The sequence below is a fragment of the Ictalurus furcatus genome, chromosome 16 (genome assembly GCF_023375685.1).
Source record: "Ictalurus furcatus strain D&B chromosome 16, Billie_1.0, whole genome shotgun sequence".
Classification (NCBI taxonomy): domain Eukaryota; kingdom Metazoa; phylum Chordata; class Actinopteri; order Siluriformes; family Ictaluridae; genus Ictalurus; species Ictalurus furcatus.
The window spans coordinates 20,291,022-20,363,110 of record NC_071270.1 but is presented as its reverse complement, the minus strand read 5'-3'; the positions used below and the strand labels follow the sequence as shown (position 1 = coordinate 20,363,110).

The 72,089-nt window shown below is 38.9% G+C and overlaps 4 protein-coding genes across 6 annotated transcripts in view; 2 read left to right on the top strand and 2 right to left on the bottom strand.

Annotated features, from left to right (window-relative positions):
- Window positions 1-3,476, top strand: part of cntfr (ciliary neurotrophic factor receptor) — a 183,318-nt gene extending 179,842 nt beyond the window's left edge. For all 3 annotated transcript variants that reach the window (XM_053646065.1, XM_053646067.1, XM_053646068.1), the window contains one exon: window positions 2,493-3,476. In XM_053646065.1, coding sequence (XP_053502040.1) covers window position 2,493 — 1 coding nt within the window. In that variant the 3' untranslated portion in view covers window positions 2,494-3,476. The remainder of the gene's footprint in view (window positions 1-2,492) is intronic.
- An 18,938-nt stretch (window positions 3,477-22,414) lies between these two features.
- Window positions 22,415-23,098, bottom strand: LOC128620101 (aspartate and glycine-rich protein-like). Its single transcript, XM_053644766.1, has 2 exons — window positions 22,800-23,098; window positions 22,415-22,701 (listed from the first exon to the last, which is right to left on the bottom strand). The coding sequence occupies exons 1-2, from the start codon at window positions 23,029-23,031 to the stop codon at window positions 22,427-22,429; spliced, it is 507 nt and encodes a 168-aa protein (XP_053500741.1). The 5' UTR covers window positions 23,032-23,098; the 3' UTR covers window positions 22,415-22,426.
- A 972-nt stretch (window positions 23,099-24,070) lies between these two features.
- il11ra (interleukin 11 receptor, alpha) lies at window positions 24,071-65,815 on the top strand. Its single transcript, XM_053644764.1, has 12 exons — window positions 24,071-24,226; window positions 47,107-47,203; window positions 48,263-48,329; window positions 48,649-48,821; window positions 49,473-49,587; window positions 51,918-52,084; window positions 52,361-52,530; window positions 54,445-54,589; window positions 55,799-55,888; window positions 57,042-57,141; window positions 59,316-59,395; window positions 59,986-65,815. Exons 2-11 carry the CDS (start codon window positions 47,107-47,109, stop codon window positions 59,392-59,394), a joined length of 1,203 nt encoding a protein of 400 aa, XP_053500739.1. The 5' UTR covers window positions 24,071-24,226; the 3' UTR covers window position 59,395; window positions 59,986-65,815.
- Window positions 65,816-69,043: 3,228 nt separating this feature from the next.
- The window catches only part of tmem267 (transmembrane protein 267), a 7,396-nt gene continuing 4,350 nt past the window's right edge, over window positions 69,044-72,089 (bottom strand). Inside the window, exon 3 of the mRNA XM_053644765.1 lies at window positions 69,044-70,941. Coding sequence (XP_053500740.1) covers window positions 70,606-70,941 — 336 coding nt within the window. The 3' untranslated portion in view covers window positions 69,044-70,605. The remainder of the gene's footprint in view (window positions 70,942-72,089) is intronic.

The following is a 72,089-nucleotide window of genomic DNA, read 5'->3' as shown; positions in this document are numbered from 1 at the left end:
CTATGCCACACGTCGATCTTCCATTCCATTTTCTGAAATAAACACACACGCCAAAAAAAAAAAAAATATATATGATTATATTATTGATGGTTTTACTTATATCCGAAGCTTTTACAGCAATTGTAGCAAAATGAATGAGAGGAGAAATGCCTCATAAACTACATCAATAATATCAGATTAATAACACTTCTAGAGCTGTTTGTTTACTTATTTATTTATTTCTGCTCTAATGAGGACTCAATGTAGCATTTTGTTACATTGTAATGTGAAGTTTATATTGTAACACTGTAATATCAAGCACATTGTAACACTAAGAAAGGTGCTATAGGAACAGTTTTTTATTGTTGTCACAGTATTTATTTAGTGGGCTGAAGGAAAATATTATTTTATACAGCACCTTTTTAAACACATGTAACAAAGTGCTTAACAAGAACATCAGCACAGAAAAGAAAAGGAGAATAAAAAACACAAGTCATATAAAACATATAGACATTATCATTTATGACACATACAACAAACACAGAAAGAATATAGCAGCCAGTCACCACCCAGTTAGATTATTGAATATTATAGCATTGTGTGTGTTAAGCTGATGTGCACTTACTGATTGCAAGGTGCAGCCGGTGTCCAAAACACTGCTGCCGTGTCCATCTATTGAGCTGTGCAGCTTTTATAATATTAGCGCCACTGTCTGTCGTAATGGCCACGAGGTTCTCTTCCGTGACTTCCCACGCAGAAAGCATATCTCTCAGGTCCTGTGCAATCATCTCTGACATGTGATCGCCTGGAAAATATGCCGTCTCAAGGCATCTGTTGTGCCGCTTCCATTCATCGTCAGTTTAGTGCAGAGTAAGGCTCAAATATGGGTCCATCGTCCTACTTGAGCAGAGATGAGATGTGGCTGCAAAGTGCTTCATGTTTGTACATGTTGGGCAGCACAGTTTGGGAAAAATATGGTCGCGATGGCACAGTGTGTGTTCTGTCGAGAGTTTTAACGAGGTGTTGAAACCCACTGCGTTCCAATGTAGCTATGGGAGACATATCCTTCGCAATGTAGTAACAATTGGCGTCAGTTATTTCTTTCCGTCTTCTTGAATCCTTTTTGTATTGTGTAGCATTGTAAATGCTTGTGTCATCGACACCTGCTTTGTGGAGGCACTTGTTGCTGGGCGCTTATCAGTCTCTCAAATTTTTTTTGAGCCATGCACTGTTCATATTCAGTAATGTGATTGTACTCCGAGTGTTGAAAAAGATTGGTGGTATTACCTTTGGTCGTTGAAACGTTTTTTCTGCAGTGTTTACATTTGACGTCATTTTGTTCGGCGTCTTTTTTACTGAAGCCAAAGTGCGTCCAAACGACGGACACTGCGTTTTTCTCTGGTACGAGTTGCTCAGTTGACTCGGTGTTTGAGTTCGCCTCCGTGTTGCTTCCATGTTGCTGACTGGACGGGGCGGAGTCACGTGACTACACACGTGGTAGTATGTTTTTAAGGGGAAAGTAGTAAAAGGCTTTAAAAAAAAAACGAAATAAACGCTGGTTAGAGGTTCTGAATTTTGGTTTCGATTACTTTTCGATTCATCGTCCAGCCCTACTCCATACATAATTAAAACCAGGTATAGCTAGATCAGTTGTGTTAAAGCAATAAAAACAACAAAATATATAAAGGTTTTTCCAAGACCAGGGTTGGGAACCACTATACTAATTAAAATCCTGCCACGCCATATGTCATATTTGTTTGCGTTGTTGTCGTTGTGTTTTTAAGAAAACGTGTTTGTAGAAACTCATTTCCTTCAGCAATATTGCAACCTGTAATCGAGTCAGAGTTTTCAGTCTTGCTCTTAAATTTAAACGTGCTCCTGATGAGATTATATTATCACATGTTAAATTATTCACTGAATCATAAATGAAATGCTTAAAACCGGCTGCAATTATGTTAAGTGTCATGTTTCCTGCTGCATACAGAGGAACTGATCAGCTTGCACAAACACCTCAGATGAAATGTGTGTGTCAGAGAAGCTCAGATTCTGATATAAGATATGATCGATACACAAGGTCTAGCAAATTTGTGCAATTAAAGAGTGACTAGTGTAACATGCACAACCAAACTGTGAAAAGTACAGTCACAACCAGTATTGGAGAAGCTATACGTTACCATTGTAACTCAATCTATAAGATACTCCTGATTTAAAATAGCTATGCTATGGCTATACCATGTTCCCTGGGATAGGCTCCAGGCTCCCACGCAAACCCTGTGTAGGATAAGCGGTATGGAAAATGGATGGATGGATGGATACATACTACTTCAGTAATTAATGATGTGGATGACAAAAATGTTGCTTTAATTTTTCTGCATGTCTTAGCTTGCTAACTCATTTATACAAGCTTGTTGTTGATTTTAACCTGACGCTCACCTCTCTCTCTCTCTCTCTCTCTCTCTCTCTCTCTCTCTCTCTCTCTCACTCTCTCTCTCTCTCTTTCTCTTTTTTTGCAGATGTTTATAATTCATTCCTGTGGAAAGTCTTCTAGTTCTATTTTGCACATCTAAATGGATATCGTGCATTGATAATTTAATTCGTTTTTTTTTTTTTCTCTCTCACAAAAAGAAAAAAAAATAGTAAGATAAATAAATGATGACATTAAGAACGGAAGGGGGAAAAAAACGAACTGAAATGCATCACGGGCAGCGTGGCTGAAGGTGGAGTGAGTGCAGGCACGGGACTCTGTACCCCAGGGAAGCTAAACATATGGGGACACGTGAGTCAACAGGCTTCTGTCTCACAGTAGCACAACAATGAAAAAACAGACAAACAAACAAGCAAAGCATCCATCCTTCTTTCCCCTTTGACTTTTTTTCAAACAAATCAGAGCCTTTTTTTGATGTTTTGCACACATTGGAGGTACGATGATGGTACGAGCTCAACCTTTGTGTGTCATGAAATTCAGCAGCATACAGCTACCTGTTCATGCCAAAGACGTGGAGATTCCTCTTTCCCACGATCCTTAGCTTCCCCAAGCCTGTGTCTGTGCGAGGGACTGGAAGCTGCAGCGCAAAATCTCCATCCAGCAAACTGGAGCTTCATAGACTGAGGACTAACAAACTTAGAATGAAGGTCATCATTTTGATTAATTTTCTCTTTACAGCATTTAGCTTTCTTTCTTTCTTTCTTTCTTTTTTTTTTATTTCTCTTTATTTGTATTCAGCTCTTGATAATGAGAGGCTGAAAGACAGATGCTTACGCACACACACATTTAAAAAATAAAAAACAGTGTCTTACTTCATGGTGGTGTACTGGACTGAAATTTTTAAATGGAATAAACCTGAATTGTATCTGACCAATCAGTTTATTAGTTCTATGTAGAACCACTTTTATCGCTCAAGTCCATATGCCTTTTTTTTTTAAATCAGAATTTAATCGCCAATGTACAAATTTTCCGTTGCTTTATCCAAGGAACATTGTTGTGATTTTATGGGGGGGGGGGGGGGGTTGTTTGTTTATTACGCAACATATAGATAGCATCTTAGTTTATTTTTCTCATTGACAATTGCTTAATTCTCCACGATCATATTTTGTAAACTACAATATGTATCTTTAACATGGAAAAAATACTTTATTATTTAATAATGTATGTATTAGCCTTAGATTCTTGTAACCTGTATCTGGGTTCTTTTTATAGATGTATATAAAACAAGAGGTTGTTCATTAAATGTGACCATTTCACAATGAGTTGGACCAATCGATCATTTGTTGAGTACGTGCCATTTCATTATCAGATATTAATTCATAGTTGAATGCAGCATCGATCTGGCAATATTAAACGTTTAAACGTTTATTAATACATCCATATTATTACCGTATATTGAAAGCTGTATTGTTAGCTGTTACTCCTAATTACTGTTTATGAAAGTTGATTTAAAGTTGAATTTGACAGACCCTTGTGTCATTGAAACGCATCTGAATATCCTGTTTACAAATTTTTTACTGTTTACACATTTCCCTCAATACTCAAAACCTGTCAGGCATTTATTATTATTTCTTTTCTACAGTACATTTGAATGTTTAACCTGACATACAGTAACTCCAAGGTACTTTGGAGTTTGCACTGTAAAGCAGAGTTTTGTATAAAACACTTACAATTCAAAAGCTGTCATTTCTATGGTATTATATACAGTTGAGATCATACGTTTTCATATGCCTTGCAGAATCTGCTAAATGTTAATAATTAGTACTTATATATAAATATATACATATGAGAGGGATCATAAAAATTGCATTTTTTTTATTTAGTCCTGCCCTGAATACGCTATTATACATGACAGATGTTTATATATAGTCTACAAGACACAATAATAACTGAATTTACACAAATGAACCGGTTCAAAAGTTTACATACGCTTGATTCTTAATCCTGTGTGCTGTTACCTGGATGATCCCTTTTGATCCTTCGTATGTAAACTTACGACCTCAACTGTACTACAGTTCCAGCTGTGAGGTAAATCACAGGTTTTGTATTAATTAATATTAATAGCTAATTCAAAATGACTTATATGTTGTTATTAGTTATACAATAATCTAACTAATAATAACTAATAATAAAGCAAACCTATAATCGTAAATGTATAATTGTCTAATCATTAATCACGGAAGGAGTTTATTTATTTAACATATATGGACGGAGTCCCCAGTGTCAGTGTTTTGTAACAGTCAGTAAGTTTTCTGCCGCAGAACAATCTTTAGGACTTTTCACTTTCCAGTTTCTTGGAAACATGAATCAGAAGTCATATCAGAAACTAATTAACTAACTTGCTAATTAACTAACTAGATTTTTATTTTATGACGTCTACATTATCAAGTCAGAAACATTTTATATTTCCAAACATTAGTTTTCCAACACACAACTGAATGTTACAAAAAAAAATGTGTATGTCGTTAAAGAAAGCAGCATATTAAGTGGTACGAGACATTTTTCAGACAAAAAACACTCAGAAGTCCTCAGAAGAACTGGTTCTGCAAGATTCTCAATAAAACTTACAGCTCATTTCTTTATAAAACTGTAGAAAGAGTACCTGGGACTACTCTTTTTTAAAAAAAAAAAAGTATAGTCATCAAACTAAACAGTGACTTTGTTTCATTTATTTCTGTTCATTACAGAACTGTATAATATTTTTTTTTTCACTATAGAAATGTTTAATTTCTTTATTTTTGAGGGCATCTAGGACACCTTTGAGATATATATATATATATATATATATATATATATATATATATATATATATATATATATATATATATATATATATAATGTGCGTGTGTGTGTGCGCGTGTGTGTGTGCATACACATTGGCAAATCACTGTGGTATAAGATAAATAAAACACTTTGGATGTGTTGTTACTGGGGAAAATACTTTTGGTGTGTTAATAGTCACTCTTTGTAAATGTTTCTGAAAATTGATTTAACCCTTAACGTAAAATATTACATTTTTTATAGTTTCAGAAATACTCATATGCATTTTTAATTTATATGATGATCTATCTGAAATATACCATAGCAATTTGCCAACCATAAATTTTTTTCATCGAATGATGTTCTGTTTATTCATTTATATTTATCCATTTATAGTATAACATTAGTTATAACGTTAATGTTGTGGAATACCAAGAAAGTCCTCTGTCCTTGAGAATTTCCTCAAAATGTAGTTCCAGCTTTACCTCTGACTTTCAGACAGTCAGAGGTGCTGACACTGATGACTCCTTCCTTCTATAAATACTAAATACAGGTTTCCTTATAGAATATTTGACAACAATTACACGTTTTTACAAGTCCCAAGGTAAGTTGTTACTGCAGAAACAATAATGTATTAGAATTAGTTTATTAATTAAGAATTTATCTAAACCTGTGATATGCCTTGCCTTGTTATAGAAAATTAATCAACAGTTTATGGCCAATCAGATTGAAGAATTCAACATTGCTATGGTGGTGTCAAATAGCTGAATCCCCCTACACTGAAATATTACAGAGAGTTTCTGTCTTGATTTGTTGTTGAGGATGGAAGAGATTTTTGAAAGATGCTTTTGTTCTTTGCAAAACTGTCTAACTGTTCTTGAATAGGAGCTGCGTTTGGCAACAGATGACTGGCGTAACATTTAATTATGCTGTCCTGGGTCTCATACTTGTGACATGAATAAGCCAATCCATACAAAAAAAAAAACAAAAAAAAAAACTACAGGTTATACAGCATTGTATTTCATGAATGCAATTTATTATTTTTTTCTAAATGCATTCCTTGATTGAGTTCTATTGCCTGGTAAGAAACGGCATCGTGTCAGCTCTTCCACGTGTCACTATCTCTAGCAGAAATGTGCATGTTGTGTAAGCATCACTCTCATTTTCTATCCAACAGCACTCTGTTGATTCAGCCTTCGGTTTTCAGCCTTCTAGACCGAAACACATGATCGCTTATTAGTTGGCAAAATCTTGCTGGAAAATCAATGGCCCATAAGGTTCAGCTGGAGGCCTGTGGGCTCTGCTCAGGCATTAAAATGACAGATTTGGTCTAGCCGAAAAGCACAGGAGGCTTTGTTAGTTCCGTGGATCGAGGGTTGAGGTTTGTGATGGATTGCCTATGGACTGTGATTTAAGCGAGCTTTTAAAATGCGTCAGCACATTTGCTCAGGAGTTCAGCTTTTGAAAATGCTCAGTAATGATGGGGCTCTAACACGTACTCCTGACACCAGCTCTGGCAGAGGAAATAGCAGAGATTTGTGGAAGGAGAGATGAAACGAATTGCTTGGGAGTATAATAGAAATGACAGCATTTTATTAGCTCCAATTTTGCACCTTGAGGGTTATATTTTTTTTAATTCAGCTTTTTTATTTCCCCCAACAAATTGCAAAGTATAAGTCAACATTACTCAGTACGTCACTGGCTTTACAGCGTGTGGAGTTGCCATTCAGGCAATACCTTAAGATCAACATAGACATCTTGTAGCCATAAAAAAATATCTGAATATGAAATATGTAAATATCTTTAAAAAACAAAACAAAAAAAACCCAGAATATTTCTGCTTTTCATTCTGTTCAATGAACATGGATTAATTAAGTAAATAAAACCCAGACCAAGGTAAAGTGTTTGTTCAAGCTTATTTAAAGTTTCCAAGTAGGTTGAGCTTCTTTCTAATTACTTTTCCTAAGTGCTATTGAACGCTACTTGTTTTGGGGAAACAATTAATTTTTAAGTAAAAAGCACTTGTTTTAAGGGGGAAAAAAAACATACTTATTAAACTAAGTACTACACTCCCTGACCACTTTAATACCTGTACCTCTGCTAATTTAAGCAATTATCCAATCAGCCAGTCATGTAGCAGCAGCACAAAGCATAATAAAATCATACAGGTTAAGAGCATCACTTAAGGTTCTCTTTAAACACCAGAATGGGGAAAATGTGATCTCAGTGATGGTTGTGCCAGACTATTTCAGAAACTGAACTGATTTTCACACATAAAAGTCTTTTGATTTTAAACATCCAGTGAGCATCAGCTCTGCAGGCGAAATACAGAGAAGTATGGCTGATTAGATAATTGCATGAATGAGCAACGAGTTACTGGTGTTCCTATTAAAGTGGCCAGTGTTGTGCATATTTTGATTCGGAAATAAATATATCCATGTGCATTAATGTCACTGTTTATGTTTAGATTATATTTCACAGTCAAATCTCAACAAAGTCCTTATCAAAATGTCTATAAGACCAAGAGAAATATACTGTATATTAGTGTCCAAACCTCAGTTTAATAGTATATTCAAATGTCTTTTTTCAGCTTTTACTCGCATCATGACTGGCATAACCATACCATAATCATACAACTGTATAGTAGTGTCATGATACTATTATAATGTACGTATATCATGACTGCATACATCACCTGCTCATTTGTTCTGAACTTGTTCTGAGTTATCTTACATTTTATTCCATATTTTATGATAGTTATGACAGGTATTGTTATAAGAAATAAGCGTTATGACCGTGAAATGACAGTGACTTATAGTAGTTCGACACTCTTATATCACTAGATTACTGCATTCATGAGATGTTTATGACATGATGATATCAGTTTTATGATGCAAGGTTCAGGTAAAGTCTTACCCCAGACACCCAAACATGCATGAGCACGTATTGCTGATTCGTAGATTGTTACATACAGCAAGGTCAAAAACTGAAAATTTGGGGAATTTAAAACGAAATAAACAGAATGTTTTCAGAACGTTTTCAGAATTTTGAACAAGAATTGTTCAATATCTTAAAAATTCAATATTCAATATTTTGCGCTGTGTGATATTAACATATTGACATGTTTACTCCTTTGTGCAAAAGATCAAATTTCAGACAATACTCCAATGGATTGAATCTATCGTGGATCATCAGGTTTTATGCAAACTTGTGGAGTCCATGCTAGCTCGAGTGCACACTGTTATTAAAGCAAAAGGTACCAAATACTATGAAATTCTCAAATACTGAAAATACTGAAATACTCAAATGTTGGATATAACACTAACCACATTCTGCACTTCATCAGCTAAATCTATATACATCACACAGACTATCTTTGGAAATCCAGTCTCCGAAATCCTAAAATCTCCATTCCTGCTGCATTCAATTCACACACCAACTGCTAAAGCAGCTCAGCCTGTGATCTGATTTGATCTGATCTGATATGATCTGATCAGCATTTTGACATTCTTCATCATTCATTAGGTTTAAACCCCCAACTGTGGATTTCAGCAAAATCAATAGCTCATTGCACGCCTGTCGACTCCTGGACCTGCCTAATGACAGGCTTGACCTTTCAGAGTGGACAACTACAAGACTGACATCTAATCACTTCAGGACACAATCACCATAGTCTTTCACAACTTCACGAAAGGTGAGGCGTACCTCAGGGAGATTCTGTCCCTTTGGATAATCTGCAAACTTTAGCATTTCCATTCGCAGGTGGTGATGATGTAGATAAAACTTAATCCCGCTAAATGGAATAAATGACCCCTGGTGCTAATTGAAGTTAGCGCTGATCATGCTTAAATGCAATTTCAGTGATTTGCTAAAATGATAGTCATTATCATTATGGACCTCCAGTTATTAGTTGGATAAACCCTCATTAATATATACTATATTGTGCTGTCAGCTAAAATCACTCGAATGCTTTTTCATCATTTGTTCTGATTTCAGACTCAGACTTTTTTCTAATTAAAAGGCAGCATGGTGGTGCACTGGGGTAGCGTTGACACTTCATAGATCCAGAGTGAACTTGGGTTGTTTCTTTGGGTTGCCTCTGGGTTCTTCAGTTTCCTCACACCATCCAAAAACATGCCAGTTGGTGGATTTGGCTTCAGAAAAATGCACCAAAGTTGGAATATTTGTGTCCATATGGTGGTCTGTGATGGACTGCCATCTGGTCCGTGGTGTATTCCCACCTCATGCTCAGTATTTCTGGGATAGGCTCCAACCCTAACCAAGAAAAAGTGAAATTACTAAAGACAGGATGTACAGGGTGTCCCAAAAGTCTCCATACATAGGGACTATGTACGCCAGCATCACATCAGTTGTGGCTTCATCAGTAGATGTCCGTGGACGTCCAGTACTCAGTTGGTCTGGAATGCTGTCTGCAATCAGTCTTTTTGAATTTGTTAATAAGTTTGGCAACAGTGTTGCGTGTGATGTGCTTGCCATGTGTCTTGCTAAAGTCCATCACAACCTTGCAACAGCTTCCCGATTCAGCCATGAGAATGATTTCGATACGTTTTTCTTTTTTGTCAAAGGCATTCTTAAAAACTATTTGAAAAAAAAAAAAATTAAAATTAAGCATGAAATTTTTTGAAAGATCTTTTTGCTAAAAAGTGTTCATTTCCCCTGTGTATGGAGACTTTTCAGACACCCTGTATTTACCACTGCCTACCTCCATTTTGATCAAAGTGAGAAAACCATAGTATACACCAGCTCCAATACAAACCACCCAAGCTAAGTACAGATATATAGAAAGACTTGTCATCCACCGACTGCCACCACTACCACTAAAATCATCTTCCCTCCCAAAGCATTCAGAATTCATGAAGGCATGAAACGAAAGCTGGCTCTCTGAATTCTGGTCTCAGATAACCCTTCAATTTGGAAAGATGAGAGGTCAACAGGTACACACTCTGAAGTGCTGCAGACAATTCAGCGAAGTACCGCTCACATGAAGGCCAGCATCCACTCTTATTTTCGTTTCTTTTCTGTTCTTTTGGCAGTAGAATGATGAGGTACATTTTTTTTGTGTGTGCAGAATTTGCCCCTAAGCTTTTAAGTCATGAATACAAAACACAACACGATATTGGGTTTGTAATTGGAGTGCAACCTTAGCTAAGTTTCTGTCACCTTGAGAGTATTGCACGTGATAAAATGAAAGTGGTAAAACTAATTGTTTACGAATTTTGCTGCTGGCAGCATCATGTAATAAAATGACTTTATATGACAATGCTTTACATAATGACAACAAAGCTTTGCTTCATCGATTTAACTCTATAAAGCCTGGACATCGTAGATTTTAAAAATTGCAAAAAATGTTTTATTTTTATTGATGTGCTCAGTCTGATATGGAACTGTATAAACTATTTAGATGTACTGAAAAATAAAACCACTTGCTATAGTAATCATAATAGACTGTGTCAAAGAATTAATACTGTGAAAGGGCATTAAATGGACAAAATGATGTGGGAGAAAAATAAGAATTGTTAAAAATGGCTCCTTGGGAAAATTGGAAATGGGGCAAAATAACAAACCTGAAAGCTTGATGTATCAAATAAGATAAAGCAAAAAATATCAAGTTTGCAAAAAGGTAAACTTTTTATTACACACCTGGACCAATTAATTGTTTATTCTTGAAAAAAAAAAAAAAAAGGTTTATTTTTATGTGTCTGGTTTTATAGGAGCAATATAAGCTTTCCGAGATAAATAAGGGAAATAAATACAGGTTGGGAAAAAAAAAAAAAAACATACAAACAGAATATACATAAGACTATATATATTAGCCAGTTTCTTATTAATCTATTGTCTTAGCTAATCAGCGCAGTAAACAACATCCAAAGACAACAGCATGACAATACAAAAAATTATCATATAAATTTTTTTTTTTTTTTACCCAGTTTGGTCACCTGAAAATTACCACCCACCAACTAACTCTCCTCCAACATCCGACAGCTACCAATTGAGGAGCGAGAAGGCTAACACATGCTTTCTTCAAGAAAAATGAAGCCAACCAACCACAATGTTTTACACTGCTGCTGCATCACAGGGCAGTGTAACACACTCAGAGAAAAGAGCTATCCAACGTCTTCTGTATACATAACTGGGACACACAGGAGAGAGAGAGTATGATATCCTTCCCACCAAGAGAGCACAGCCAATTTTCCTCCCTTGGCTCCCAGTCACAGATGTCACGTGACATAAGCCTTACATACACTTCCCAGCATTGCTTTATAAAAGGTTAATGCAATGCTAATGAATGTGTTTTATGCATGATTCAGGTGTTATGTCTGCTTGACACCAAAACTGATTATAGTCGTCTTTATGCTTGTTAGAAGGCCTTAAGGTTTATATAGATTGTATGTTATAAGTGCTTTAAGTAGCTTTATGATCGACATGTTAGTCTACTAATAGTTTTCTATAAAATCTCTCAGAGGAAGCCTTTAGTTTTTTTTACCACCTGCCCTTTAAAATCCGAATTACTTACTACATGTTTTGATTTAGCCGAGCAGTCTCGTCACAGTCCTGCACCATTTTCTGAATTGGGAATATGAGCACTGTTTGGATGGTCATGATTTAATCACTGTGGTCTCTGCTTCTCATTAGTTCCTCACATCAGACCTGTTGCAGATGTACTCCGAGCTATAAGATCTGTCTGAGGAACATTGCCATGCCTGCTAGACTAGAGGAATAGCCTGGGCCTGTTCAGCAGGAGAGCGCTAAAGGTGCCATGTGATGTGCATTATATGTGAATCATGCCCTGTTCTGAAGAGCAAAGGGTTGAGGAGGGAAGCAGAGCATCGATGTCAGCTTGGGAGAGCTGAAATATCCCAGGTCATCCTGTTCCAGCTTCACCAGCTGCTTGGAGGAACAGCAACAGAAGAAGTTGATGAATTGGAACATTTCCCATCTGGGCTGAAGCCAGCCTCCTTTCATGCTCCCAAGTCTGGGGAGGAGAGGAAGGTCTAGGCGCTAATTAAATTCAGCCTTAGCCTGGTGCCTTGTCCCTTTACTCTTTGGTTGTAGGTCAGACACAGAGCAGAGGGTGTGTGAAGGGTTCGAGGAGCTGTGGGTGAGAGATAGTTGAGGGCGAAAGGGCCAAGCCTCCTCTCTTTCATGCAGTAAGGTATTACTAAAACTGATTTATAGCGTGTTCTACCCCCATCTCTGTGGGCCTACTTTGGTGTCCCTGGCTTGCTCTTGGCTGTGATGTCTGTATCCAGCGTCCAAGGTCCAGATATGGAGCTTGAGGGGAGTCGGTGAAGCCCGACACCCTGCCGCTAGGGCAGTTTTCTGGTGTATCTCATGACAAGAGCTCCCTGCTTCAAAGCCCCGCTGTGGTAGCCTGACTGACACTTTTATGACTTGGCAAAAATAAATAAATAAAAGCTGCCGTCAGCAGCAGGATGTAGCACTCGTCTGGAAAGAGCTCCTAATCCGTAGAGACTATCATGGCCAAGACACAAATCCCAGCAGCCACACTTCAAACCATAAAGCCTCACGTGTTGGCATACACAAACCAGACAAATGCACTTATTGGTACGGTTTGTGAAAATGCACTGGTAAAGTGCTCAGGAAATTACTCAGCCTTTTCAGTCAGTGGAAGTCCAGCGCGAATCAATTCTAGAGGAGTCAATTGCTCAATCATTTGCTTACCTTTATAAGACAGTGCTTTAATAGGGGTAAACATGCCATTCGAGGCAGCACGACTGATTGAGTGTGATTACTTACTCATTATCCAGCTCTAAATAACATCTGATTGGAGCTGTATAATTTAGTGACAGACACAGCTCAGTCATTTTATCCCTTATTTTATAGTCTTTCACACCACAGACCGTATAATTATCCCTGCTTATCATGCATGTGTGTGTTTACACGCACATGCACGTCTGTAACATGATACCTTTTATAGACAATTTGATGCAATTGAGGTAAAACAGTGAGGCACGTGTCACCATATAATTACACTGTGATGAGTTTGTAGAGATGTTTTTCTCCCTTCTACTTTTGATGTCTTAATAAAAGCACGATTTATGTGTTACATCATGAGAAACTGCTTGGAGGAGCTTTTAAGGACATCAGGTGAGTACAATACTCGTGAATTCTCTCAGTATTGATGTTCCAGCTTATTATGTTTCAGTCGGTGAATCTCAATAGACCCTGTTCCTACACACACGTTGTCCTTTCATCGGCTATGGCATTAAACTCAACTGTCACTGTAATACTGTCTTCTCTGTCCAAACATATCTGAGTTAGTGCCTAATTTAAAAAAGGAAAAAAAAAAAGTTCCCTCCTCACGTTTGTGAATATAAGCTGCCCCCTGCTGGACTAAAACGTGATGAGGATATGATTTTATTCTTGGCATGCTCTATTACAATAATACTGTGTGTGTGTGTGTGTGTGTGTGTGTGTGTGTGTGTGTGCGCAAAACTCCACCACTGTGCTGGCTGTATTGATAATGCATTTTAATGAAAGCACTGATACAAATGAACAAGGCTGGTATTAAGGAACAACTCACACTAGGGTGGGCTGTTATAGGAAAATAATAAACAGTGGGGTGGTGTGATGTGCCTCAACAAAAAGTCCACTTATAACACAGCAATTAGCCAACTGTTAATGTTTTTTGATGACTTTTTATCCATTTATAGTTACATTTAATGTTGTGGAATGTCCACGAGACAAGTTAGTTCCTGTTATCACGTCCATCCTAACAGCTATAAACACTTTCCGGCCTATCTTTTTCCTTTCTTTCTACAGCTTGCCTTGTCAGAGAAAAAACAAAAAGCTTTCTGAATTTTTGAAGAATTACCTGTAGTGCAACACTGGAGACTCTATCCATAATCCACAGCGACGTCTATACAATTTTTGTTGTTAAGTAACACCAGCTTTTTAATCCACTTAGATTATGGTCAGCATCTGTAATACAAGTCCCTGTGTAAGTTGTTACTTTAGAAAAGATAACATATTAGAACGAATCGATTAATAATAAACCCTGTATTTTGATCAGTTTTGTCCTACCCATCAAGTCATCCTACCAGGGTTTTTATCACACGCACACTTCATGTATGCATGCCTGTAATTTAATGCTTCTTGATTATATTTCAATGCTGGAGGCATTCTCTGGTTATAAGACAGACTAGCAAAATATGCTACTTATAATTTCGTGCTGGAGTAATTTTCTGAAAAGGTCACCGTAGCAAAGTAGAGCAAAAAGCACAAAACATCTGCGGCATTGGTTTATAAAGACCTAGAAATATGCACTAGCTATTATGCGGTAGGACAAATGATCAGCACACTAGCACTAACATCTGACCACTACTGTCAGAGCTGCTGTTATGTAAAGAATAAAAAACTCTGGAACATACCATTATAGAAATAATACACAATTGGGTGGTGAGAAGGTTGTCGTTTTCTTATAACAGTACGTAATTGTTGTATTTCTCTTACAACAAGCTGAAGTTTTTTATCTATTAATGAATGCTATTCGCGGGGAACGGTGGCTTAGTGGTTAGCATGTTTGCATCGCACCTCCGGGGTTGGGGGTTCGAATTCTGTGCACGGAGCTTGCATGTTCTCCCCGTGCTTTGGGGGTTTCTTCCGGGTACACCGGTTTCCTACCGCATTTCAAAGACATGCGTTGTAGGCTAATTGTCCATAGTGTGTGAATGTGAGTATGATTGTACCCTGTGATGAGTTGGTACCCTGTCCAAGGTGTCCCCCGACTTGTGCCATGAGTTCCCTGGGATAGGCTCCAGGTTCCCCTCGACCCTGTGTAGGATAAGCGGCATGGAAAATGGATGCATGGATGAATGACGCTCAGTGCTTTTTAACCATTTTTAGTTACATTTCTGCATATTTGTGAGACAAGTTTTTTTGTTGTTGTTGTTGTTGTTAAATAACATTTGTTTTAAGCCATAAATTATGTGGAGTGTTTGCCATATAACCTGTGTGAGTAATTTTAAGTTTTAAAAATGATTCATTAGAATGACTCCACAAATATAAACCTGTAATTTACCTTGCAGTTGGAACTTCTGTCACAGCTGCTTCTGACCAATCAGATTTGAGAATTCAACAGTGCTGTGGTATTGCATTTAAGAAATCCCTAGCCTTATAAATTTAATCTTCATCCAGACTATTCGTCTTCTTTACTTGTTTATCCCTGAGAATTTGAATTCATTTCAAAAGTATTGCGATGTTTTTTATGATCAGGGCTTTAACTGGAGTATGAACTCAGTGGAGTGCAAAGCCCCCACCGTCGTATTGGAGCTGTATAATTTAGCGACAGACACAGCTCAGTCATTTTATTCATTATTTTATAATGGATAAAATTTCACACCACAGACCGTATAATTATCCCTGCTTATCATGCACGTGTGTATTTACATGCACATGCACGTCTGTAACATGAAACCTTTTATAGACAATTTGATGCAATTGAGGTAAAATAGTGGGGCACGTGTCCCCATATAATTACACTGTGGTGAGATTATAGAGATGTTTTTCTCCCTTCTACTTTTGATGTCTTAATAAAAGCACGATTTATGTGCTACATCATGAGAAACTGCTTGGAGGAGCTCGTCTTTTGAGATGTTTCCTTACGGTCGGAGCTAAAACTGGAGTGTGAACTCGGTGGAGTGAAAACTCCCCACCTTTAGTTATTGGGAATTGAGTTCTGGTATTATACATTGATCAAGCTAATGTAATTCCTAGCATGGAATAATAATGATTAGAAAATGATGGACTATGGTATAATAGGAGAAATGCTTTCATTTCAAAATCATAAAATGGTTTCCTTCAGTCATTGTGTAACTACTATGTACTGTGTATGTACACTATATGGCCAAAAGTTCATGGACACCTGCCCATTACACCCATATGTGCTTGTTGAATATCCTATTCCAGATTTATTCCCTATTTTGCCGTTATAATAACCTCCACTCATCTGGGAAGGCTTTCCACTAGATTTTGGAGTGTAGCTGTGGGGATTTGTCCATTCAGCCACAAGAGCATTAGTAAGGCCTGGCACTGATGTCAGGCAAGGAGGTCTGGGGTGCTGTCAGTATTCTAGGGCATCATCATACTGGAACAGATTTGGGCATCTTAGTTCCAGTGAAGGGAAATTGTAACGCTACAGCATACAGAGAAATCCTATACAGTTGTGTGTTTCCAACTTTGTGGCAACAGTTTGAGGAAGAACCACGTATGGGTGTGATGGTCAGGTTTCCACAAGGTGTACAATGTAGTGTATGTTGTATATGGCTCATTAAATCAAAATGTCTACATTCCTCAGTGCAGTCGAAATGGTTTAGTGTAATTGTGCATCTTTAATAGAAAAGAATCAGATGTTTTGATATCGTTTTAAACCAAAATTGTACTTAAACCAAAAACTGAGACATCTAAATTGGGTTTCAATCACATTTGCATTATTTGAATGCTGAGGACTCCATTTAATACTGCTTGAACTGAAGAGGAGCTGATCCCAAAATGTTGGCACCCATGAAAGATGTTGATATCCTCCAATCCCTAAATCCCAAATTAACCTCTATTTACAATAATTACTGATGGCCTCGGTAAAGTATGCAACAGAAATGAGACAGCAGGGTATTTGCTCTAATATAACATTAAAAATGAATGGTTTAGACTTAATATATTAAAAATACAGGCCCCACAGTAGGAACTACAGTAAATGCTGTAGTATTTTTTTCAATACTTCCTATGTCCAACTTTATTTTTAACGACAGATTCAATCCTCCTTGCCATGGAGGATACCAGTGTTGCACATATTTCTGGAGAGATGTTCTGCCATTCTTCAGAGACATTTTTTTCAGCTTCTATTTGCTGGAGGAGTTGTGTTGCTCTACCTTTCTCTTTAAAATACCCCAAAAGTGTTCTGTTGGATTCAAGTAAGGTGACCTACTTGACCTACTTATCCTGAAGCACTTTTTTCTTCTCTAGAAACTCTTGTGTGATTTTGGATTGCAATAATGCTGGAATATTCTGCTTCTGCCGAGCTTCGGGATAAGTTGTCAGCCAGTATTTTGGTATACCCACAGACATTCATGGTGCCATCTATAAATGTCATCTCCCCAACACCTTTTGCACTCATGCAGCCCCATATCATCACACTCCCACCACCATGCTTCACTGTCAGGACTATGCATTCACTGCGGTAGTCCTGGTCTGGTTCACAGCAAACATGCTGGCGCCCATTTGAGCTGAATAAATTTATCTTGGTCTCATCTGGCCAAAGAATGTGCTCCCAGTATTTCTCAGATTTCTTTACATGTTCTTTAGCCACGTTAATCTTGCAGTTTTGTGCTGAAGAGCAAGAAATGTTTTTAATTTTCTTGGATGCCATCCATAGAGGTTATGCAATGTCCTTCGCACTGTCTGAGCTGTCACAGAAACTCTGATTTCCACTGATAACCCCTGTACCAAGTCTGAAGCACTTGTCTGTCTGTTTTTCAGAGCTAGATTGGGCAAGTAGCGCAAGTAGTGCAAGTCTTAGGAGGATGGCAACTGCTGCTCTGATTAGTGGTACTATGGCTCGGTATATACCTCCTGATTACTGCTGCAACTGGCTTTCGACTGATTTTTAGTTAGTCTTCCTGTATCTGCTTCCATCTTCGTGAAATCTCACAAGCAGATTTTTCAGTTCTTCTGGCAATTCTTTTCCATGTGGGGCCATGATACAGACATGTAAATAGACACAGCCCATAGGTCCAAAACTGAGAAAATTCTGGTGTTCACAGGTCATTCTATAACCATGTTCATGCTATTAAGATAATTGGAAATCACTGGTGTACTTAATTTTTCTTTCAATGATCACAGGTTTTCTAACTTACAATATGTGTCAGTGATTACAGGTGTATTCACTTTTGTTGCATTGAGTTTCTAAATTTGGGCCTGTATTTTCTTTCTAAAGTATTTGTTTTTGATTGTTCATAAGAAAAAAATACTCTACTTGTCAACTCAGAAATAATGCAATTATTGAGAGGAGAATCATTGAAATTTTGAATCATTTGACATTTAATCGATATTGATCAGGGGTGTACAGCAGCTTAGTGGTTAGCAGGTTTGCCTCACACCTCCGGGGTTGTGGGGTTTGAATCCCACCTCTGCACTGTGTGCTTGGAGTTTATAAGTCCCCCCCCCCATGCTTTGTGGGTTTACTCTGGGTACTCTTGATTGTATCCTGATTGCTATTTCCAAATTATCCTTAGTGTGTGTGCAATTGTGCCCTGTAATGGGTTGGGTTCCCCGTGACCCTGTGTAGGATAAGGGGTACAGAAAATGGACGGATGCATTTCTGGCCCCATGAGAAGATATGCTCTGTGTTTTTGTGTTGCTGTGTTTTTTGTTTTTTGTTTTTGCTTTTTTGTTAGCATCATGTAAACTGCTAGAATTTTCACATCCTTGCCTTCACATAATATTCTTTTTATATGTATACGACATATGTACTGAATATATCAGTCCATACAGGATTTCGTGGAGTTTTACTTAATGCTTAATTTTGCTGCTGCTTTTTTTTTTCTTCTAAATTTGCGATGCAATTTGGGAAGTCTTTTGTGTTTTTTTCACAATTGCACAAAGTTGTTTTGAGAGGCCTTTTGCAGTTATGTTTGTTGGTAAGTAAGACCTTTTAGCTGTACTCATGTGCGTCGCAAGACGATGTGCAATCGAAGACGGCTTTGGCTGAATGCGCGTTGTGATGATGTCACACTATGCATCTTGGCCCAAATGGCCCAAATCTAAACACTGTGTTCATTAGAGAAGTCAGAGTAGAATGACCAGACTGGTTTGAGCTGAGAGGAAGGCTACAGTAACCCAAATAACCAACTGTGTCTTTAACTCAACTGCGGTGAGCAGAAAAACATCTTAGAATTCACAACCTTGAGGTGGATGGCCTACAACAGTATACGACCCCACTGGGTATCACACCTGTCAGACAAGAGCGGGAATCTGAGACTACAGTGGCCATTACACAATACTAAAACTGTTTGGTTTCAGTATAGTGTGTGTGTGTGTGTGTGTGTGTGTGTGAGAGAGAGAGAGAGAGAGAGAGAGAGAGAGAGAGAGAGAGAGAGAGAGATTGATTTTGGGCAGGGATATAATGGTACAAAATAGGATATAGCCTACATGAAGATATGGAAAGGTATATTGAGAGATTACATGATTACTTCCATATATATTATACATTTATATGATTCAGTTTAATATGTGGATCCCAAAAAAGCTCTTTTAGAGTTTCAACGTCAATCTCGTTTCATTAGTCACTGCTACCAGATGCTCTCATGGACATCAGTTTGGCCACCATGTATTTGACAGGCTTGGACTTGATCATTGCAATGCCATATATTTCCAGAAGATGTCAGTATAAACCCATATTTTTAACTCTCTAACCCATAGTGCTCAGATTGAGCCTCACTCACTTATATTTACATTTATCTCATTTATAAAACGGAGCAGTTGAGGGTTAAGGGCCCAGCAGTAGAGGCTTGGGATTTGAACTCACAACCTTCTGATCAGTAGTCTTAACCCCTGTGCTACCACTTTCAGTAACTGGTAGGTGAGAGGAAACTGGAAAACCCAGAGAACACCATTAAGTATACGGGGGGAATGTGCACAGAAACTCCACACAGACATTCACCCTATCTCAGGATTGAACCTGGGAGTCTGAAGCTGTGATGTGGCAGTGCTAACTGCTATGATGTAACAAAAATACTGAATATAATTGCAGAAAGAATATTTGCTGATCCTCAACACACACAATTATTATTAGAAATTTATTTATTTAAACTCTTTTTTTTTTTTTTCTTCAACCACAAGGCCATTTTCTCAACCAGGATCTGTTTGTCCAGGATCTTACAGTGTGATTAATCGAGGAATATAAATCTTTGTAAACTAATATTTTTCTCTTCAATATTCCCATGAATCCTTTTCCAAACCAGGTATTTACTTAACTCTGACATCTGACCCAACACTAAGCTACACTGTACAAACACAGCGAGAGAAAATTCATTCCTTCATACATTACATACAGTGAATAAGTTACAGTGCTGAGGGGATATCATTTATACCTACAATTAATGTGGATACTGGTTCAGGTTCAGGTGTTTTCTGACACTCTTAGGCTCTTAAAATAGCCTCCTGAATGGTAATGGCTACATCTGCTAACAATCTCACCGCTTTCTGAAGGCTGGCACCGTATAGGCTGGTTCCGCCATAACCTCAGTGCACTCGAACTGCTCCTTCTTCATTGACTTGGTGCTTGATTTCCAGTCCAAATTCCAATGAACATCATGCCTTATAAAGCACAATGTAATAACAGCTACAAGCAGGTCTTTAAAGCAACTTTTTTTTATTGCGGTTGCCACTGTGCCGTTATGTGCTTATGAAGCCAAGTTTGTTTTGGTAATAGACAGTAATGTATTTCTGAGCAGATGTTGGGATTACAATAAAGCAGCAAGAGACTAGCCGCTTTATCTTGTCAGTCCTTGACACAAAAAATGACCAGATAACTTATATAAGCAAACCCCTAATTCAATCTACATTCAAAGAGCTACAAAAAGTCATCTGGTGACTTAAAATGGTAATACTTTTGAATGCATATATACGCTATATTCCCAAATGTGTGATTACACCTCACCATCACACCCATATGTGCCCGTTTCAAACATGGAGTTGGTACCCCCTTTGCTGCCACTCTTCTGGGAAGGCTTTCCACTAGATTTTGGAAGATGTATGCGGGGATTTGTGCTCATTCTTTTACAAGAGCATTAGTGAGTTCGGACATCGATGTCAAGCGAGGAGGCCTGGGGTGCAGTCGGTGTTCCAGTTCATCCCAGAGGTGCTCAGTGGGCTTGGGGTAGGGGTCAGTGCCGGAAACTCAAGTTCTTCCACTTCAAGCTTGGCAAACCATGTCTTCATGGATGTCACTTTGTACACAGGGGCATTGTCTTGATGAGACAGGTTTGAGCTTTTTAGTTCTGGGGAAATGCGATCTTAAGCTCACTCCTCTGAAGCGGGAGGACTGTGATGTGGTCATGATGTAATAAAACTAGGAATAGAGTTAAAGTTATGTTACAACTAGTGATGGAAATTCCAGCTTTTCAGTGAGCCTAAGCTCACCGATGAGTCGACGCATTCGGCTCCAAAATGTCTAATTACCATTTTGTGATATTTTGACCAATGCTTGTTCTTCTTTACCTGGCAAATGTAGCTAAAATGTTGCTTTACCTTCTAATTAAATAAATAAAAACCAAAGATTAATTAGCACTACATTAAAAAATCCAGTTTTAAAAATGCTAACTGTAAAAAAGACACTTTGACAAGTGGGTGTAAAATAATCTGCTGTGCACATACAGTATATGCTTCATTAAGAAGATTGCCCATGACATTGCTTGCATCCACAATATATATATGTCAAATGGCCCGTAGGTTCTCAGTTGGTTCACCTAAAAGAGCCGACTCAAAGAGCCGAGTCATTCATGTAGATGACCTTTCTCTCTACTTTTGAAGAATTTCCTCTAGGCCCAGATATTTGGCTGCTTGGTGTCCTGTAAGGTTTTTTTGGAACCTTGGTATTTTTGGAAAAGCCGCACTGGCATCCTCAGATGAATAAGTACACATATTTGCGGTTATCTTGATGTGGAATTTCGGTGTGTCTGGTTTGCTTGTTTGGATTAAAGGCTAAAGAAGATCCTATGCTGTAGAAAACATTCAGGGGTGTATACACTTGACAAAGTGTGCACAAAATTGCACAAGCACAAACGTTCAAATCTCCTAATATTTTTTTATAGTTTATATAGCCAACTGTTTTACTGATAAGCCTACTGATATTTTATGTGCAAGTTTAATATGTCTTCAGCATCCATTCATGTCAGAACAAAAATATGCCAATTATTTTAAGTAATGTAGAAAACACTCTTAAGGTGGTTTTAGCTCTCATAAGGTGTTCTGCTATATGGTTCAGTAAAGAACTTTTAAGGTTCCCATAGAAGGACAAACTAAAGAACCCAAATATATCACTAATTTAACCTTTATTTACAAGTGTGCAAAACTGACCCCTACTACTAGTACTACTACTTCTAATAATAATGTTAATAACAATAACGTACATCATCATCATTAGGGCGCACGGTGGCTTAGTGGTTAGCACGTTCGCCTCACACCTCCAGGGTCCGGGGTTTGATTCCCGCCGGGCCGCACACATGGCCCGCCGGGGCCATGTGTGTGCGGAGTTTGCATGTTCTCCCTGTGCTGCGGGGGTTTCCTCCGGGTGCTCTGGTTTTCCTCCCCCAGTCCAAAGACATGCATGGTAGGCTGATGTGTGAGTGTGTATGTGATTGTGCCCTGTGATGGACTGGCACCCTGTCCAGGGTGTACCCTGCCTTGTGCCTGATGCTTCGCGGGATTCCCCCGCGACCCTGAAAAGGAGTAAGCGGTTGAAGATGGATGGATCATTATTATCATCATAGAAGAAATGCATAGTAAATAAATTTGTCATTATTTTTATCATTATCACCATAAATATCATCATCAGCAGCAGCATCTTCACCACCATCATCATCAATGTAACCCTTCTTTTCCTCCTCCTCATCATTACCATCACTGCCATCATGAGTATCAACATCGCCATCATCATCATCCTCATTGTTGTATTCATCATCACCGTCTTCATTACTGTTATCATTGTCACCAATAGAGGAAAAGATCTTTATCATCATCAACATCATCATATTAGTTACACAATGCATACATATGTAGCTTCATCATTATAATCAGAGGAAATGTACTGATCTGGGTCTGACAGTCAGTTCTCATGCAAGCCCATTCTTTAATCATCTTACCTTAAACAACACAGAATACCTTGATAATCTAAATCAGGTTTAAACCTTGCTTATATGCCTTCGCATATAAGAAGACACCTAAACCAAAAAGGCCTTTTAGATTCATACTTCTTGAGTAGCATAAACTTGTAAGGAGCACAGTTAAGTAAAATAATGCTGTATACACTACCTCAGCTATGTTTTATTGCTTTGAGGATAATTCAGTGAGTGATTATTCAGTGAGTGTACTGCTTATACAGCATTACCTAAACTCCTCACCATTCTAATAGCTGGATTGTTTGGATTGGACACGCCCCTCTGATTATCATATGCTTGTATAATAATGAGAGGGGCGTGTCCCGCCCCAGCTATTAGACTGGTGAAGAGTTTAGGAAACAGGCAAATGACTTATACATGTAAGATGGAAGGGACAGGTTACTATAACGGTTTTTGTTATTGTTTGTTTTCAAAATTATATTGACTGTTTATTAAGACTTTAAGAAATGCTCAAGTCACTCTATAATAGCCTATTTTTTTTTTTTAAACTAATTAGATTAATGACTCATTATGCATCCAGTAAAACAGATGTACAGGCTAACACCTTGACTATCCTCGTGACTATATTTTGTTAGTAAACTACACTGTACGGCTCTGTTATATTCTAATTAGCTCATGTTTATATACTTAATCTAGTAGCTATAGCTAGTATTTCTGAGTATACACGAAAATGTAACAAACAAAACACTTGGCCCTTTAATTGCCCTCCATATCAGCCACAGGAAAAAGAACAGCCTTATTTTCTACCCATATTCCTCCAAATCCCGCCTCCTTCGTTACGATTGGTTAATGTTCCACCCCTTTAGCTCGGATTGGCTAATAGTTCGTAGTAACGACCGGATTGTAAAACCATTAACCAATCCTAGTCCAGGAGGCGGGGTTATCATAATACAGGTGTGGAAAAAACATCACTGACAACGCCGTCTTCCAATAGGACCGAACGAGGGAAAAGTCGTACCCCGTAGCGTAAACTCGTCCTGTTAAGAAGGTTTAAATACTTAAAGCAGCTACAGCAATGGAGAGGAACCGTGTCAAAATGCCTGTCTGACATTAAAAGACATATAAGGTAAGATTTTATTTCAGTATTCAGACGCACGGTTAAGTAGAAAGCAGACTGAAGGTGAGAGGTAGCGAAAGTGAGAAGGAAAAGTTTGGGCTCGCGAGGGAGCAAACACTCAGCCTGTTGCCTCTATTGAACACCGACCTACAAAACTAAAGGGTTTATTATTATTATTAATTAATTATTATTATTATGGTCAGTGTCATTCATTTGCTTTTTCCTTTCCTCCACCTTTTGTAAACAAATGCTCGAATGTAGTTTTGTTGTTGTTGTTGTTGTTGTTTTTTTGCTGTTTGGGAAACAGTTATACATTCATCACTCAAGCTAGAAATAAACCCCCCAAAACAATAAACCCTAAGGTTAACTGCAACTCTACAGCATCATGGCTTACTGTAAATTTATTAAACTGTTACAAATATTGTCACATTAAATTAAATTATCCAGTGCGAGAATATTGAAATATGATACAGTGATGCAGTGTTTTTCCCGTCAGTCTATAATATGGCCCCTTCATCTACATAGAAATGTAATCTGACTGTAATGACAAAAGGGAAAATATTATCTAAAAGACAATATTTATTTATGTATTTATTTGTTTATTGGTTTGTTTACATTTCTAAACTGTAGTCACTCATGCTTACTTTGATAAAACAGAAATGAATGTAAAATGAACAGACTTTCAGTATGTTACTACACTAAACAGATGCAAAACTACTACTACTAATAATAATAAATAATCTGCTAATTCTTTACTTGTTGATTTTATGTTCCATGTGCATGATCTTTATAAGTCACCACACAGAAACAATACTGTTTTAGTATAAAAGTTCAATCAAATCACCCTAATGGGTTTCTGGATGTTGCCTTGTCTGAGGTTGCAGTAGGCGTGATGTATGGAGAGGTGCTTGTGTTTGTGAGATCTTGCATGTTCTTTTCTTTTCTTCTTCATGCGATCTACTAGTTAGCAACCAACCATGCAATTAACATCAACCAAGTATCAGGGTTGGTGAATGCTTTACCGTCCTCTATCTTCCCTCCCCCTTTATCTGAGAATGATTGTGACGCTGACCTTGACCCAGTGTTTCGTTCACGTCACAGCCAAACTAGAAATGGGCCTAGTTTGTTTGGATTTTTCCCCCAAAAATAAGTTATTAATTAAATGTGATAAGTATTGCTATGTGCCAAAGTGTACCTGGGTGGCTGGGAAAAGTTTCCAAAGCAAGATTTTCTAGAAAGCTAGAACTATTTACCTTCCAAAGAACCTGTGAGGAACTTCTTTCTAAGAGTGTAGACTATAAAATTCCACTCCATTACATCCCATCCTGTTTAATTCCATTCCATCCCATCCATTCCATTCTATTCCATTTCACATTTCCATTCAGTTCCATGGCCTTCCACTCCATTTCATTTCAATCCATGGCATGCTTTTCCATTCCATTCTGTTCCATTCCACAAGTTAGTTCCATGGCATTCTTTTCCATTCCGTCCCATTCCTTGGCTTATTTTTTCCAATCCATTCCATTTCACCATTCAGTTCCATGGCATTCTTTTTTCATCCATCCATTTTCCATACCGCTTCTCCTACAAAGGCTCACGGGGAGCCTGTATACTATCCCAGGGAACTCTGGGCACAAGGCCGAGGGGTGGAGGGGGTGGGGCACACACTGGATGGGGTGCCAACCCATTGCAGGGCACAAGCTCACACACTTCACATACCCTGGATAATTGGGAAAAGCCAACATGCCTTTGAACTGGAAGAGGAAACCGGAGTACCTGGAGGAAACCCCCGAAGCACTGGGAGAACATGCAAAGTTCCGGCACATAGGGCTGAGGCGGAATTCGAACCCCCAGCCCTGGAGGTGCGAGGTAAACGTGCAAACCACTAAACCTATTCTGTTCTGTTTTATTCCACCAGTTCGTTTCAAGGCATTCTGTTCCATTCTATTCTTCCCCGTTAAATTCCATTAAAAAAAAAAAAAAAGCTGGAAGCCGTGTGGTCTGCATGTGGACTGAAATCAGAGCCATGCCCTCATCAGCAGCTTTGTTTACATCTCCCCTGCAGTATTTTTCTTTGCTTTACCTGCATAAGGGCCCTTGTGCCAATAGCCACACTACAATTACTGCACCTCTTAGTGTGGGATTTACACAGAGAGGGATTGTTTTGAACCTTTCGGCCTTCAGCAGGAACAGAACGTTTAAAATACTGTAATCTTTTGAAGAGCTTTTGTCTTTGACTATGTTGGGACCACTTGCGCTCAAGAGTCTTTGCTTCTTTGAGAACCCAAGTCTTTGTTTCAGTTTGTTTGAGCACTTGATTCAGTCATCACGTCAGCCTTATTTATTTATTTATTTATTTATTTATTTATTTATTATGATTTTTTATTTTTAATTTTTTTATTTTTAGTTTTGAGCACATTGGAGCTGCATTTTGAAGGAGTAGCAAGAAAATATATACACTGGGAAGATGTATCCAGATGTGCATTCCTCTGCTCTAAAGTGGATGGCTCACGGTCCATAACACAGAAAGGAATGCAAACATGAGGTTTTCTGTGTTTTTAGAAAGCTCGAGTATGACCGAAACGTACCTGCTCTTTAATATACAACAAAATAGCATTTTGCTCATGGTTTTATATGTTGTCGTCTGTATTTTCTCTTTCTCGTTCGCCTTTTCGAGAACAGAATCTTCAACAGTTTACCGACTTGCCAAGTCCAATTTTCTCATACACTGAACACATTCACTTCCAGCTCGTATTTCAGCATGCTTTTTGGAATGGCTGTAATCAGTTTTAAATGAAACTTGGTTGTGCTTTCCTCTGTCGGGCTTTGTTTAAAGGAAAAAGTGAATTCTGCTGCCAAGTTAGAGCCATTCTGCGCTCTGAGCACCTCCAAGATTAAAATTGCAAGAGGCCCAAGATGGGATTTAAACCACTGCTGTTGAGGAAATCAGTTTCAAATTCATATTAAGGCACTTTTTTTTAAACCTCCCGAGACCAGCCTTTTTCCTGAAACTGCTTATAAAATCCATGTGTCTTTACTAGTCATTACATTATGCACAAGTTCTTCCACAACGGATTTTGATGGCTGTTATAAAAAAAAATATATATATATAATATATACATGCCCAGAATGCAGATGGATTTAAAACACTGTGTTAGGACATTGTTTATGAAGTGTTATCGAATAAAAGACTTCCCAGATGCAAACGAGTAATTAGGATGTCCACTAGCCTGGTAAGTTATCAGGACACGATGGTGCCAAACTGCATGGAAAGAGTGATTTGTTGTAATGTTATCATCTTCATTAGAGAACCAGACTGTCTGCACAGCAACATGAGCTCTGCTGAGTCTTTATATGGTGCACCAGATTCACATTTCTGTGTTTTGTTCTTTCAGAAATCACACTTTTTTTTTTTGTTTTTTTTTTCCTCCCCCATATAGACTAATTTTTATCTAAATGTAGATGCCCACATGCTTAAAAAAAAAAAAAAAAAAATTATAAGTAGGCTTGGATTCAGGCTAGTTTGCTGCAATATTGGATAATTTCAGCATTTGAAATTTTGGACGTACATGCTGTCATCTGGCAGGAATGACCTTTAAATTTGGTAATATGTTAATACTATATTTCAGATATGGAAAAAAGAGCAATACGAGGTCAGTCATATATCATATAAAATGTTTTCTATCACAGAATTAAATTATACATGCAACTTGCAGTATTACATAAAGCTTTGCCAAGAGGGTAATACATTATCCATGTAAAGGCAATCTAATTCTTGCCAATATTTCCTCTCTGTAATTAGCAACCAGTAAGTGCCTTAAATATATCTGGCATTTCTGAATCTTCTAATTCTAGTACACTGGTTGACATGAGTACATTTAAAAAAAAAATAAATAAAAATATTCCTAACCATTTTTTTTTTGTTTGTTTTTGTTGTTTTCTAGATAGACTGCATGCATCCATACACAAGTAGTGCTCAGGAGTTCAGGACAAAAAAAAAAAAACCACTATAGATCATAATTTAAATGTCTTTTAATTGGCCTGACCAGTTTTTCTGTTGACGTTGGTTCTCCTCTGCACCACATTATAAAGGAGAATAAACGAAGCACACTTATGTGGCTTTGCGAGGGTTGATAGAGTACACTGTGGTTAGCAGAGAAGTACTGTATGAATAACTTGGCCTCAATGTTCACTGGCAAGACGCCTTTCCTTGTTTAATCTAACTAAATTCCCTTCTTCTCACTTCAGTTGTAAGGTTGAAATTGTGTAATCTTGGTCCAGCTTATTGTCTAAGGACTGAAAGGTGTTCTTTTAAAAGCAGGCAATCATGATCTTCATTTTCCTGTCCACATGACCCGTCATAACTTTTTAATAGACTACGTCCAAATAGTTCATTTCTGTGAACAGACATTGTGCATAGGGTTTTTCCATCGAGTCGCATATCTGACTTGGCTGCATTCAGGTGTTTCTCCGGCCAAATCTGAGCAAACCAACCAGCATCGATTTAAAAGCACACACCCTTTGTTTTCCCTTGAGAGCTATTTGTAAGAGCAGACATTCTTATATTTTCAGCCTTAGCTGAGGCCGTTTTGGCATCTCCTTTGATCATGTCAAAGCCTTTTTATCTCGAACAGATCTCGGTTTCGAGCTACAGCCACAAAAGGAGCCACGGGCAACCGTAATCCCTTTGGGGATAGAACACACCAAAGTGTGGATTGCACAGCCTAAGAATAAGACCGGGCTGGTATCGGTGGTAACGCTTAAACATTGCTATGTTTGCAGGCTGTAGAGCTGTGCAGTGCTGGTGGCTGGATGCCAGCATGCTCTCGACGTGTCTGGGGCTGAAGCTGCACATGAGCTGTGCATGTTGGAACAGTGGTAATAAAATACTCATTCGCTTCCCAGCAGCTATGACTCATGGGGGCCGGTGTACTTTATCTTCTGGAGAGAGAGCGTTCCTCTGTTTGGGAATCGTATGCTGAGGAACGGCACACACCTGCAAGCTTTGACGCGAGCTCGCTGCCTGCTGAATGGATCAAGACTTTGGAACACGATCGTACATGGAAAACACAGAGTTTTACAACCAGACGCTGGGTTTTTTTGTTTTTTTTTTTTTTTGAATTTTTTTTTGCGTTATTGTCTCTCTAACAAGCTGAGGATGCTGCAGTCATTTCTGACCTTTTTGAATCCATTCTAGAGCATTTTCTCCCCATGAGTCATATGGCGCTGAGCTGAAATCGAACCCATATTTCTTGTGGCACTTGCTATACAAAAGCAAAAGACTGTCTCGAAAGCTCCACAGATGTGCTCGTTGCTAGCGGGCTTCGAGCCATCTGACTTTGATTTACATTGCTAGTGCAAAAGACATGTTTGTGTTGTGGACCTTAGTGCTGTCCATGATGTGGTAGCATGTTGGAGTGAGCATTGCCTCTGTAATTACACTCAGCAGTACTATGGCGCCTTGTTAAATGCCAAGCTGTTGAGTTTCGTCTCTTGCAGACTGCATGAGCACTAACGTTCCGAGCGAGGCATTTATTCAGACAGAGCGAGCACTTCCGCTAGTCTTTGGTAGGTGAGAGGTGATTGTAACAGGCCGCTTGGGTCAGTGAGAGTTTCCAACTTTGGTGTAACCGTGACTCACAGAGCCGTATCCTCTTGCTTGATGTAAATCATGACTGCTCTTTTCAACCGACGATTATTTGCATTTCCATGAAAGGTTCTGCTGACTTCCAGATGCAACCTTGTAATCGCAAGTTTCTAATCAAGACCGCTGCCCAAGTCTGCAACCACAGAACAAGGAAATCAGTAGGTCTGGAACTAGGCTTGTGTGATATTGATTTTCCGTGCTTTTTATTATTTAAAAATCACAATTAATGGTTTTAATCTTCCAAAACTGAGTATTTCCAACATGGTCAGGATTAAGGAGGACATACTATTATTATTATTACCACCACTTGTGTAGTCTGGAACTGTTTGCTGGCAGCAGAAATCGCCAACGGCTAGATGGTGGATTTTTGGGTGATTCCACAGTGATGTGGACTAAACAGTAAAAGAATATAGTGTGGAATATGTGTAATATAGGCTGTATAATCGTTTTACAAATTGGTTATCTAATATTCAAATGGCCGACAATTTGAACTGTTGATCAGCAGCTGCTCGAAGTTTTTAAGCACTGACTGGCACAGGAGATTTAAAGAAAAACATGGCATATGCAGTCTCTTTCTAATTTTCATTATTTGTAAAATGTTAAACACCTATGCAGATCATTCCAGGTATGTCAGTTGGCTTAGTGGTTTGCACGCTTGTCTCACACATCCAGGGTCGGGGGTTCGATTCCCGCCTCTGCCCTGTGTGCGCATGTTCTCCCCGCGTTTCGGGGGTTTCCTCCAAGTGCTCCGGTTTTCTCCTCCAGTTCGAAGACATGCATTGTAGGAATATTGGCATCCCTAATTGTCCCTAGTATATGAATGGACGTGTGAGAGTGTGTGCGATTGTGCCCTGCCATGGACTGGCTCCCTGGCTGACCAGGGTATCCCTTGCCGTTTGCCCCAGGATAAGCTCCCTATGACTCTGTGCAGGATAAATGGTACAGAGGATGGACAGATGGATGGATGGTACCAGCATACTCCAGTTTTAAATTTTGAGTTCTTACTCAAAATGTGTAAAAGTTGGCAGGTCTGGTAATAGTGTATATTATAATCGGAGTCAATGGACATTACAATGGACATTGTCTAAAATAAAGTAGAATTTGGTATAAAATTGTATATCACACAAGCCTACCTGGGATACATTTCTACAATTCTGCTATTTTATTTAGCTGTGTAATGGTTAGAAAAGGTGCGCAGTCTAGCTTTATGCACAGCTGGCTAAGGCTTCAAATATCCTGGGAAGGCATCCAAAACTCAGTGAAGAGCTGGCATATGGTAGCCATCTTGTCCTGGCCAGTGCCTAAAGGAAATACCAGATCCAGAGATAAATCCAGGATCTCTGGATTCGAGGGGTTGATGGCTCGTGCATAGAGTACCGCTTCACAACCTGATCCCCAGGATGACAAACCGGATTCATATCAGAACTCATTTCTGCATACCAAATAAACTCTGAAACATTGGCAGCCCATCAAGTCCACTGAGAAGTTCTCCAAATCCTTGGTCCAAGTAAAGGCTCGGGACCATTTGACGCACATGGCAAGCGCTCTAGAATAGACGTTTTTTTTTCTCAAGCTGTCACACTGCGTATAAATATAAATCTACTTTGAGACGATTTGAGGACGGGCCCCTATTTTCAGCCGGACTTCTTCACCACCAGGACTCGCTCATCTTGAGAGCGTAGTGCATAGAGGCTTTGATTGTGCCACTTCAACTAGCCTACCATTTGCACCCTTGTTTATTTGCTCGGCCATGTTGCAGCTTGAGCTAAATTTAATTCTGCATTTCCTCAGGGATAAGCCTGGTGGTTGAGATGCAGTGAGAGCGAACTGTGAGGTACCTTGTCCGTGATGTGTACACTCTATAAACCTTGAGGTCTTTCGAGGTCTTATCGGCCCTGCGTTTACAGTCTGTTTTGCCGAAGTTATACACAGCTGTGTTGCATTCCACAAGCTAGCCTTGGTGTATGATTTTAAATTCCACATTTTTTTTTCCCCCCAAGTTGCCATGTTGAAATCCAGCCTGAACAATCCACACATGGTATTAATTATGTATGCAAAATGTAATCTAAGAGGACTTGGTGTTTTCACAAAAACCTTCAGCTGTCTTTACTGTTCCACTCTGTCTAAATAGTTGGCTTTCAGATTGTTTCCTAAGGCAAGTTAGTTACTGTGCACCACATAATTTCAACATAAATCTTTCCCCCCCCCCATGACAACAAAACTCCTCCAGCATTTCTTCTGGTAACGACTAACTCTTGCCAAACCTTGCACACTTTAATTCTAGACTGCCTTATATCCACTGTGTGTTTGTGGAAAATGTGCACACCTAAAAACAACATTAACAGCAATGAATCTCTTTTCTACTTGTCTAACAACAGGGGTCTCTTTCCTGTACGTAGAAATATTCACCATATTTATGTATTGTGCTCAGAAACATTGTAGTGAACATTAACACTTAATTTTTTTTTTTTTTTTTTTTTTAATCCAAACGATGTGAATTTTCTGCCAGGACTGGAAGTCAATCAGCTGCATAAGCTGCATCAGTATCCACATTGCTGGGTGGTCTTTGCTTGAGTTACAAGGAGAGAAGACTAGCTGTGGCTCCCCGTCATGTCCACGTCCTGAACTGTTTAGCAAGCTTTGCCTATCCAAACAACTGCAACGATTACTTACTCCTCTATTTCCTTTGAATTGCTCAAAAAGCTCTCTGTGTCAAGATGCGTAGCTGGATTTTCTAGAATTGTTTTATTTATTTATTTATTTTGGTTGTCTTCTCTTTCGACTTTCTCTGGAGGTCCTCCAAAGCCCTGCGCTGCAGGAGACTCTGAGAAACCAGCGTCTTGTTTTCATCCAGTTCTTACTAAAGGCATAAGGAAGAGATGAGGTAATATTCAATGGGTTTTAAAAAAAAAATTCTCTTCCTCTTAAGAGAAGCACCGGTGTTTGAAGCATTTATTCTGCATCATTGCTGCTTCTCTTTGATCTGTTTACAGAGGCTTAAAGGACCAGTTCACGCAAGCAAACGCGAATGTCGCTTATGATTACTCGCACCTAAAGCACTTTTTCACGCTGGACTGTTTTTAGTTCAGGACGGATTAAAGGATTCCGACCGGAGAAAGTATTCGTGCAGGTCACTCAAGCGAACACAGATAGCCAACATTGATACGTCATACTTCGGACGTGCGTGTCAGCATTACGCGACGGATTCAACACTCAATAACAACAACAACATGGCGCATAGGTGTGGCTTTTACCAAGATTAGTTATTGCACTACTGTAAGAAATGAGAGCGCTGACTATTGAGGATAGTTTGGCTCGAGTAATCTCTTAAAATAAGAATCCATTCCCAGGTAAGATTTATGCAGTTTGAAGAAGGATTAACTGTGCTGGTTCACATGAGATCTCTAGTTTCCATGCACAGGCAGTTACGTTACCTTTTGTTTGGCTGAAACCTATCTTTAATGAGTCTCAGCCTGTGTAGTGTCAGAAACGTATGTAGAGGAGTAACTGCAGAGATAAGAAGTCATTCGGAAACGTGCAGGATGTATATTCTAGAGTTCCTGTATTTACAGAGTGGATGGTAAACAAATTTGGGACATAAGGTATATAAAATCTCACTTAATGGTGATTGCATGTAATTGCACGTTGAGTTTGCCTGCTATATAATATGACATTTGGTAGACTGGATGGAGACACTTAGGTACAGTACCTAATGTCCTGCTGTGTGAAGCATCAAATTTCAGGCATGCTGTTTTGCCATTTGTCTGGCTCATTAAGCAGGGCAAGCTTGGGATAAAACGGCTTTGATCAGTGCATCATTGTGGCACCGGTCATTTCATTACCTTTCACTGATGACCTTTTACAGGGTAATAATCCAGGGAAATGGCACTTATATTGATTTAGTTGTTTGTCCAGAATAGGGATGTCACGAGAACTGATACTTCGGTACCGAGGTTGCAATTCTTCCGGACCTGATGGGGGCAGCAAATACGCGCGAGTGTTTTAGTTGGTCCACAAGTTGTGAAGAAGAAGAACAATGCCTACAAGCACACGTGGAAACCTACAAAAGATTAGCTTAGCTTAACAAGTTTAGCTCCGCCCCGACTCGTTGAGAGGGAAAGAGAGGAAAGCTAGTATCGGTTTCCGGTGTGCAACCGATGCTACCGTTCATTTCAAACAAAGCGAGGAAACACCTGGAATTTGGTGAAGCACCTGAAAGACGGTCCTATATTATATTTGTTTGAGGCAGCTGCGTTGTGGCTGTGAAACCAGCTAATGTTTTGCTCCATGTAATGTTAGAGATAGCCAGTTATTTGTTAACGACGCTAACGTATTGCGATGTTATAAACTACCTCCGAATGGGTCACCATGCATCGCCATTCAGCCCGTGTCCTGTCGGCTAAATGTAGCCTAATGTCACTAATAATTATTCAAATGTTCATGCTTTTAATAAATCTTTTTGGTCTGCCACCATATCAGTGAATTTAAACTAATGCTTGCATTCAGAGTATAAGGTGTGTGTGTGTGTGTGTGTGTGTGTGTGTGTGTGTGTGTCTGCGTGTTTAGGAGTGCACGTCCACTCATTATCAGACAGTGTTTGATAACTAAAATATCCCCCCTCTCCCTCTCCCTCTCTCTCTCTCTCGCTCTCTTTCTTTGCCAGTGTCAGCCAGAGGAGGATGTCCTCCGGGAGAGTTTTTTTTTTTATTTTATTTTTTAAATTTTATACCACACCGTGGTATCGACTTTGGTATCGAGTATCATGTACTTTTGGTGGTATCGGTACCGACTACTAGATTTTTGGTATCGTGACATCCCTAGTCCAGAAACTCTGCATAGGATTGATGCATAATAGTAGCACATGCTACGCATTGTGTCATGCACCAAACTTTTTTTTTTTTTTTTGGTGCGTTCCATAAATGTGTCAAGTACCTTTTTTCCACCGTTTTTGTAGCCCCCCCTCCTCTCCACACATTTTCCCTTGTAAAAAAAGGATTGTGTTGAGTGCTTCACTCTGAGTCATTGGAGGGAACTACGCTTAGACTTGCCTGGCTCGCAAAGGGTGCTAATAAGGGACTGTAGTGTGGCATGGATGAACATGTCTGACTAAACAGAGCTAAGGCCTCAATTAAAAGAAAGTGTCTGTTATTTACAAATCTTTTCTAAAAAAAGGTTGTTGAGGTAAATCTGTGGTATTTATAGCTTCATTCGCAACCGGCTTCTCGTGCAAGTCACCTTGACCCTCCTGGCTATTTTGAGTCGAACCTTTCCATCTCTCCTTAAACAAACACCAGATAGCAGGCATCAAATGCTAACAATGCTTTTTATAGCAGTAGGCGTTGGCCACGCTGATCTTTATGTCAGTAAACGGTAGATGACAAAGCTTCTCTTTTTGTCATGGCACGGAGAGAAAAATCGGTTTTGCAGTCGTTAAGTATTAAGTATTGTCGAGCTCTCCGTGCTCATGCGGAGTCTGGATTTTAATGGAGTCTCTGAAATCTGGCAGGGTTCGTGCATTCCTCAGCCTTTTCGGAGCTGTTTGTCCGACTCTTAGGAGGCCTCTTTCCCCCTCAGGTCTCTCCCTGAACACTCTCTCTCTCGCTGTTTCTTTTCTTCCTTGCATTGTAATGCATGGTATTTATAGGCTGCTGTTTGTGGCCTTTAGCTGTTCACATAACAATAAAGGCTAAGACTTGTTCAAGCTCGAGCTGTCCCGAGACCGGGCGTTGTAATAATGACTTTAGATGTTCTGGACGAAACCACAGCAAATCTAGAGAAAGCCGTATACACACAGCTCCTGGCTCACTCAAGAATACACTCGGTTCAGTGATGGGACGTTAGTTTGAGTGTTTTTGGATGACACCGTGGTCTATTTCAGGAGACTGGCTGCCGAACATGTGGGCTGTGAGATGAGTCAGAACGCATGGTAAATTCATCCACGTGCGTGCGTTCCATAGCCTGATCTGTACCACGTCGCTTCACACTCATCCGGCCATTACGCTCATAAATGTTCAGTTCATTTTAGCATGAATTTGCAGATCATACATCTGGTGGGCATATGTGATAGAGTTGTGTGTGTGTTTTTTTTGTTTGTTTATTTTTCTTCTGTTACCATGTTAAAATCAGAACGCTACTTACATAAGTTTTAAGAAGTATTTGGTTAAATTGTGTAATACTCTGACTTTATAACTCCATTTATAAAGTGAGTAAGACATTAATAATTATTCTACCACATTGCTTTTGAATTCTGGAATCTGATTGGTCAGAAGGTGTGGATTATTTTTGTATAACATCACCGGTAGTTCTGGCTGTAATATGAACGATAGGAAGTCCCTCCAGGACTTGGCGATTTTAAACACAAAATCAAGCTAACGCCGCAATATTCGGAGGAGCTTGCAATTTTTCACAATTATTATAGATTTTCTGCCGATTTGGGCCAAGACTTGTCGTGTGATGTCATCACAACGCACATTCAGCCAAAGCCCTCTTCGTTTCATGTGTGTCGAACATGAGTACAGCTAAAAGGTCTCATTTACCAACAAACATCAACGCAAAACAACGTTGTGCAATTGCAAGTTCGCTAATTCAAGTTTTTGAAAAAGCACAAAAGAATCCGTGTGCAATTTTTGAAAAAAGCCGCAGCAAAATCGAGCATTTTTGGCCGCAACGATCAAAAAACTCTGACTGGATAAGCTCTCGTTCTAATACGTTATTGTTTCTATAGTAACAGCTCATACACAGGGACTTGTATGGCAAAAGCTCCAAATAATCTAAGACTAATAATAATAACCAAATTCAAAAACAGGACGTTTAACAAAATAATTCTTATATATTGATGTCCTGTGTTTTATCTGAACTTTATTTAACATTTATGGGAGGAGTCTCTGTTGTAACTGCGCTCAGTGTATGTTATGCTTTCTGTTTTCTCTGTAAAATGTGTGTGTGTGAGAGAGAGGGGGAGAGGGGGCTGGTGAAGAATGACTGTTTATTGCAGCTGTAGTGTAGGTGAGAACCGGAACTAACCTGTTAGAACTAACTTATATAGTTAGATTTAACTAACATTAAATCTAACAATAAACCGTTAAAATGCGTATATATTAGAAGCATCTCGTTCATAATATAAACGTGATGAATAAATTGAGGCTGTATGACCTGTATATTGCCTGAACTAGAGGTGGCCAGTCTCTCTCTGTCTCTCTTTCTCTCTCTCTCTGTCTCTCTATCCCTCTCTCTCTCTATCCCTCTCTATCCCTATCTTTCTCTCTCTCTATCCCTCTCTATACCTCTCTTTCTCTCTCTGTCCCTCTCTCGCTCTCTCTATCCCTCTCTCTCTATCCCTCGCTTTCTCTCCCTCTATCCCTCTCTCTCTATCCCTCTCTCTCGCTCTCTCTCTATCCCTCTCTCTCTATCCCTCTCTCTTTCTCTATCCCTCGCTTTCTCTCTCTCTCTCGCTCTCTCTATCCCTCTCTCTCTATTCTCTATCCCTCTCTCTCTATCCCCCTCTCTATATCCCCCTCTCTCTCTATCCCTCTCTCTCTCTATCCCTCTTTCTCTCTCTCTCTATCCCTCTCTCTATCCCCCTCTCTATATCCCTCTCTCTCTATCCCTCTCTCCCTCTCCCTCTCTCCCTCTCCCTCTCTATCCCTCTCTTTCTCTATCCCTCTCTCTCTATCCCTCGCTTTCTCTCTCTCTCGCTCTCTCTATCCCTCTCTCTCTATCCCTCTCTCTCTCTCTTCTCTATCCCTCTCTCTCTATCCCTCTCTCTCTGTCCCCCTCTCTCTCTATCCCTCTCTCTCTCTCTATCCCTCTCTCTCTCTCTCTCTCTCTCTCTCTCTCTCTCTCTCTCTCTCTCTCTCTTGCTCTCAAACACACACACACGGGTCCCTATATATGATTTTTTTTTTAAAAATTCCATCAAAAGAGTAATCTTGCATTTAAAAAAATGTTTACATTTTAGTTTTATATATATCTATATATTTTATGTCTGCAGATTTAAATGGGTAATTTTTAGAAATCTGTACAAAAAATTACTAAACATTTTACCATTGTAAAGATTCAAAACAGCCGAAAACTTGTAAAGTTCGTAATTATTATTAAATAAACATTAAAATCAAACTCCTCTCTGAAAAGTGTATTATGACGTAATTCATCAGAACACTGATATTATATCTTTATGTCGTCATTCCCGGTCTGAACCCTTTCGGATTTACAGTTATTTTTATACATGGCTTTTTTTCTTTTTTTTTTCCCATTTCATAAGATGAAGAGTAATTCGGATAATTGGCTGCTTACTTGTTTCTTGAACGGTCGTCTTATTGAATTATTCCGATGACCTACGTACATCACTGCAGTTTATTTTCATTGCGAAGCTACTGGCCCTGTTCGTAATATGCTGCTAATATCCATGTGTAAAACTGTAAACAAAACAAGAACCGAGACTTCGGTGTGGGACGAATCCGCAGCCGTGTGCCCAGACTGGGCTGAATGTATTTAATAGCTGTTCCACTGACCTTGTACTGCAGCACTGCTTGATGGGTGACATTAATTTGTCAGCCTGCCTCGCCGTGCCAGGAGCACTTTTCAGCACCTTGATGTGCTTGTGTATACATGCTGCTGCCCCAAAGACAAATAACGCTTTCGGACCACTGCGTGCTCCCATCGCTGTCTCCCTCACTAACAATGAGCTAAATGTTAGAAGATCGAGGAGAGGAGAAACCTAATAAAACGTCTCCTGCCTTGTTTTTATCTAAGGATTAACAGAGCCATGTTTACCTTCTCCAGCTTTAACGAGCTTAGCAGTAACTGGAAAGGTCTCTGACATTTTGATTACAGGGACCCAAATGTTTGCATCAGCTATCTGGTACTTCTTTAATACGGGTTACTCAATTAGTTTGAGGTTTTTTTTTTTTTAAATCTTCACAAATATGTGTTGTAACCTGGGGAAAATGTTTTCTATATAAAATGTTTTCTGAAATATATTTTCACATATCTCAACCAGAAGTCAAAAGGATTTTAGGATTTTAAAATCTGGTTATCCCTAAAAGTAAAAGTGAAAGTTTTTTTCCCTTCTTTTGCCCGAATTTAGTTGTAAAGGAAGTTCTAACTGACTGAAAGCAGTAGGTATGGCAGTGATGTATGCTTGTGAGATTGTGTGCAATAAGCCATCATTCTGTCGTGCCCCCTAACTATTGCTGGTTGATGACAGTAGCTGTGTTTCCATCCACGTATTTTTTATGCAACTTTTAGGATATCACATTCAAAAAAAAAAATGCTGGATGGAAACACCAAATGTGAATAAAATCTCCAAACTGCGAATAAAAACCGTTTGCACTCAATTGAGGCGGATCATTTTTTATTCGATAAGAAGACTCCGATGGAAACACATTTGCTGAATAAATTCCTCGACACGCATCAAAAAAAATGTCGTGACTTTGCATCAACAAATCAAGTGATTGGAGACTTGGCTCAGAAAAGAACAGAGAGAAAAGAGAGCGAGAGCATTTTCCCTGGAAGTGACTATTTGTTCTCTCGAACACATGGGATGGAAACGGTGTGAAACGGTTTCATTCGCAAATGTTTTATGCGATCGGTGTTCCAATTTTAAGCATAACTTAAATATCCTACTTGGATGGAAACATAGCTAATGTTGCCCATAGGGGAAAAAATACCAGACGCTGGGTGTGAGTCAGCTGTAGATGCTAGTCACTAACATTGGCATGTAGTCAGTGTTTGTTTTTGTTTATTTATTTATTTGTTGCTTCATTTATTCATTAATCATCCAAAGTCAGGAATGCTTGCAAAACCGAAGTCTGGATCGTAAATAGACCTAACGAGTTATTAGCTGTACCTTAGCTCGTTATAAAACATTAGTTAAATTATATAAACTACACATGCATGTGCTCTGTGTTAAACGTCAGCGGAGATACTAGAGTTCTTGTGAAGTGAAATATCCCTTATAGAACCCATTGTTCTACTTTCTTAATTTAAACCTCCAATCATCTTTTACGAGTGAAGACATTCACAGCTTTATCTGTTTGGCAAGCACGGACAAGGGAAGTTAAGTCAGACAACCAGCTATTAACATTGTTACAAGAATACCAGAAGGAAACACTTATTGCTATATAGAACACAATTTATTTTTGTCGATCTTAAAGCTGCAGACACCATCATTGTACTGTAGCTGGAAAACTAGTGTTTGCTCAGCCCAAGCCTGCTATAAAGGACTCCAAATGGAGTATATCAGGTGTTCAGTGCTAGTGCATAGCGCTGTGATTCGGACTGCGGCTGCTACCGAACATGCCTACTATCCTACTACTCATGTCAGATTTCTCAGTATTCATCAAACAGTAGCCGAGAAATACCTACTGCTTCCACCGAGTTCTTGAAGTATGGAACCAACGCACACTGCGCTATCCCATAAGGCAACGGGACTGGCGCAGAAGAGCTGTCCGAATCAAAACTGGCGGAATCAGATATGGTGGTGACTCTTTTTAAATGTACGTGCTAAAGATATTAAAAGTTGTTCCTTGTGGTTAAACTGTACTCGTTTTAACAACACCTGAGTTAATCGTTAACTTGTTGGAGGTTTAAACAAGGAAAAAAAACTAACAGGTGCTCTGATCTAGTGGGCTCTTTAAGTTTTTGTGGTTATGATGATGTAGTAGGTCACGTGACTATGCGAGGATGGCGGATGTAGTATGTCCTGATTGTATTCATATTACACACATATATACTGATCGGTACGTGCTGTATCAGCGGCAGAGCATTAGGTAGTAGGTACTGTCACATTATGCGATTTCGGACACAGCTTGGGTGTATCCTGGATATCCAGGCTGTATTTCCACCCTAAGCGGGAGGTGAAATCAGCAAGGTATACATAGCAATAATCACTATATCCAATATCCATCACTATACACATGTACATGTTTAGTTACAACATGTAGTACTTTCTAGCTTGGCTACCGTTAGGTTTCTGATTCCTTAAAGCATTAACAAATAGAATATCAGCTCTCGCTGCGGTGTTGTGGCTGATGGCGGGTACAGTGAACTGTTTGTCGGGTTTCTGAGGGTGGGAGCACCTTCCTGTGAAATTTGTTAGATTCATGAGAATGTAGAAACTGGACCTCTTTGAAATATCAGATCAGACCAAAGAGCCACTGTCTGTACACTGAACTGATCTCAACAGGCTCGACTTCCTTTCTCAGTTTGGACAGTGTAATATCAGAGTTTGATGCAGTGTTCGGGATGATTGCATTCTGGGATGACGGCTTAACTAAAAATGAAAGAAAGCGCTCATTTGATGGTTGAGCTGTGCTTCGCAGAAATTTTTGCTGAAATCAGTGATGGATTATAGCTTCAGCTTGTGGTTTGGAGAGCTCCAATTGTGCTGCTCTAAGCAAAGCTTTTCCTCCTGCAAAACCACCATTGGATTTTACATGATGAAAGTCCTGACAACTCGTGGCCTCAGGCTCAAAGCCGTTCTTATTTTTAGGTACTGGATTTAGATTTGGTGGAGTTTGGTTTAATGTCCCACAGGATATTTTATTAGTCATGTCCACATCAGGTCAATGTTTGTGCATGTCAGGGTTGGACAAATCATAAATCCATTAACTCACCCACCACGCAAATAAGCTTTATGGAGAGGCCCATTCCCATGTTTTGGTGCCTGGGAAACTATTTATTTAAGAAGTATTAGATAACAACTTATGGAGAAACCCAAAATACAGTAGGCTGAAATATTGTGTTTTCAGGACATTGATACAACGTACAGAGCAATACTGGGGCTGATGGGAGGTGGAGCGCAAACGTTTGTGCCCACTCAGGACAAAATTAAGAAGACAAAGACATTGTGCCTAATGACTAATGAGACTTTGCGTGTTAGGTATCACACACGTTCCTTTAAGAGGTCGACCGATTGATCCGTTTTGCAGATTAATTGGCCCTGATAATTGATTGCTGGAACTACCAGTTGTCAGCAAAAATCCACACCAGTAGTTGTTCCCGGTTGCGTCCATCGCGTGAGCAGCTGAGAACGGTCCGCTGTCATTATACAGTACGAGAGCGGCCTCTAGAGGTGAAATAAAAACCGTCAGTGACTAATTTTGTTGTTATTTGAAGTGTTTTTTATTCATTTTGGACGGCTCTGTTTTGATTTGTTATTTGGAGTGTTACTTCTTGGTTCAGTTTGAATGTTTATCTTTTTATTTACTTTAATATTTATTAATAGTTAATATATATTAATATTTATATATTTCATTTAAAGAAGTACAGTACATTTTCATGGTCCAGTCAGTTCTGTTTTTTTTCCTAATAAATTTGTTTTTCGTCCTGTATCAGTTTTAAAATCTATAGGTTGATTAATATGTTATCGGCAGGTACTGCCCAACTTGGGTATCGCGATCAGTAAAAGCCACCTCTAGTTTCTTTATCACAGTTACCAAAGATTGTCAAATAGTGTATCTAAAGATGTAAGTCATAAAAAAAAAGTTTCAAACGAACACCATTTTCTAAATGTGATTTAAATCTTCTCTAATTACTTGTACCCGTCTTTCACCTTTAAAATTTCCTCCAAACACTTGAGCAGCTTTTTTTTTTCCTTAATTTTTTATTTTTTTATTTTTTATTTTTTAATTCTGTCAGTTAAAATATCTACCACTATTCTTTCTGACATGTCTGGTCAAAACAAAATAGTTGGCAAATCTTCGCTGATTTCTTCTTGACATACCTCCAGGTCACAGACTAAAGAGGGGAAAAACTGAATAAATGAGAGGAGAAATATAACAAGTGTAAATACTTCCAGACAGGTGCACTGCATGATATGATTATGTAATTAAATAAATTCTGAACAGACCTGGTTGACCTTGAATTTGGATAAAGATGGCAAGAGGGAAAGATCTAAGTGAATGGATTTGAAAGAGAGAGCAGGAACTTCAGGCACAAAGACTGCTCAACTTGCTGTGTTAGAGCAGCAACCGTGACTAAAGTGACATTTGCCTTCATATTTATGGGAAAGTCTGTAAATATGGTGGAAATTGTGGCTGACAACGGACATTCAGTGATCGTGACGGTCGTGTGTTAGTGCGATATGTAAGGAAAACAGAAAAGCTGCTGTTCATGTGCCTGAGAATGTCAGTGCAGGATATGATACAGAACAGACACTTTGTTGATGTTTTTTTTTGTTGTAGCTATCAGATGTCATACAATAACTGTCTTCTACTTTTGCTGTCATGTTTTTAGCAGAATACCGCCACGTTCCATATGAGCTCTTTTTTTTCTTCTTCTTTTTTTTTCTTTTCATGGAGGATGGGGTGGTCATTTGAACTTGAGTGTACATAGGATCACATGAAGTGTAAATAGAGTAACGTATAAGAGAAAAGATCCTCTTTTACAACTACAATGTACTATAGACTAAATTCAGAGTTCTCAGTAACTCAAAGACTTGCCGTTATTAAAGTACATTAGTGGTTTAAATCGAGTCATGCCTGTGGTTAATGCTTCAACTCGATCAGTTTCACTGAAATAATAAGATTGGGTGTCTCCAGAGTTTCTGTTCAATGCTGAGCTCGGGTTACTGTCCGTGTGCAGTTTCACACGGACAGTAATGTATACATTATATATGTGTGTGTGTGTGTATATATACATATATATATATATATATATATATATGTGTGTGTATATATATATATATATATATATATATATATATATATATATATATATATATATATATATATATATATATATATATATATATGTATGTATATATATATATATGTGTGTGTGTGAGTGTGCACGTGTGTGTGTACATGTTGCCCTGCGATGAACTGGTGTCCCATCCAGGGTGTATGCTCCCACCTTTCTCCAGACCATTTACCGTATTCTCCCACCTTGTACCCAGTGTTCCCAGGATATGCTCCAGATCCATCACAACCTTGTCTGGATAAAGCTGCCGCCACCACCACCACCACTACTACTACCTCCACCACCACTTTTATTTATTATTATTATTATTATTATTATTATTATTAAATGGTAAATGGTCTGCATCCATTCACACACACACACCAATGGTAGCAGAGCTGCCACGCAAGGTGCTAACTTGCCATCAGGAGCAACTTGGGGTTCAGTGTCTTGCCCAAGGACACTTTGGCATGTGGAGTCATGTGGGCCGGGAATCGAACTGCCAACCCTACCATTAGTGGACAACCCGCTCTACCACCTGAGCCAAAGCCGCCTAATAATAATAATAATAATAATAATAATAATAATAATAATCACCAGTACTACTACTACTACCACCACTACTACTACTTCTGCTGCTGCTGCATGTTCACAGCGTGTTTTTGCATGATGATATTCTGCTTCCTGGACCATTACAACATAACAAAGTGCTTTCTTGTAAGTAGCTTTAATTTGAGAGATGAAATCCAGCCGTACATTTTAATCTGGACCAAAAATTGAAGATATTATTCCTGTCCAACTGCCTAGTAATTTATGAGTGAGATTGAAGTTGATGGCCACAAAATCACTAAATCATCCATCTCTCTCACTTGGCCTGGCTCATGCTGTCTGCTAATCTTGGCAACGGAGCATTGTGGATGGAAAGTAAAACGACACGCATAAGGCTGGCATGGCTGATCTGGTAAACAAGTACGTCTAGAAAGTAAATAAGTGAATAAAGGCAGTCATGATATGCAGCAAATTGTTTACACAGGCTAAAACTGATTTAAATCACATTTTCTAATGCTCTCTAATCAGGAACACTGCGCACTGTTTGGCCTTCTCACGGTGTTGAGGACGGATATGTCTCTGGATGATTCCCTTGCGCCGCTATCAAAATCGCAGGCAACGGACGTCACAGTTTCCACTGTTTAACTTAGCACTGTTTACACATTTACAGTACATCCTGTAACACATGGCACATTTTGTTTTTGTTTTTTTCTTCTTCTTCTTTTTTTTTTTTTTTATTAATTTGATGCTCTATATGGCGTACAATGATTGAGTTTACTTGGCTGCATGCGTTCGGAGCTGCTGCTGCTGCTGTTGTTATTTTCTCTCTATGATCAGATAAATTCAAACAAATCATGGACACCAGTGTTTTACTCTTTCTCTCTGGTCTTTACATTACAGAGTTTTTAATTCTTCATGTCACAGCCTCTTACTCTCATTTGTGTGCCCAAAGCTATTCGAATGGGGCCATCTAAGCCACTCAATATGTTTAAGGAACCATTTGCAGACAGACATTTTCACTTAGGGGTGTACTCACTTTTGTTGCCAGCGGTTTAGACATTAATGGCTGTGTGTTGAGTTATTTTGAGGGGACAGCAAATTTACACTGTTACACAAGCTGTACACTCACTACTTTACATTGTAGCAAAGTGTTATTTCTTCAGTGTTGTCACATGAAAAGATATAATCAAATATTTACAAAAATGCGAGGGGTGTACTCACTTTTGTGAGATACTGTATGTGGTAAAAACAAAGCAGTGGATATATTCAGTTCCATTTAACTTGTGCTGTGCTAAGCTTTAAAAGCTGAGGAGAAGCACAGATGCAAGTCTTATCTGTTGTTCAGTGATAAGACTATTTTTACACAACAGATAAGCCACCAGACCGGGTTAAGCTGAACCAGTGACATCGGGCCTTTAATGTAGCTACACATATGCCATACGGCAAATTAATGTCATGACAGGTTTGTAGACTAATGAGTTCTTCGATTGTAAAAGAGGTGATGAGTGGTAGAACGTCATGTGTAAAGTCAAGCTTTTTTTCAGTCTGATTTACTTAGGATATATGTAAGAAATGCAGTGGAAATTACAGATGGCTGTTTTACAAAACAAAATCGTTAGATTTGATGATTTTTATTTATTTATTTATTTTTATTTTTTGGGGGGGGGGCTGGTTTTTGTAAGTTTCTTGTGCAGTTTAATAATTTTTATTAAGCAATATTTCACCAAATTGCTTTTTATTAAGTCACATAGAATACCATGTTACCATGTAAAAAAAAAAAAAGCTTATGTTAAAATACTATTGCTACTGCTTTAGCTCCTCCTTTTCTTCTTCTTTTACTACTACTACTAGTAGTATTAGTATTGCTACTGCTACTACTACTACTATTAGTCCTACTACCACTATTACTGCTGATACTACTACTATTAATATACTTCTACCGTTACTACTCCAACTAATACTACCACAACTATTACGATCAGTACTACCATTAGTACTATTACTGCTACTACTACTACTATTACTTCTAATACTACTTCTGTTAGTAGTACTGCTGTTACTTTAACTAATAGTACTTGTATTACTGTAACTACTACTATTACCATAGCTACTATTACTACTCCTACTCCTACTATTACTACTCCTACTATTACTGTTACTACTACTTGAGAATGTAGTGGCACCCATTCTCACTTCACTACTTAAGAATTAGCATGCCTTTTAACCTGAGGAGAAAACCTGTATTTCTGATTAAATTACTGCTACTATTATTCCTAGTAGCACTGCTGCGATTACTACCGCTTATATTGCTACAACACTTAAGAATGTAACGGCATGTGGTGTGACTTCACTACTTAAGAATTAGCATGGCTTTTAGCCTGAGGGAGTGATTGACCTTGGCCTTCCTGCAGTCAATGCAGTGCTAGTTTCCTCACAAAGAATTGCCCAGAGTCTCATTTCTTACTTTATCTGCTTAAGCAACATGAAGCAATCTATACAGAATAAAGTTGAGTAAAGAGAAGCCAAATCTGCAACGTGAAAACTTATAGCCTTAATCTTTTGAATGACCTGAACCGGTTCGTTGTTTTTCTTTGATTTTCCTTAGTAGAGATGTGAAACGCTCTAAAGAAATATCTCCGAGGTCTGCTCAGTGTGGAGCTGTGGCTCTCTTGACCCTGTAACTGTGAGCTGCTTTGCTTCCCTTGTCAAATACGCAACGGAGCATTGTTTATTCTCCGTGAGGCTTTTATAGAGAAAGGACAGGATAAGTACACACATCTGGTACGGATGTCATGTTTGCGTTGTCCCAGAGGCCTCCTGTTCATAATTATTGTTCCTGTTGCTTTGATGGTTGCCAAGCAGGTAGAGTCTCCTCCATACCTCAGCCTGTGCCGATGTCAGACCTAATAAGGAACCTGGTGCTGGATTGCCAGCTGTTAACTGGACCTGCGTGTACTTTGACAAGTCTTATCAACTACGTTTGTGCTTGTTTTTTTTTTTTTTTTTTTTTTAGATGCCCGGCTTAGTGTCATGCCCCGGTGGTCTAATAGTGATTGGGATACTCGTTCTATCCTGCGTCCACGTCAACTCTGAGATCTTGAGCAATGAAGGTAAGAACCGCTGGACGCTGTGAGTAAATGCCTCGTTCTTGACGGAAAAATGTTGTTTAGAGTTTTCTGAGTTTGCTTATGTTAAGCACCTGCATCTCCTCTAAATAAATCTTCATAGTAACTTCTGCCAGAGCATAACCATGTCTCTAGCTTTTGATCAAACTCAAAGAACTGATATCAGCCAAGACAAGTATTAAAAAAAAAAAAAAAAATTTTAGCCCAAACCTGAGGCCCAGTTATGTCGTATTTTGCGCAAACAATACGCATCTGTTGTAAGAAATCAAGCTGAGAGCAATTCCCCATGCATCATTTATGGCTCATACAAAGATTTCAAGCTCTCTGTGTGTGTGTGTGTGTGTGTGTGTGTGTGTGTGTGGCAGTATTCCTTCTGGCCCAATGAGGAGAAATGTGAGAAATGTGGTGGGCCTTTAAATGATATACTTCTGCCAATATTCCCTGAAAGCAGACATTGAGCATGACCGTTTCTGGAATACAGTTAGACCCAGGGTGTTGGAGGCCAGCCACCCCTCAGTGCATATGTGCGTATTTGCCTCTTTGTCCAGCACTTGGCACTAAATGCCTGTTATTCCATCCCTGATATAAATTTTGTGGGCTGAAAGGGCAGTAAAGGAGGGTAACATAAACAGTCTGAGTCTCTTCCAGAGTGGAGTTACAGTCTTGCTGACCGTACGATCGTCGATTTGCTCATTTAGGGCAAGGAGGTTGCCATTACAAACGGCATACTTTTCACATTATCTGATCCACATGGGTAATACTGTACCATAAGATCAAATCCAAGGAAAACGAATGCGTTTTATTCTCCGTGTTCTTCATCGGTAAAAGCTATCTGTTTAGATTGAACATGGTGTGTATTTTGATAATTGTATGTTCTTGTAGTTCAACAGTAAAACGGACAGAAGTAACTTCAAAGCACATTTATTTCCCGAAACCGTTTGCTCATATTCACTTCGCTGTGCTAATCTAGAATACGTCAAATCTGATTGTGATAATGCTACATGTACAGCCCAGTTTCAGCCTCTGTCGTGTATTCTTGTGTAGTTTCAGATGTACAGTTTGGCACTCTGGGCTCCACCGTGACGCTGACCTGCAGAGGCTCTCACCAAGGGTACGTTCCCATCTATCACACTGTGTAGCTGCTACGTGACACAGCTGAGCCAAGTCTTCCAGTAAACACTGATAACTTCATGCTTCACACCCTGCTAGCTAAACACACAGGCCAATTTGCCGTAGTCCAATCACACTGAATCCCTTCACACTGACTCCCCAGACTCTGAAATTGGCTGCAGTAGGCTACCGCTTGGACCAAATCGATATTCTCAGTCAATACCTGTAATATCCATGGGAATACTGCGGGTTGTGCTAATTTGGCCGCTATGGGCCAGGATAAGTGAAGCGATTGAGGGATTGATTGTAAGTTTTGGCAGGTCTGCGGTGGTATGGACACACAATGGGAGCTTAGTGCGGACGAGGCAGACTCACCCCGGCTGGGACGGCTCTCTGACGCTCACCAACACCACACGCAGCATGGAGGGTAACTACAGCTGCCACGAGCCGAGAGGAGGAGCCCTACTGCAGAGCATCACACTGCGTCTGGGCTGTGAGTGAACACTGCACTTCACTAAACTCATTTTGGAGCAACTTGTCCAGTTTCTTATAAAAATGTATAAAATGTATAAAACAGTGTACAGAGTTGATTGTAGATTTTAAGCCACTATTGATTTGATTTCATTTCACTTTTCATTTCATTATTACTGGAAGCATAGACTCTTACAGTTTAGTTTTCACACTTTCTATTTGCATGTCTTTTGTTTTTTTTTGTTTGTTTGGTTGGGGTTTTTTTGTTTGTTTTAAAGTACTGTACATTTATACAGCTCTTTGTTTTTCCCCCCATAACATGTTGAACATAACATTGTTCAACATTAGGCTATATTGGTGGCTATAGTTTAATAGTCAGGAAATTTATTGGTGAAAAAGGAAGCACTTCAGCAATGTCCTGCTCAAACTGTGGGCCGATGCCCCTGGAGACAGTAAGTGTGTGGTGGTGAAACTCAAAACACTTCCTGTCACAGGAAATCACTGCACAACACAGCACTCCCGCTTCCTGTTAGGAAGGGCGAGATCAAGTTGAGGGTTTCAACCTGTGCCCTGTTCCCAAGAATTTACCAAGAAATCTGCCTGCTGTGATGACACTGTGGACGGTGTGTTTCGCACGTGTTTGATTGCCTGGTTGCTTGCTTGTGTCTTGCAGATGCCCCTGAATATCTGAGTGTTTCCTGTAAACTGCCAAGTCACTTCAAAATGCTGTGCACGTGGACACAAAGAGTTAGGACACACTTACCCACCAAGTACATCTCCTCATACAGGTGGGGTCACGTGACAAAACCGTGTCACTCATCACACTGGTTAGAGCAAGACTATACAGAAATGAGTGCTGTCAAACAGTGACTATATCAGAGTACAAGACATAATCCATGCTGAAGTGAAATGAACATGCTCTCAAAGGTGCCACGATTAACGCTAATCTGATGTACATCTCTTTGATTAATCTGTTTATCACCCTCCTACCTTCATCCATGCAATCATTGTGAGACACGTATATGCCTTATTGTTTTAGAATAAGCATTAATATTAACTTGGGCCATATTTACTTCAAAACATGCTAATTAGAGCGATTTTAGCTACGATATGTGCTATACAATATGCGCCACGGTGTAGCTAGCTGTGGTCAATTCAGCATGTGTTCTGTTAAGAGTGAACACAGGGAAATTGTGTGAAGGTAAATAAACGTGAACACACTGATAAATTCTTCCATATCTGGGGACCCAGTGTTGTTCGGCTCTTCGAACGGCCTGCGTGTGCTTTTACTTCAGCTGTTGGGTTTTAATGGAAATGATTAATGAAATGTGTTTGGAAAACATTTGGAAATGATTTTAATTCATTCATGATGTGTCTTGGTAAAGTGTCTGCAAAATGGTTTTCAAACATCAGTATGCATTTGAAATCTTCCCCTTTTACTCCCCTGACGTTTAACTCCCCGTGTTGTTTATTGTGCCAAAAATAACGCTAGGGATTAAACATGGCCTGCAGTTGTAAAATCACAACGCACACAAGGTGTCCGCTTAAAATGTCTTAAGTTCCTTAATGTCAAAATAAGGCAATAAAATGTCTTAAATTCACATTTCAAAGGTCTTAAAAATGCAACCGAACCGACACCGTAAAGCAGGTTTAGATGTTATTTTGGCTCGTTGCTGTTTGAGATGGTAAAGCCGTGTCACCGTGTTGCACTCAGTGTGCGTGCGTGCGTGTGTGTGTGTGGGGCTCGGTCCACAGTAACTGCCGCTCCACACCAACTTCATCTCTGCCTGTGCTGTGGGTTTGAGTCGCTTTTAACGTGGATTTAGACACAACACGCGCCAGATGCACTTTGGTTTTACGTTAGAGTAATCTGAAACATTTTTGTGGGCAGAGGTTTACAGCATTTCACCTGGTTGGTAATGAGAAGTGAATTGTTGAAAACTGTTGCCAGCTAAAAGCAGGTCTTCCTGTGGTTTTCCGCCAAAATAAAAGCCACAAGGTCTGACGCATAAAAGGGAATTAAGTCAGAAATATATAACTATTGTTATATATATATTTATATTTATATATTTTTTTTCTTCTTCTTCTTTCCAAAAATGGATGTCCATTTATAGCCCTACTTGTTACATTACCCTGGCATTAAATTACAAAAAAACACTCGTAAACACTGCTGCGAGGGGGTTTCTAATACCGCTGCTGAGGGAGCGATGATAAAGTCGACATCTTTTTCTCTTCTGATTGCCGTAATCCATCTCCCCATTTTTTTTTTTTCCCCTCTCTTAGAAAGTCATGTGAAGGAAATACTGGATTTTTCTTTTTTCTTTCACTGTTCGAGCAAATGTTAATGCTAAAAGGATATTTGCTCTGGTCTCCCATATCCCTCTATAGACGTTTACCCTGTTATAGTTTACTTCAACCCAGAAATAGATGTATATGTATGAACACAATCTGTTATAGCTGATGTATCGTGTAGCATGATTGACATGACGTGCAGGTCTTACATGTTCTTGGGGAAATGTCTTGAGTATGGTATTAAAAAGTATTACATTTGAAGTGCTGATACCTGCAGATACCCTGCACAACATTTTACACTTTTTAAAAATGTATGTGTTTATTTATATATTTATGGTTTGTTGGGATTTTTTTTTTTTTAAAGAAGAAAAATCCCTGAATGCATATGCAATAAAGAACAGTACTAATCAAGCCCATTGATTATTATACAGTGGTGCTTGAAAATTTGTGAACCATTTAGGATTTTCTTTATATCTGCATAAAAATGACCTAAAACATCATCCGATTTTCCTAAAGTCCTAAAAGTAGACAAAGAGAACTCAATTAAACAAATGAGAGCAAAATATTATACTTTATACTTTATTATACTTTATACTTTATGTGCTTTATATTACTTTCAAGCACCACTGTAGATGTTAAAAGCTCCATGAGCCGATTAAGACATTTGTCTTTTTTTCCTTTTTATTTTCTGACCTGTTGAATCACACTTCAGTGTCCATGTATAACTTAATTCATGCACGTGTGTGCCACGCACTTTTGAATAAACCTGAACTCGATGTATGGTAGGTAAGTGATGTAGTTTTGCACTCTCTCTTCTCTCTCTCAGTGTGGATAACAGCAGGCCGGAGCCCTGTGAACAAGAGCTGATGGATGTGAACGAGTGCACCATCAGCAACCCTGTGTTCTGGGGCAGCAAACACCTAGTGAACATCACGGAAGTGAATCCACTCGGCTCCAAATCCACCATCGCTTATGTGGACGTCAACAAAAATTGTAAGCAACATAGCAGGAAACTTAACGGACATTATTTAACACACAAGTTAACTTCAACATACCAGCATTAATGTTGCACTGCAAGTAACATTTAACAATTTATTTTTAAAATATAACAAACGAAATAATCAACACTTGCATTGACCAATGTTCGTACCATCCGTGTGTAAAATTAAGCTTTAAATTGATCAATATGAACTTGAATTTTGTGATTATGTGGCAAAATTCAGAACTGTGTGTGTGTGTGTGTGTGTGTGTGTGTGTGTGTGTGTGTAGTAAAGCCTGATGCTCCTGAGGATCTGATCTGCAAGCAAGTGGATACCGAGCCCACGCAGCTGGTTGTACAGTGGAAACCGCCCGCCTCGTGGCCCTCAGATGTGTCCAACGCCTTTCCGCTGAAGTTCGAGCTGCAGTACAGACCTGTCGGCTCCAGATTCTGGTCCAAGGTGAGATTTTAAATGGCGACTCATCATCCACTTTTCCATCATCATAAATTAACCCTGAAACAAAGAAATATACTCGTCATTAAAACAATTTCAGCAGAGATAACAATAGTGAGATTAGAGAACGCTAAAGCAATATATAAAGTATACGATACAGTGTATTTTATTGTACGAGATAACAATTAAGTACCAAGGTGCAGTATAATATCTTCTCACACATGCTTGGAGTAGAAGAACGAAGGCAAAAAGGGAAGGAAGGAGTAAAGGGAAACTGATTAAAAGTCATCCTTATAGAAGCGGTTCAGAACATTTGCAAATGGGTCACGTACATTTACATTTAGCACTTAGGAAGAAATTTTAAAAAACACTAAAAGTGACCGTCCCGCTAATTCCACATGAAACTATAATACTGTACGTGACCCATTTGCAAATGTTCTGAAGCTGTTAGACTGTTCGTTTATTGCATGACAATAGACAGTGAATTGTGAAAAAGGCAGTGAATTGTGGCAGCACCTCTCCTCTCACACTTTATCACACTGTGACCTGTGTAGCGTCCTCCAACACCTCTCCTCTTACTTATTCAGGTTCCACTGACATCCCAGAGCTTCTGATCCTCTCTCTCTCTCTCCTCTCTCTCTCTCTCTTCTCTCTCTTTCTCTCTCCTATCTCTCTTCTCTCTCCTCTCTCTCTCCCTCTCCTCTTTCTCTCTCTCCCTCTCTCCTCTTTCTCTCTCTCCCTCTCTCTCACCCTCTTTCCTCTTTCTCTCTCTCCTTTCTCCCTCTCTCCTCTCTCTCCTCTTTCTCTCTCTTAGACAGCTTGACCTGTCAGTTGCACACCAGATCGTCTTGCATTTCTCTGAAACCTGAACGTGTTCTGAAACTGATTATAAGCTTTTTTCTTTCTCAGCAGTAATGGGTCTGGTCTTTGTGTAGGTCGACATGAAGCATAGTCATGAGAATATTGCTGAGAGTGTGGGGGGAGAGTGTTTGGGGCTTGATGTCAAGGTGAACTATAATCGATGTTCATTTACTGCCACTGTAAGCATTTAATTAGCAAATAAATATTGGCCCCAACAGTTTTTTTTTTTTTTTTTTTTTTTTTTTTTTTTTTTAACAAACGTTTTTTTTTTAAACGTTTGTATTCGAAAAGCAGCACTCGCTCTGTCCGTGGGTGTTGTAGTAGGTTTAAATAGAAGCTAAATAAATGTACTCATTAAACCTTAAATTCCACACACAAGCATTGCTTGTAGGTGAATACAGCTTTGAATGATTTAAACCAGTTTTTTTTTATGTCTCTTTTTTCTTGCTTTAATGATATTAAATACATACACCTTATGAATTAGAGTTTAACCCTCCTATTATGTTGGAGGGAAAAAAGTTACAGCCATTACATTTGTCTGAGACAAGCCATAAGAAGAAATATTTGCATACAAGGTCATGACCCTATTCGAGGAAAAGTCTAAACATTTCAAAGAGAGATTAACCAGTATTTCAGACATCTCAAATGTGGAAATGGGTCAAACTGACATAATATAATAGCAGGGTTAAATGTGGAGGATGAGAAGCACATTCTTGTGCCCCTGATTTGAAGCATTTTATTTTGAGCAGATGGACCTCAGTCCTTGCCGTATGGAATCAGGAAATGGGTTCTGGGTCAATACTGAAATCTTATCATGCGAGCAGTTCCTTGATTTATAGCAGTTTGAGCACAGTAGGGTATCACTCGCCAAACTCACACAGTATTTGAGCGAGGAACGCACAAAATTTAAATGGCTTTTTTTTTTATGGATAAACAGACGACTGATTGAGTTATAATACGTGCGTGAACAGTACGAAATATAATCCAATGTATTACGCATTTATTAGTGTGCTTTCTTATATCTGAGTATGTAAAAGGTGGGGGCTGTTTTGTGTCCAGGTGGAGACAGAGGACACGAGTATGGTGATCATGGACGCCCTGATGGGTCACTTGCACCACATCAGAGTACGAGCCCAGGACGCTTTTATTAACCACAGCCAGTGGAGTGAGTGGAGTCAGGTGGTGCAGGCCCAGCCCTGGAGTGGTGAGCCATACACACATGCACAGAGCTACTGAAGAGATAATGAAACTCTCACACACAGAGAGAGAGACTGAGACACAGACAAAAACATTCACATACCGAGACACACACAGAGACAAAGACTAAAACACACAGACATGTATACACTGATCAAGAAACGCACACAGACACATGGACAGATAAACATTGGCTAAGACACAGAGACACGGACACAAGGATGGACGCGTAGAGATGTGCCGAAATGTATACACAAACATAGAGACATAGAAACAGAGACAAGTGTTAAGACTGTGTTAAGACAGACATAAACATAGAGACTGACACACAGACAGATACCCAAAATCCAAAACACAGATAGAGACACAGACCAATAGAGACATGCAGATATAGACACACACACACACACACACACACAGATGGAGACGTAGAAACAGAGAGATGAAGATGGACATAAACACACACCGACAGACAGACAGATGCACACCGAGAGATGAACATACTGACACACAGAAAAACACACAGATGGACATGTGTGCACACACACACACATTGACAGAAGACCTAATGTCTCACCTAATGTAATGTTTGTTACTCAGTAAACCAGCACTGACTGACACTGACACATACTCAGACAAAGTCAGCGTGCAGTTGCGGTGTGCCTCCACTACACATAACCGCTGTTTTTACCAACACTGTCCTCCTTTATTTTTACATGGTGCCCTCTTTTGGTAGATTTCCTAAGTTTCATTATGATACGCGAGTATTTCTCACATTTCAAAGCATTTGAATGTTGTTTATAACTCCTGCTGCTCCTGACTGAGGCATGATTCACGTTAGTTAGGCATTGCTGCAAATGAAGTGGTTTTGTGGTTAAAATAAAAATGACCAATATGCACAGGCTTTTCTGGAAACATTGTAAAGCTTTTTCTAATTAGTAATAACTACATTTAAAACCCAGGCCAGTATGTAAAGTACAATGGGAATAAAACATTGCTGATTTGGGAGGCGAATCCGGTTCATGTGCATCGTCTGAGAACATGTATCACGTTACATCATGTGATTAACTCCTAGGACTGACAAGTTCAAAACCTCTGTACAGATAAACGTACAGCTCATAGAAACAAGTGTCCATATTACAAATACTGCACTATACATCTATTATTATTATTATTATTATTAATATTATTATTTGCCTCCTCTTTTCCATTTCAGACCTTTCCACGATACCGGAAACCACCACAGATTTTTTCGAGCCAATCTTCCCTTCCACATTTCCAGTGAAGGCAACAGAGAAGTCTCTAGGTACATTATTGCCATTTTTATCACAAGAATTACAGAGATCGTTTCAGAGAAAAGCTGAAATACATACTCACTACTTTTTCTTCTCTGGGCTGAGCTCTTTTTTCTTTTTTCTTTTTTTTTTTTCCATCCATGAAAGCTTTGAGGATTTGGCAGTAGAAGAGAGCACAAGTCAAGCTCAGCTCGAACATGCGTTGTTAGATGTCTTTGAGATCTCATCCAGATGCTTTTTTAGTTTTTATCCAGATGTGTCTGGCCTTTGGTGTTTTGGAGGCTGGGTTTCCTCTACTCTTACTCATATCGTGCACCAATCACAACACAGATCAGCCTTCATAAAGCAGGCCATGTGGCAGGCGCCACCATGACTCACTCAGCCTTAACGAGCTAATCGTTTCCAGATTTCAAATGTTCTCATTCAGCTAGCGTACACAGCAGAGTACACAGAGTTACCAGAGACCGCCCCAATCAGAATGAAACTTTTCAGATGCTTTTTTTTTTCTGTAACAGCAGCTCTGACAGCAGTGCCAGTTGTAAATCGAATCAAGGTTTGTACTAATGTGTTCATTCTAATATGTTACCGTTTCTATAATAACTCGTAACTTGTATGACAGACGCTCTACATAAACATACAACATGTGCTGTTAATTAACAAAGAAAACACATCATTATTAATTTAGTGAAGCTTTCTGTAATTAAACATTCTGTAAGGACTTTCCAGCACTTTCCACGTTCTCAGGAACATCACAATCTGTGTTTTCTTGGTCTTAATAACTGCAATGCGGATCAAAATGAAGCTGGGGAACTATTTATCCCCGCTGTGAGATAAGTGATAACAGGAATGAACTTGTTCCACGGCATTAAATGTAACTATAAACTGATATAAAAGTATGATGCCATTCTTTAGTTAATAGTAACTGTAACCGTTGGTAAATTGCTGTGGTATAAGAAGAATACAACACTTCGGTGCTTTTATTGGAAACTTCTGGTGGTCATTGCTTATTTTCCCACAGCACCATGCCACCATGTTTTATTCCTTAATGTTAACTTTTAAGTGGAAATAAACAAGATAAACAATTTTGTTTATTTTAATTAATATGCTGTATTCGATGCCTAACGATGGATGATATTAATCTTCTTTGGTCACTGTGTTTCTCAGATCCATCGTTTGATGAAAATGGACGTCAGGTCTTGATCGCCCTTGGCCTACTGGCAGCAGTAATGGTGGTGGTGGTGTTTACGATCACAGTCCTACTATGGTGAGTGCTGGCTTTAATCGCTTAAGTACGCTGGTTCATATGGAATAGGAGGCTGTATGGGAACTTGAAGAAACTATCAGTGTAATTTGAACCGATCGAGCTGGTACGCACATACAAATTAGACATCAGTAAACATATTAATAACTTCATTTTTAGGGCAATTTGTGTATTTGCCTGGAAAAAACAAACAAACAAACAAAAAAACATTTCTTGTAATGAGTGCTGTGTATCAAAACAAATCTGGATGATGTTTCTCAGTATGTAGACATGTGGGTGTTTGTCAGCTGGTGGACGTAAATGGCTAAAAGCCAGTGGCTTTTTCTGTGGGAGAAGGAGTGTGTCTGTTAAAGCTCTGCAGCTTTCACCGAGCTAGCTGGCACATTTTATTTTGGCACAAAAAACTAGAACTGTAGTTTTTCCATCCTTCGTGGGTCCAGTAGCAGAGGTTATACAATAGTTGTGTTGCGGTTTGTAGCTAATGAAAGCTGATTCTGTACGGACGTATTGGTAGATTAGGGGCGGAGCTAGCCGTGCAGTTCTTTGCTGATTGGTTCTACCTCACGTCATGTTTTGTGCCATCAAAAACAACACTATACTATTTTTTTTTTTAACCTGCACAAATCTGTACCAGTATTACTAATGCTACGAAAACGTAACAAGAAAGAACAAAACTATACATTCATTCATTCACTCATCTTCAGTAAGCACTTTATCCTGCTCAGGGCCGCAGTGGGTCTGGAGCGTATTCATGATGGGATTCTAGTCAGGGCACCATGTACACACACATTCACACACTCATTCACATTTAGGGGCAATTTAGATTTAGCCAATCCCAACTACCAGCATGTTTTCGAGAGGTGGGAGGAAACTGGAGAACCCCGAGGAAATCCACATGGACACAAGGAGAACATGAAAAACTGTGCACAGACTTGAGCTCAGGAATGAACCAGGGGACTCTTGAGCTGCGCCTCTGTGTCACAAACAAAAACATTTACATTAGGTGTTTAGTGTTCTAATAACATCCTTACAATATTACTTTTGACCTGACTGTGACCTTACGATGGAAAATGAACTAGAATTTCTATTGTTTCCTGCTGGGGCCAGTTTTATTTATTTTTTTATCTATTTATTTATTTTATATAATGTTCTTATTGAAAGACTTGACATTAGCCACTTAGGTTAAATAACTTGCTAGTGTGCTGTATTTGATTTTTTCTCTGGAAGTTTATTAAAGGCTCAAGCAGCACTGCAGTATGTTTTGTTTTATGAACTAGAGAACAAGCCTCTCGCCTACTACATTTATACATTTTTCTTTATTCCTATTTAACAACTAAAATCCTAATAAATCAGCACAATACTTTCCCACTAACTAGCGGTCACAATATTTATATCCAAATATTATGCTTGGAAAGACACACAAACCTCAACATATCACCTACTGCGTTGTAATTGGTTTTAAAAGTGAAACTGCATGTCCGTAAAAATATACACAGTACTGTGCAAAAGTTTTAGGCACCCTAAAGTACAAACGTTGTTATAGATTTCTTATTTTATGACTACTACATCGAGTCAGTACAAAAAAATTTTTAGATTCCCAAACGTTAGTTTTCTAGCACAAACTTAAATGTTACAGAAAAATGTTTGCGTGTCAGTAAAGAAAGCAGTATATTAAGTGGTAAGAGACACTTTTCAGACAAAAAACACAATGAAGGCTGCTGGGTTTCGCTGCAAAAATAGGAACAAAGTCAAAGCCTCCAGAAGAACCGTGACTGGTTCTGCAAGATGCTCAATAAAACTTGCAGCTCATTTCCTTATAAAACTGCACACATTGTACTGGAGACTACTATTTTTATTTTATTTTTTATCACACTAGATATTGACTTTGTTGCGTTTACTGCTCTTTATGGTATTTTAAAATGTAGAAACATTTAAGTTCATTATTTTGAAGGCATCTTTGCTCTACAGCATTTCTTTGCATGTGCCTCAAACGTTTGCACAGTACTGTGTATACTGTAACGTATACCACTATCATCCAAACATGTAGCTCCATCACTCATCCCTGCTTTAATCGGTGAGTATAATGATTAACAACTTAAAAAGCAAAACAGGCCATTCGTTAGAAATCCTCTCTTTCCATTTTCCTAAACGCTAAATAGATTTGTTTTTCTTTGCAGTGTGAGGAACAGGAGGCGGGGCAACATGACAAAACAGGAACTTACCTCAATGGTGAAGATGAAGTCCTTGCTAATCTAAAGTGAGTTGCATGAGCTCTTCATCTCTTCATCTCAGAAAGTTTACAGAGTGCTGTGTGTCTTTCTGTCCGCATGTATTTATTTAGTTTTTCGTCCTCAGAATGACAGGATGGTGTCAAACATATTCACAGTCAATTGGTCCCTCACAAAAACAGTTGTATTTTTTTGTTGTTGTTGTTGTTGTTGTTGTTGTTGTTTTTAAATGATTTGAAAATCAAATCATTTAAATAGAGTAGAAATGTTTCCTTCTGGTTACTGAGGTTAAGGTCGGGGTAGTCATCATGTCGATGGAAGATAGAAAAGTGTGTGCGTATGCATGCACATACACACTTCTGCATTCCTGAGGCTCTCCCATGTATCATCAATGCTAGTGCACACCTTTTTACCATAACGGACACACCTTTGACTAAGTACATTTTACGAGCATAGCTGCAGCTCCATATTTGCTTCCATACACTCCAGAAGGTCTGCGTAATTTTCTAATAATTTATGCGTTAATATTGCCATCTGTAATTGCTGTCATGCACTTAAACAATAATGAATCTCTCCTAATTACAATCGTCCAATCTGTTTCTGCTTTTCTTCTCTGCAGGTTTTCAGGTTGGCCTCGTCTTTTTCAGCCCTCATAGGGCTTCATCATAGGGAGTCACGGCCACTGCCACTGCAGCGCTGATAGACACACTACAATACCCACAGTTTCACTTTCTTCCTGTCGCTGCTTGGGGAATTGGCTCCTTTCAGTGGAGTTCTGAGTCCCATAAACTGTGAACCCTTCCAATGTAGCACAACAGAAAACAGATACTGGCTTTCATTGTTTGACGTGCAAAGCAAATTTTGCCAGCTTTGGACCATGAACACCAGCACATTTTAAACTCGGTGTGCCAGCACTTATCCATCGCTTCAGCTTTTCCATGCAGACTCGTGCCATTTGGCTGCAGTGACACTTGGAACGCTGTGAAGAAAGAGGAAAAAAATAAAACAGGCATGGCTGTTAACCAGTCATGGGCCATGTTTTGGGCATTAAGAATAAAGTTGGCATTCTCTACATTTCAATGCAAGGGACAGAGCTCCCGAACCTGAACCTAGCTGCTACATGCGGACAAGAGACGTTTTGCAGCCCGAGGAAAGCTGAGCATTTCGAGGAGTTTGTATCCTGTTCACATTGAGATGAAGATTTCCGCGCCACATAATTTCTTCAGCCTTTTAAAGTCTCATCATTTAAAAACAAGGTCGAAGCATCTGCAAATAATCTCGGGCTTGATTTGAACCCAAAGTTGCCTTTGAAATATACTGACTTCAGCAGTAAAAAAAAAAAATAAATATATATATATATATATATATATATATATATATATATATCTTTTAGTGTTGTAGGCAGGGCCAATAATAACCATCCTCTAGACCTCTACGACAGTAAGTTGGCATCCTACGGACCACACAAAAATATTGGGCTCCGAATCGATGTGGTTAATTGCTTTTACTTACCTCAATTAGAAATGCTTTGGGAAACGTGAAAAATGAATTTTCACTGAGCGTTGAAACAGAAAGTGAACAAAACTACTTGGCCTTGTATTAACACACCCACTCAGGACATTACCACAGCCAGAGCAGAGCTAGCATCGAGCTTCTAGTGAGTGGACTGCACTGCACTGTACATTTCAGTGTGTTCACTCTATTATTCATTTCACTATTAACCATGGCAATCTATTAAGCTGGACATCTGCTGGTGGTTTGTATGGACACTGATTAGCATTTAATGTGCATAAACGTAAGGCAGCAGAATCAATTGCAGTGTATCTTTGCTACCCTGTGTTCATACTAACGAGTAACGAAGCAACAAGTGACATGACATGGAGCCATGATTCCAGCCTCGGTGTGTAGTCATTTAAATTTAGATTCAAATCTAGTTAATGCAAATTAGTTCTGATATGGTAAACTGACTGAATCCAAACGGCCGGTGCCAGTATGTTCAATGGAGCAGTTCTCTGGCTTTGGGTGTGCGTGTGCGTGCCCTCCTCACAAATTCACTTTCTATGTGCATTGACATTTGATTTAAGAGGATTTAGTGCAAAAATGTTTTTTTTTTAAAAAAAAACCTCTACCATAACAGGAGTCAGTCCTTCCAGGATTTTACAATTACAGAAATGAATGCAAAATCTAGGAGCCTCTATGATATTCGGAGGAGCTTGCAATTTTTAAAATTAGCATAGATTTTCCGCAGATTTGGGCCATCAGGACGTGCATTCAGCCAAATCCCTCTTCAAACATGAGAACAGCACAAAGGTCTCGTTTTCCAACAAACATCACTACACACGACCGTGCAAAACATCCATCCATCCATCTTCTATACCGCTTATCCGTTTCAGGGTCACGGGGAACCTGGAGCCTATCCCAGGGAGCATCGGGCACAAGGCGGGGTACAACCTGGACAGGGTGCCAATCCATCGCAGGGCACAATCACATACACATTCACACACCCATTCATACACTACGGACACTTTGGACATGCCAATCAGCCTACCATGCATGTCTTTGGACTGGGGGTGGAAACCGGAGTACCCGGAGGAAACCCCCACAGCACGGGGAGAACATGCAAACTCCGCCATGCAAAACAATTCTGTGCAATCGCAAGTTTGCCAATTCATGTGGTTTTCCCCACACAAAAAAAAACAAACATATGAGTAGCCTGGGTAGCTGGGATAAACAGAATTTGTGTCAGTTTTTTTTATTTTATTTCTAGTTGCCTGGTGGATGAGTAGTTTCAGTAACCAGAGAAAGAAAACCCCATGTCCATTTTCATTTGGTATGAACGCTTCAGAATCCCAATGCCTGCTGCGCTACACTCACCGGCCGAGGCGCGATCTGGTGGTGTTTACTAGATGGCTTAATTAGTGCAAACGGATGACGGGCAGTCTTTTGAGAACCGGGAACATGCAGCTATGTGAAAACGCTGACGAGACCGAGCTAAAAAAAAAAAACGTCAACACAACCCATACATTATGTAACATCTTGCAATTAACCACATCAATCACAATTAACCACATGAGCTGTCAGTGTGAGTGCACACTCGGTCTATTAATCCAATATCAGAAACACGGTTAAATATCCATCACACATTTAGTCCATTAGTTCAGTGTAAAATTCTGTGAGGATGCTTTCCAGTTTCCATTAACTAACACACACACACACACACGTCTACTACTTTGGCCTGAATCCTTTGTTAGCCTTAACATGGGTGCACTGGCTTTATTTGCACGGGATGACAAAACTTTCACAGCCGTTCCTGACTGGTTCTTTCCCTGCCAAGCCTTGTATTGAAATCTACTTTCAAGCTGATGCATATTCCTGATATTGATATTAAAGCTTATCTCTACAGTTTTATTAATATAGATTTATGTTAGGGTATATTATTATGCAAAAATCTCTATCAAATATATGTTTTTTTGGTTTGTTTTTTTTACCGTTCCCAGTGTCATAAAGCTTAAACAGTGCATGCGTGCTTTCTGTGTTGCTCCTTTTATGTGTATCCTTAACAAGCACAAACACACTTATAGTTTCCTCTGTACAGATTCAATATTTTGATGTATCAAATGAAATATTTTCTATGTAAAGTGTGTTTTATTTCCTATCAGGACTCTAGGCATTGTATTTAACACCCCCCAGTGTAAGGTTTTAGAAGTGACGCGCGTGCCGTGTCCTGGTTGGTTTGGAATGCACTCTAGTGAACTGTGTTGGCATTGTTGCTGGACATTTCTGTGGAAAGTTGTAAACACCATGATGCAGAGACAACACTGGATATGTCTAGGGCAGAGGTGGCTCAGTAGTTAGTTATTGATGGGAAAGTCGCGAGTTTCAGTTCCTGAGGTTTTTAGGAATACTCTAATTCTCCGTGACACTCTTCTGTTCTTCGTCCCATGACCTGGGAAGTGATCAGAGGGACAGATCTCATCAGCTCTGAGGATAGAGTAGACTCTCACAATGAGAATACACTCACTCATTTCTGTCTCAGTTGTAATTTGCTTTGGATAAAAGCCTCAGGGAAATGAGCAAATGTAAATACGTGGGTGCTTTCTATGGTTAAGCTTGTGCTATGGATTCTCTAGTGCTGTAAAAAGACTGACATGCAAAAAGGTTATATATATATATATATATATATATATATATATATATATATATATATATATATGTATGTATAAAAACAACTATGGATGTGCTGTTCTAGGAAAATAAAGTTGATTATTTTCCCATAACAGCATGGCGCAAAGTATTTATTCTTCTTATAACAGGATTTTTTCTTTTTAAAAAAAAGAAAATGACGCCTACATTTTAGCGATTTGTAGTTAAATTTAACGTTGAACGTCCATCAAAGAATCTGTTTTCTTATATATATATATATATATATATATATATATATATCTCTTTTCCCTCTCTTGAAGTTAATAAGATAAGAACAACGCAGCTTGTCATGTTACCAAATAACTAAAGCTTAATTCACTGTCCAAATGAAAGGTGTCTCCTTCACCACATAACCAATTATCATTTTTTTTTGGTTCAATAATGCTTTTTTTTATCCGTTTATTATAGGTTTAGATTATGTGTTGCATCCAACATACAAGTCCTTAAAGAAACATCATATTCGAGCGAGTGTGTTAACATAAACCTGAGATTTGAATTCCAGTCAGCACTACTGTCAGAGATGTAATTACAGAAAATTAACAAATACTCTTTCCTCGCATGTCCCAGCTTGTTTACAAGCCAGCCTCAGAGCACATGATCTAGCAGTTCTGGGATGTGAACTCGCATTATTCTGATCCGTAACTGCTGAGCCACCACTTCCTGTGAGGTAGAAAGAGAAGTTGTTGAGTGGGATGAATGAGAGGGTTGTTGGATATGTTAAAACCTCAACAACGGTGATACACGTGTGTCATAACGTTCTGACTGGAGTTCATTCGGCGTGTACCGGCACCTCGTTGTCTGCAGTCAGACGTGCTAGGCTTTAAATTCACACTTCATAAGCCATCATCCAGGATGGCTTGTGTAGCAAAACATCTGATCAAGAAGAGAGCGAGAGTGAAGCATGGAAAGGAAACAAGGACGTGCTCGTGCTTCGGATAAAAGCATCTGCCAAAATTCATGCATGCAAAATCTAGCGTGATATGATAGTACATCTCAAAACGATGGCGAGGAGCCACTTTTAACCTTCATCACTGCTCAGTGCTGTGGAATACTCAGAAGTAAACTTTATGCCTTGTTTAAACCTCATTACTGTACATATTATTTGTACCTCTACTTACAGGAATGTGGAGGGAATTCCTTTGTGTATGTGTGTGTGTGTGTGTGTCAGAGGCGTAGTGAAGGAATTCATTTCTAGGGGATGAAGAAATATTCTGAAGAAAATCACTGCGTTATAGGTGTGATTATATTTTGGGTGGATGTCAGACAGTAGTAGAAGCAAAGCTTTTCTTCGCATATCCCAGCATGTCAGGAAGCTGGGGTCAGAACGCAGGGTCAGCCATGATACAGCACCCCTGGAGCGGAGAGGGTTAAGGGCCTTGCTCAAGGGCCCAACAGTGGCAGCTTGGCAGTGCTGGGGCTTGAACCCCCGACCTTCCGATCAGTAACCCAGAGCCTTAACCGCCAAGCCACCACTGCCCCACTATAATGTTAATAAGATATAGGAAATAAAATACTTTAATGAATGCACCACTCAAAATTATTTAAATAGCATGCTAGAGAATGGAATATTATAATAATAATAATAATAATAATAATAATAATATCATCTTACCTTCTAACATCTTACCTAAAAACCGTCTGTAGTAAACTTCAAGATCATATATATATATATATATATATATATATATATGACTCCTAGATATGACTCTGGTGTGCATTCATTCTACAACAAAGTGCAAAAAAACCACGTCATGCTTCTGCACACACACACACGGCTGTTTCTCTGGAACAACAAGAATGCGACTTATCTCATTTTCCAAATGCGGATCAGGACAATGAAACTGCATGCCTGTTTTTACTTGATTTGAAGCGTGACTTTAGAGCTCCTTTTGGCGTCTCATGCTGTTTATGTAGGGTAGGTGGCGCTGTGCCAATCTAAAACTAAACAAACAAAAAAAATTAAGATTGATGTGAAACAGCATTTGATTATGACGACGTTGTGTCAAATTCATTCAGTTCGCATTCGACAGAAAGTATCTTTAGTGTCGTCAGCGTTAATGTTTTGTCTTGAATGGTTTCGTTTTGTGTAATGGCCTGATATAATATGATTTGTGTGATGATTAACTCTTTAAAAACAAAGATCATGAGAAATGTATGTATAGTATATTCTGCTTTTGTGTACAATATAAGCTGGTTTATTACTCTTCTGGTCATATTCTTGTGAAATAAAAAGTTATTTTATCACAGTTTGGTCCTCCTGTAATTGATGGTGTGATTTGTTTAAACACATCAGCAACACAATGTTGTAGATTAACATTGCAGAATTGTATGATATATGGTTTATACCACAATTTTCTATAACAGCAGGTCTGACCAGCTCCAGCTACACGGAAAATCACTCATTTATACGAATGCACGCACTTACAAATGATTTCTAACAACTCAATTACGTGGACTTGTACGGCAGCCTCATCATAAAAACTAATTTAAAATGTATAGTTGTTAATGTGGTGATGTTCGCTGTGAGGAGTTTTTTTTATTTAGCATTTTAGGAAGGAGTCTCCAGTGTCCAGTCTCCAGGATCTCTTGTAAAGCTGTAATTTTACTTCTTTTTAACATCAAAATTGGAAAGTCTTCAGGAGAGAGGACTTTGTGCTTCACTCTTCCTCAGGAACATAAACAGGGCACGACTGTTTATTTAAATTATTATTATTTTTTACATAAGATATAACCGGAACTAATACAACTTTAATTGTAAGTACACGGTGTCCCAAAAGTCTCCATACATAAAGGAAATTAATGTCTTCCAAAATTTTTCATACATAGTATATTTTATATGGTTTTTCAGATAGTCATTAAGAACACTTTTGAAAAAAGAAGAACGTGTTGAAATCATTCTCATGGCTGAATCGGGAAGCTGTCGCAAGGTTGCGATGAACTTTAACAGGAAACATGACAAGCACATCACACACGACACTGTTGCCAAACTTATTAACACATTCAGAAAGACCGGAAGTGCTTCAGACCGACCGAGAAGCGGACGTCCACGAACATCCACTGACGGAGGACAACCGACGTGGTGCTGGCAAACATAGACCCTTACATATGGAGACTTTTAGAACACTGTATAAAATGTATAAAATATACGACGACTCGTACTTTAATAAATACTTAATTTATAATTAATAAATTGTTCGAGTGGACAAATTGGTGTGGGATTTGGAAATAAAAGTGGGGATCTGGGACATACCATTATTAGAAAATACCTAACTTCTCTGTTGATTAATTTTCCAATCTAGCATGCCCAGCCATGTTTTATTCCTTACTTGGTGATCATTGACCACTACTCTTAACCCAAAAACCGAAGAAAGATGCATTGAGCCATTTCCACAAATGATTTCATCCTTCATACGTTGAGCTGTCTCAAACCTGAATCAAGCATCTCTCATTACAGGCTCAGGCAACTGAGGTCACATCCAATAAATAAATAAATAAATCCCTGCATTTGTCTTAGTCCTCCTTTAGACAGACTTGGACCTACTTGGAGTGAAGCCGAGAGGCCTCGCTTCAGCTGACAAGGAAATACCTTAGTCATTATACTCACGTTGTACTGTTGCCAGGAACAGTTTACCCTCTAGCTAACAATCAATTTAATTTACAAACAACACACAGGATTAAACAGCGCTGCTATTTGACCAAACAAGGTAAATTAATGCTATTTAAACACACTGAAGTGAATGGCCTCATAAATTATTGGCAGTGTCACTCTTCCTGCATAAACATATAGTTATTTATCGTGCTGGGATAGTGTCCACAGTACACAAATCCCCACTTCCCTGTAGTGACTCAGGGTTAGAGAAAGGTCAGACTGAATGTTTGCTTATTAGGAGTGTAGTGGCTTCCTTGTGATAATGCGGCTAATGACACGGACAAGTCTGTTTTAAACACCGACTGGAATGTTCCTCAGATTTAATCCTGAAATAAACCGGGCACACAGTGTTCACAAATTAAAAAGTGCACATGATTTTCTGTTCACCTGACATGATGGCCCTTGATAGGCTGTAAATCATGCAAGTGCTGCAATCAGCTCAAGTTCAAGATTATTCCTGGAGAGCACACGTTCTTCATCAATAATAAATTATGACAATTACTTAACAAGACATTAACACAATTCATAAATAAAAAAAAGTGCAAAATGAAACCATATGTACAATTACACAGTGGCAACATAACAGTACGCGAACAAAACAACTATTTTTAGTGCACTGATGCCCCCTGCTGGACAAAATATAAACTTTCGGATACCTTTAGCTCACGTTTTTGTCCATATCCAAGGGAAAGAATCGCTTTTAAGTCTTGATTCCTGGGTTCAGCAATGAGTACAGCAATGATAAAGAAATGCCAAGCCCTGTTTGTATCCAGTAGAACCTACACTGCTGAGAACAGAGATCATTTTCACATGGTTTATAGTGAAGGAATTCAGTGAATACAAACACAAAGGAAAACAAGCGTAACACAAACTCTAGTATGAATCAGACATTTTTTGGGTGGGGTCATCAAAGTCTCTTTAAGGATGGGTTTGTTCATTTTCATCTCTTTTCCTCTAAAGTAACAGTGTAGAATTACTAGCTAGTTGTTATTTACAGTAATAACCGATGTACTAGAGACAGAAATAATAACCAGCACTCGTTGGGTATTCATTTTGTTTTTCTTTTCTTTAACGCTGCCTGTTGATCACTCACTTTTTTGCTGGTTCATCATTTCAGATTAATTAAAAAACAAAACAAAAAAAATTAAACACTATTATTAACGGGGCTTTGTGAGATAAGAGCGCAGTACTATGCCTGTATGCAAATGGAATAACGTATAGATTAGAATAAAGAGAATATATCACATTGAATAAACAGAGTACAACTATTGCATTTGCAACTTATAATCCACAGAACCAGTTTCCAGTTCTGTAGACTCGATGCGGTCTGGAAATAACTGGACAGAATTGATTTGAGTTGTTTTGGCTTTGGGCGACAGCACACTGGAATTAAAACAAAACATTGCTTATCATCATAAACAGCTCTGTTTTGACGATATGTGGGGAAAAATTGAAATAACCTGTTGTCCAATTGTCATGTACCTATTTAACTTTCATCATGGTTTATGATCTTTTTTTTAAAATAATATTTATGAAACATGGCATTACCAGTGAACAAGTAAACACTTTTCTGGCCACAGGCTTCAGAATCGTCAGAAAACAAGCTTTGATACAATAGGAGGGAAAAGATTATATATATATTTTTTTTTAAATCAATGGATTAAAAAAAAAAAAAAAGCAAATAGTGGCAGCTAATCAAATAAAATCCTCGTTCAAATGGCGTCCACGTGTAAAAGGAGGACGGTTTTAGCTCTCTAGAAAAAGCTAGAAATCTGGGGTGAATGAGTCCATAGAACCACTGCAAAACACTGCCGACCTAGGCAGCGTCCCACAAACAGTATTCATATTTTAATGTGTTGATTCTCATGACATGTATATTCAATAAAGGGAACATGTGCACTGTCCAGTTAAATATAGACTGCACTGTATCTAATACTCTCTAATCAGACTGGTGGGTAGAATTCATACCTCTTTCCTATCTTGGAACAGTAAGCATCTCAGATTCATTTTCACCTAACGCAAATTTTATTCAAGCTTTACACACGGTTACTACACCGAGCAATAGTGTTCACTAAAGATCGGCCAACTGATCGGTTTTGCAGATTAATCCGCACCGATAACCGATTGCTGGAACCATCGATTATCGGCAAAAATCCACACCGCTACTTGTTCCCAGTTGCGTTCGTAGCTGGAGCAGCTGAGAAGGGTCTAGAAGCGAAATAAAAACAACAAATTTTGTTGTGTTACTTGAAGTCTTTTTTTTTTTCCCCCATTCATTTTGGACATCTCTATTTTTATTTGTTACTTGGAGTGTTACGTTTTGGTGCAGTTTGGATGTATATCTATTTACTTTAATATTTATTAAGAGTTCATATATATTAATGTTTATATATTTAGTTCATTTTAAAAAGTAAAGTATATTTTCATGGTACAGTCAGTACTGTTTATTTTTAAATAAATAAATAAATTTATTTAATAAAGTTCAGCGATATTTTACTCTGAGTGTTATGCTTTTATTCAGTATCAGTTTTATAACTATAAGTTGATTAATCGGTTATCAGCAGGTACTGCCCAACTTATCAGTAAAATCCACTATCGGTCGACCTCTAGTGTTCATATGTAAACATAGCTAATTTTGTCTCTCACTATGACTCAGTTTAATTACCTGAGCTTTTTTGCGTGTATTCGGGTCAGCAGGTTGTCCGGTTGGCTGAAGGTTTTGATCACTGATGGCAGAATCTGTGCTATCCTGATGGATACTACAGCGTCTTTGGACTTCCCTGAACATGGAAGGGCATTTAAAGGAAACTAGCAGCCCAAAATGCTGCCCTCATCCCAAATCTAGTCAAACAACCAAGACATGATTGTTGTTGAGCTCTGCTTGGGGTTAGAGGTTAATGCTGCTAACAAATGATGGACACATAGGGTTTTAGCATAATGGAACCTGGAGGAGTATGGAAATTGGGTAGATTTCAGTTTCGGGCTGAAACATACCATTAAATAGCATCATGTAGCAAATTTTCATCTACTTGGTCACGCTTGAAAATGGCTTTGTTGAAAAAACAAAGCAAGAAAAAAAATAATTATGAAAACATCACAGACAAGTGGGCTTGGTATGGCAAAGATTCCTTCAAAAAGAGAGCTTTTGTCCCTTTTGTGATTATAAATAGTTTAAATATACAGTTCCAATTAGAGCAGTCAGTAAACCTGATAGCAAAGTTGACCCCTGATGAGCTGGTTAAATTACATAAAGGGACAAGAAGGACTTGCAGTTGTAACTGAGGTGCTGCTGAACCCCAGAACTTCAGCTCACACAACTGCAGTGCAAACATTTCCTTGCAGAACAGTAATTCTTCTTTATCGCAGAGCATATGGAAAGCCGTCAGATCAGACGTCGATGGCCACGCCGTGCTTAGTAGAGATCATGTCTCTGGTGCCGGTCAAGTACATGAGCACAGAACAGAGGTGAGGGAGGGTGGCCGTGATGGTGACGTACAGCCAGTAGGAGATCGGTGGCGTGTTGGCAAAGGGCCAGAGCCACAAGCCGTGGCGCACTCCGTCCCGTATGTGGTGTGACGCCAGAGAGATGAAGAGCAGCCAGGGCAGCGAACACCACGAGTCCTTCAGCCTGCACGCCCACATGAGCAGGCGCAGTGAGAAGCAGAGCACCGGGACCAGCGTGGAGCAGTGCAGAGGAGGACGACGGGGCAGGTTCAGAGCTGCCTAAAAGACACAAAATACACAATCATACACACACACACACCAGAAAAAAAACAAACAAGGTATATAAAATAAATCACAAAACCCTAGCGCAGCTTCACTGGGTTATGGTTGTTTCATTACAGACAACACTGTCTCTTTCTACTGCAAATCTCTCTCATACAGCCTTGAGGTGGATTCGGTCCACTGAAAATCAAATATTACTCACAAAATGTTAAAAACAGGCAGGATGCAAGTACATTTATCCTAATTCCTTTACAATTACAGCATATCACCGTGTGATAAACAAGCTTTAGTCTGATTTTACATCACATTATGTCTGGTAATGCAATTCTATAACATCTTGCTGGTTTTAAGGAGGGATACACCGATACCGATATCCGATTATTTAAGAATGACATCTGCCATACTGATAGTTTGATGTTTCTGTTTTTTTCTACCTTGTTTCAAATTACTGATAACACGAAAGAAATGTAGATAAATATTTTATTCTCTTTGTATTTACATGTTTTCCATGGTTCATGGTAACTGGTCTCAGTTATACACAGAAAACACATTAACTTACGTGAGCTGAATTCTGAACATTAAATTGGTAAGATTTCTTAACTTTTTGGATGTTCTTAACTCACATTAAATGATTAATATTATTAGGCTCATAATCACTCATCACACGTGAATATGAACTCCCACAATCAGTACGTTTACATGGACAACAATAATCCGATATTAACCCGATTAAGTCGATACTCTGATTAAGAAACTAGCATGTAAACAGTGATTTTTAATTACCTTAATAAGACTAAAGTCATACTCAAGTAAACACAAATCAAATTAAGACATGTGGAGTATTCCTGTTTTAGTCGCATTATCAACGTGTATTACAGACATGTACACACCTTAATCACACTATTAACGTTGTTTGGAAGTTTTCACAGCATTTTGCAACAGGACACGTTCACACACAGCATGGCTCAACCGTTTGACGGCAAAGAAGAGAGTGCGGCTGCGTCCGAAACCGCATACTTACCTGCTATATAGCAGGCGAGATTCGTGTATTTCAGTTACTATATAGACGGTAAGTACGTGGTTTGGGATTCAGCCTGTGGCTTCAAGCAGTCGTCTATTTGCACGTACAGCATGACAAATAATTA

Bases quoted from the DNA above. Each gene is read 5' to 3' on its own strand.
- il11ra (XM_053644764.1), top strand. From the start codon at position 47,107: ATGCCCGGCTTAGTGTCATGCCCCGGTGGTCTAATAGTGATTGGGATA. The intron at 48,330-48,648 runs GTACGTTCCCAT...AAGTTTTGGCAG, and splicing joins TGCAGAGGCTCTCACCAAGG to GTCTGCGGTGGTATGGACAC. The intron at 49,588-51,917 runs GTGGGGTCACGT...TCTCTCTCTCAG, and splicing joins AAGTACATCTCCTCATACAG to TGTGGATAACAGCAGGCCGG.
- LOC128620101 (XM_053644766.1), bottom strand. From the start codon at position 23,031: ATGCATTGTGTAACTAATATGATGATGTTGATGATGATAAAGATCTTT. The intron at 22,702-22,799 runs GTGATAATGATA...ACTCCTTTTCAG, and splicing joins TGCTGATGATGATATTTATG to GGTCGCGGGGGAATCCCGCG.